This window comes from Pinus tabuliformis, chromosome Q (assembly GCF_031772625.1).
Source record: "Pinus tabuliformis cultivar Carrire ecotype Pingquan chromosome Q, CPIR1, whole genome shotgun sequence".
NCBI classification, from domain to species: Eukaryota; Viridiplantae; Streptophyta; class Pinopsida; order Pinales; family Pinaceae; genus Pinus; species Pinus tabuliformis.
The window spans coordinates 718514534-718586622 of NC_142296.1; the positions used below are offsets into that span (position 1 = coordinate 718514534).

Here is a 72089-nt window from a genome sequence, read left to right on the forward strand (position 1 = left end):
TCCTTGACTCCCTGAGTTGTTCTTCTAGGGGGCCTATGTCTGCCACACCCTTAGACTTGGCGATCCTCATCCAAGTATAAGTCCTAATCCTTTCTTCCTCCTGTGCAAAAAATAATGGCACTACAAATTTCTGGGGAATTATTTTCCCAGCTTCTAACAAGTTATAGTATGTTCCCAAACTGGGCTGAGGGCTTGGTTCCAATATTTCCTCTGTCCTTTCTTCTTCTTCTTGTTGTTTGGCCGCCTTTTCCTCCAATTTTTTAGTCTCTTTTAGCTTAGCCCGAGTTTCCTGTAGAGCTTTCTCAGCGTCCTGTAGAACTGTTTTTGAGTCCATTGTCTTTAGTCTTTCTCTCTAGGTGGAATTTTTTGGGCTTCCTCGGTCATAGGTGACAGAAATCTTTGAAGGAGACCCTTCGTTTGGTTTAGGGGTTGTGTCCTCAATCATAATTGGCTCCTTTGACTGTGGTTGGGGTCTGCCTACTTTGATCCGTGTGCTCCTTCTTGCTTTAAAGTACATGGAGGTCTGCCTCTTTCACTTCCCTTTTTGTTTTGGAGGTGTTTTTAAGGTGGCCAGCACAGCTGCGGCCTCTCTTGCCAATATTTTCGGTGATTTCCCTCCTTGTTGTTATGTTTCCATGCTTCCAGTAGAAGCCTCTGTGTCAATTGTTTCTGCCTGTATCGCGTCCATTTCAAGATCTGTCTTTGCCTTTTGTTTTGGTGTGACTGCTATGTCTATGCCAGCCTTTACTTGGGATGTTTCTGCCTTCTCTGCTCTCCTCTGCAGTCTCTTTTCCCTTGGTGTTTGTGTTGTTGTTCCTTGCTCTGTTTTAGGCTCAGCAATTTGGCCCTTTCCCTCTTTCTCTTTTTGTCCTGCTTGTGCTTGCTTGTCCTGTGTTTCTTACCACTAGTTTTCTCTCCTGCTTCAATGTGTTCCCCTTCTTCACTACTGGATGAGGTGAGCTCCTCGGCCAGGATTCTAATATCATCATCTTTGGTCATGTTTCGGAAAATTTCCCAAGAAAGGGGGACAGTGTAGGTGTGGAGGGCATCTTCCACTAAAAGTTTGATGAGCCCATGATGGGCTAACTGATCTGGTGTCCCTTCTTTCAATTTTGTGCCAAATTCCCTTAATGACTGCAGAAGAAAATAGGGAATGCTCAACTTCTCTTCCGGGGTTAAATCCATTCCATGTCATAGTTCATTCAACAACCTAAAATGATAGTCGTAGACAATGCTGAACCTCCCTTCACAGGTAATGTATTTCATGATTTGGAAACTAACCTCGCTCCAAGGAGGCGGTAAGCTAGTTCTTTAGACCCCATTTTTGTCTTCTACAGGATGTTCCTCAGGCAGGAAGAATGCTTTCTTGGCTGCCTGGCCCAATGACCTTTCTTCTTTGCTCTAAGGGAGCCCTAATGGAAGACCAGTAACACGCCTGATGAGCTCAGGGGTAACTTCTAAGGTCAAACCCCTAAAATTCACTGTGGCCTGTGTCCTTGATTTAGGTTTTAGGGACATTAAGAATTCCTCCATTATCTCATCATCATGACCCTGAATTTTGTCACAAAGGGACATCCAATTGGCACAGGTGAAGAGGTCTACCACCTCTGGATGCTCACGTAGCTTGCTAGGATCCGAAGATTCTTTCCTGATAAACCCTCCTGGCATGGTGAGAGTGCCCTGTTTTATGCTCTGATCAGAAAAGGGAATGTTTTCTATGGATTTCTCCCTGGACTCAAGGAAGAATTCCTCGACTGTTTAATATCAATGAGCAACAATTCCCTGGTTTCAATCCTGATGTGACTCAGCTCTCAGCTATTTGGTTATGAAAGGAAGAGTTTTACTTCTACAGACAGAGGACAGAGACCAAGTTTTCTTCTCAGGACACATTCAGATATGAAAATTTTAAATTTTTCATCCACAGGCTGGCTCTCACAGCTGCATATGCCTTCCTTATAAGAGAATTTTGGCAACAGGAAATGTGGAGAAGAATTTTGATGTAGAAAAACTGAGGAATATCGTGCAACAAAAAGGCAAACTGTTATTTTCAACTCACAGGCGGATTTTTCTCGGTCTCCCCAATTTGAAACAGTTCAATTCACCACCTTTCCAAAACATACCATGCATGGAAGAGTGTTTTCAAGCCTACCTCTCTCGGAACTCCAAATTCAACGAAGAAAAGTCTAGGCTTCTCTTCTCTAGAAAGTTGTGCCAAACTTCCTGTAGAGCTGCTTCCTGTAGAACTCTTGCCAGCTTCTGTAGGATGTCACTGCGCCTCTGAACGAGCCCGGTACGCGGGAGATTTTTTTGAACATGCCGAAAAACTCGGTGGAGGACGACGGGTTAACATATTTTGGACGCAGAGAACGCGTACTTCGGCCGAGGACGTTGCAAGTGCAAATGAACAGCGGGTGGTGAGAGTCTTCAGCCGAATATCTTTTAACTGCGGCGAAATTCGTGGCGAGGGAATGAGGTGGCCGGATTGAACCGTTGATCCAACATCACGGCCATCATTTTTCTGCATGTCTCTGACTGCCATCACCTCCCCTCTGCCATTAACCACTGCCACCACTACCAGTCCCGTTGATTTTTCCCGACTGGACACTCCACACGTGTCGGTTGCACGTCTCGGCGGCAAATTTCAACGAAACTGAACTTGTTCAAATCCCACGAAGCTTTGTAACTGGCTGAGGGTGTCCAGTTGACTAGCCACCGGTCCCGTCCAATCCAAACCATTTTCACAGTCATGCAGTTTTTGAAATATAGTTTATGCAATTGACGAATGAGGTTAGACACTTACCTACATGACCGTGGACGCATTATGAAGACTTTGGGTCTTGGAACCACTACTTTTCTTGCTGCTACCTCGTGCACGGGTGTTAGAACCCATTCCTTCATTTGTTGATGTTGTATGCATGGGTTTTGGAACCCGATCCTTCGGTTATCAACGCTGCATGCATAGGTTCTACTGGGTTTCGGCTGCCGAGGATGTTTTCACGTCCAAGAGGAGTCTTTTGCATGTTCCCTTTGTTGATGTCGGTTGTTCCTGCCTCCAGAGTATGTCTTCCAGAGGGATCAACTGCTATAGTATTCTTGTAGGATGTCCTGTAGCTACTTCTCCTCCTGGGATGCAGACTAAACGAGCAGGGCTATATTGCGGATGATGGATCTAGATGGAGTTTGGACAGGTAAGGTGAGCGAGACTTTGTTACTTGACTTGTCACTAAAAATTCTTGTTGTCAATCTGAGGAAAACAGGGTTTCTTGTATGACTGTGCAGGAACACATAACCAGGTGGGTGATGGAGGTGTAAAGAGATGGAACAGGGTGCCATATGGTGATGGGTGGAAATAGGGGTGTCTGCAGGCCTAACAAATAGATTCCAACCTTCAGATTCCCCTCTAAGATTGATTTTGGCTTGCCCGAAGGTTCTACGGGATGTTTCATGTAGAAGACATAAACTGCTTGTAGAATAGGCAGAACATCCTATAGAAGGTGAAATCTGCCCCTGAATGTGATCATATCCTAGGAGAGGCGAGTGGTCATGGAGGAAGTGTCTATGAGGGTGTCCTGTAGCCTGGTGTTGACCTCTGTCCTTGTTTTGTGCAACCTTCCTAACCTGCAATATATTCCCTGCAACCTGCAATTATTCCACAGAGATTAGGCCTGTTTTTTTTTTTTTTTTTTTTTGAGAGACAGCTGGGGCGCCTCCATGAGGTTTTCACCCTCACTATCTGCCCCGAGCGCCTCTAAGAAGTTTTCACCCAAGGATCTTTTTATTTCACTTCTCTGTTTTTGTTTTTTTTATGCTCAAGGTGTGGATGGAGTAGAGACAGGGCCCTGCTCCACTACCAGCACTGATTTGTCCAAAGTTTCAATGAACTCCTGCCTCGAAAGGGGTTTCCTGTAGATTTTCAATCGATGCCCATTGACAAGCATGGGGATGGCTTCTTCATCAATGGTCCTGATAAGGACTGACCCATTGTTGTTGCATTTCTCCACTATATATGGTCCTAACCGCCTTGTCCTCAGTTTCCCTTTGAAATCCTTGTATCCTGAGTCATACAGCAGCGCCCAATCTCCTGGCTGGAATTGATTTTCATTAAGGTTTCGATCATGCCATATCTTCCTCTGGATTTGAACTACTTTTGAGTGGAGGAGGGCCTGCATTCTCTATTCATCTAATCCATTCAGCTACAGTAATCTTTCCCGTTGTGCATGGCTGAGATCTAGGTCCGGCTGAGATGCCATCCTCAATGTGTTATACTCGAATTCTATGGACAGCAGAGCCTTCTTCCCATAGACCAGATCATAAAGTGTGAAACCTGTTGTAGTTTTCCAAGTGGTGTTGTAGGCCCAGGTGGCCTCAACCAAGCGATTGGCCCAATCCTTCCTGTTGCTGCTCACCACTTTAGTCAAAATCTCTTCCAAAGATCTATTAGTAACTTCCACCTGCCCATTAGCTTGCAGATGATAAGGGGTGGAAGTTCTGTGCTTGATCTTGTGATGAGCGAGCAGGTCTTCAATTAGGGTAGAGGTGAACTGACTTCCTTGATCGGTGGCCAGCTCTCTTGGGTAGCCAAATTTGTAGAAGATATTTTCCTTAAAAACTCAGCCACTTTTCCTTTTGTCACTGCCTTGGTTACCTTGGTTTCTACCCACTTTGTCAGGTAGTCTATGCACACAATGAATGGGGCACCTTTCCTCACGATTTTTCTCTTCTCTCTTGAGGATAGGTGTGGAGGGAACTGTGCTGAGACCAAGTAATTTGCTATATCAGCAAACCATGGAGAGAGTATTGAAATCGCAAACAGGTGTTCGTCTGGCATCTGGTCATCCATTGTCCCTTCTTCACCTGCAGGCAAATCCAATCTAGACAGAAAGTCAACAACAACATTTTCATTACTTGCCTTGTCCACAATGGTCAAGTCAAATTGCTGCAACAAGAGTAACCATCTAATGATACGAGCATTTGCATCAGGCTTATTCATTAAATATCTAATCACAGCATGATCAGTGTGTAGGAATGTCTAATAACCAGTGATGTAGTGTCTGAACTTGTTTAGGGAATGGACTACAGGAACTCTTTTTCGGTTACAGTATAGTTCATCTCTGACTTGGACAGGTTTTTGCTGACAAATTACATGGCATATGGTAGTTTCTCCTCAACTTGCCCTAAGGTTGCCCCTATGGCTCTGTTCGAGGCATCGGTGTGGATGTGGAAAGGTAGGGCCCAGTTTGGACCTCTCAAGGTTGGGGCGGACACCAACTTATCTTTGAACTCATCCAGAGCCCCTTGACAGTCGTCATTCCATTTAAACTCAACATCTTTCCATAAAAGGCCAAACAATGGTGAGGCTAGCTTACTGAAATCTTTAATGAATCTTCTATAGTATCCTGCTAAGCCTAGAAAACTCTGAACATCCCTTACCTTTTGAGGAGGTGGAACCTTTTGGATGATAGCAATTTTGTTAGGATCCACCTGTAATCCTTGCTGAGAAATGGTATGACCTAACACGGTCCCTTCAATCATCAGGAATTCACATTTTTCAGGGCTGAGGGACAGGTTCATCTCAATACAATTGGTTAAAACTTTTCCCAGGTTAGACAATGCTTCTTGGAAGTTAGACCCATAAGGAGAAAATTCATCCATATAGATTTCCACCGAATTGTGAACTAGCTCAGCAAATATGCTCAATACTGCTCTCTGGAAAGTGATAGGAGCATTGCATAGCCCAAAGGGAAGGACCCGGTAGGCAAAGGTTCCCGAAGGACAATTGAAGGTGGTCTTATCTTGGTCTTCCGGGCTAATTTGGATTTCATTATACCCACTGAACCCATCTAGGAAAGAAAAGAACTTCTTCCCTGCCAGCCCATCTAGCACTTGATCTATGAATGGTAAAAGGAAATGGTCCTTCTTGGTGGCTTTGTTAAGTTCTCGATAATCTACACAAATTCTCCACTTCCCATTTTCTTGGGTACAAGCACCAGAGGAGAAACCCATTCGTTGTTCGAGATGGGGTAGATGAATCCTGCATCCAACAACTTTTGCGATTCTTCTTTAACGATGTCCTTAAGGGCCGGATTCATTCTCCGCTGAGGCTGCCTGACTAGTTTACAATCCTCTTTAATGTAAATGTGATGGGTACAGACCGACGGATGGACTCCTTTCATTTCCTTATAGCTCCAGGCAAAAGCATCCAAATGGTGGCTCAATAAGCTACAGAGCTCCTTCTCCTGAGAGGAAGATAGGGATGAGTTGATCTTTAAAGTTCTTTCAGGGCCAAATTCCACATTTTTAACTTTGGGTGAGGTCGAATCGGCCACACAAAGGTCCACTAAAGCGCTGGCTTGGGTACCTTCCACTAACTCCTCTAATGATAGTGCACTGGGAGGTGGATTTTGAATCAAATTCTCGATCAAGTCATCCTCGGTCAGAGGACCTCCCCTGGTGGCTTCTACTGTGCACAATGGTGCAGAGTAGACTTCACCCTCATCTTCCTCCTCCAACCAAAGCGGTAAGTCATGTTCTAACAGAGGTTGGGCAGGAGGGTATAGGACTAGCTGTTTGGACATAGGCCCATTCTTGATGGTCATGCTTCCAGCTCGACAACTGATGTAAGCATCCGCAGTAGCTAACCAAGGCCTTCCCAAAATGAGGGGGTATCCAGTGAGTTTTTCCTTTGGTTGAAGGACCAAGAAGTCCGTAGGGTACTCCCAAGAATCAACAGAGACCAGGACATCCTCCACAATCCCTTCGGGAGTCACGGTGGAGCGGTCTACCAACTGCAGTATTGTCGAGGTCTTTCTTAAGGAACTCTGAAGGTTAAGTTTAAGCATAGTGTCCCTGGTCATCACATTAATGGCAGCCCCTAGATCAATCAAGGTGTGGGGGATTATGGTGCCATTGATGTGGACGTCAGCTACAAGACTCCTAGGGTCCAAATATTTTGGACAGGTTACTTGTCCCAACATCAGATCGGACAGTTGTCCTATGACATTGATAATCGGGGCATCTCTCTTGAGCCTGCCTGGGTGCCTGAAACACTTCTCCTTGATCAATTTGTTGTAGATTGGTACATCTTTTATGGCCTGGAGAAGTGGGATTTTCACACACAACTGTTTAAGTTCTCCCAGAAGTTCAGTCTCCTCTAGGTTTGGTTGCATAGCTACTGTTAGTCTCTCAGGAAAGGGTGGAATGGCTTTGGGTTCACTTTCTTGTTTCTCTTCCTCTTCCTCCGGTGGAGGAGGCTAGCGATCTGGAAGGACCTTTCCAGATCGCAGGTTGATCTCCTAAATCTCCACAGCATAGGTAGGGCATGTTGTCTCTCCAGTGTATACCTGTTGGGCCTGTCTATTGTTGGGTTTCGGGTTCGGTTGAGTAGGCATCTAGGGTTGTCTTGGAGGGGCAGGAGGTAATGGTTGTGGTTGAGTAGGAGGTGGAGGCAAAATAGCTGGAGGAGAGTTGTATTGGGGCCTCCACCCCGGTTGAGGTGCATTCCACTGAGGGTGTGGTTGGACATGAGAGTGAAACGAATGAGCAGCAGGTTGAGTATGGTATTGAGATGGATAAGACCAAGGAGAAGGTGTGGACCAGGAAGGATGAGCAGGGGGGCCCCAAGAAGGCGTGTGAGCGGATTGGTTGGGATTGTAATAATTTTGGGATGTTCCTTGCATCCCCTTCTGGTAAGGTCTGGACCCATGCGGCCTCCTTTGGTTGAGGAAGTAGAGTGGCTTAGTGGCCCCTTCAGCCCCTTGATACATGGCTTTAAGTCCAGGTAAGGTTGGGCACTGGTTCATGGGGTGCTCTTCCTCACAAACAAAACATACCTCCACTAAGTGCAATGGACATTCGTTCTTAGGATGCTTCCTTGTACATATGGGACAAAAAATGGCCAAAGCCCTCTTAGCTTCCTCTTTCTTCTGTTGGATTCGGAAGGTATCTGGTTGCATAGAAATGGTCTGTCTCATCTCACTTTTGAGGTCTTCCATCTGATTAGCAAACTCATGCTTAGAGAAGGTGGTACTAGCTGAGAGTGAATTCCCCCTACCTCGTTTCCGAGCTGCCCTAGAGTGGTTTCTAAACACAGTCTTTATGTCCTCATAAGGTAGTTGGTAGATGTCTCCTCTAGCTAGCAGATGGAGGGTATCTAGAAGGTCTTCGGGGACTCCTCGAAGCAGAACCAGTTTCACAGATTCAGGGTCAAGCGTGCACCTGGCCCTTTTATAGCTAAGTTGGAACCTTTCCTCGTAGTCCTCTAAAGACTCATCACTTCCCATGGTCATCCGAAAGATCTCTCCCTTTGTTTCCTTTAACCTACAGTAGTCCCGATATTTGTTGTTAAAGGCTTGCTGCATCTGAGCCCAAGTTGTGATATTGTTTCCAGGTAGCCCCATGAACCAGCGTAGTGTTGTATCCTTGAGGGTAGAGGGAAAGAGCTTCAAATTTTGCTCGTCTTCTGCATAGCCATAAGTTCGACAAAGGACAGCAAACTCAAACAGGAAGGTATCAGGGTCTTCAGTGGTCAATCCATGGAAATGAGGTAAGGCTGAGGGACTTATGTTTTTCATCTTCCTGTCCCTGTTGGTTTCTCGGATGGGAAAGGCACCTTCTATTCTCTCTTCATCTTCTCTACCGTTTATGTTTTCAGCCATGGTCTCAAAAGGAATGTTTTCTTGCTCTTAACACATATTTCATTAAATTTGGAAGTAGTTAGTGGATCTAGAATTTAGAACTTTAACTAGATAAAGTTTTTTCAAAATGAGGAATTAGAAAGTCACTTAGTTCACTAATTTTAATGTATATATTCACCATTTTTTGTGTAAAAATTATCATGATAAAATTTATAAACCAAATTTATATAAACTTGCAAAAGAAAATATTTCACATCTTAATCTTGGATTCCTTACATTATCTATTTTAATATTTTTATGGTTTGTTTTAAAACATAAGTTTGTTAAGGTTATTTTATGAAAATAATGATGTGTATTTTACTATTATTAAGCCATTTAATTATAATCCAATACAGTAAATATCATGTATTTGTTAAGTTACGATTATTACTAAGACAATGTTGGCACAATTTAAAAGTCTATCACCTTTGCAACACTATTAGCTTGGTTGAAGATTAAAAAAACTCTCATAGATCATCTAGTTTATGCTCATATTGGATTTAAATTTCAAAATATTTGTGTCGCTACCAACCTTCTTGATATTTTAACTAAACAAAATTATGATGCTCTTGAAACACTTCTTTTAATTCTTTTTTAGCATAACAATAAAATTCGAAATAATTTTGTGTAATATCTTTTTGCCATTCTTATATACCATATTTGGTCTTAGTGGATGATAATCATCATTATCATCATCATCATTACACATTATTGTAGGAAGTTTGCACCATTTTAGAGTTGAGGAGAAAATATTTTTTAGGATCAAATTAAATGTTGAATGCTAGTAGTAGCATAATTTATTTTTATTTTTACTTGTACTTTTATGTTAAAAACTAAGTTGATTGAGGCTTACTTAATGAATAATATATTAATATGCAAGATATATATTAAGTGTAAAGTTATTTAATGACAAATAATCATCGTAATGTGTCCAATATATACCATCATAGATTCATCTTAAGTGCGGATGTAGGGAGCAAATTTATTCACGTGCAAACTTTTTAGAGTCCAAAATACAATGTGTTATTTTTCATTGTTCAAACCGTATTTTTGAATGCTAGATAGAGTAAATATAAAACCAAATAAAAATTTTAACCATATATATATATATATATATATATATATATATATATATATATATATATATATCCTTTTTTTCTCTCTCAATAAGACTAATTCTATTATGGATACAAAAAGTTACAGCGAAGCAGTGGCCTTGAGAGTTCAGCCTGACGATGGCATTTTAGAAAAACACATAAGATCAGTGCAGTTCTCCAACACATTACAGTGTTCCATAGTGACCAGACCAGTACATTTTGACAGACGACACCCTGAGACTGACAAAAACATGGACAGACCCTGCCCAGATACAAACAGAAACAGCTGATATATGTAGAAACGACACATTAACTTGCAAGGACCGGAGCCAAAACATAGCAACAAAACCAGAATAAGCTAGGCTAGTCATCATCTGTGGTATAGGGCTCCTCAACAACTAGACACCCGTACCGAAGAAGGTCCTCCGAGTCCGAATGAGGAGCAACCGAGCCGGTGGGATCGCCACGCACGGACACACCTGGGCCAGCGGGGTTTTCCAGAATTGGCGACGAAGCATCCTCTGAGACTGAGCGCAGGCGCTCCTCTGAGTTTGCAATTCTCTGCTCCACAGGTTCAACAGCTTGGGCCGCTCCCAAATTTCTGTTGTTTTCAAGCTTTTCAATAGAGACAGAAATAATAAAAATGGCATTGTCGAACGAGCAAGGGAAGCGATACCGCGCTATCTGGTGAGTGGCAAGCTCACTTACCACCTCTCCTGATCTACCGCGACCCCTTCCTCTGCCACTCCTCGTTGACGGAGGACTTCGCCGTTCAGGTTCCAGAGTGTCGGAGGAGCGCTGCGAGACAGCTCGACCACCAGAGCCCCCCCTTCTGCTCAGTAGCCTGACTCTTTCGCGCCGCATGTTAGCTTGTTGTGCACTGGGTAATTGCAGAACCTCCCAATAACCATACAATCTCTGCACATTAACAGTGCTGTGAACCCCTGCAACGGGATGCAGAGAAACGCCCAGAACTGCAAGTGAAACCTCGACGGCAGAATGCATTGGAGCTGGAATGCGATGAGCGTTTAAGGAGCAGCAAGACGCGGCGATAATGACGGTAGATGAACACCATAATGGCCGCATTAATGTGGTTATGTAGGCCCGTTCCCCTTCCCAAGTGAACTTACTCGTGGCGTATGCGAGCTGACAGATGCCCACATGAAACGCCACCCGAATGTCCTTCGAACATTTAATCACCCACATCCGGGGGTATATATATATATATCTATATATATATATATATGAAGTTGACATTGGCATAAATTAGTTAACATAGATCTTCAAATAATTTATCTGAATCTATAAGTTAAATATTTTTGAAAAGTATAAGATTCAAACATATAATTCACACATTTTTTTACTTCTAATTACTTTAAAACATATTATTTTTTTATTTTTATATTTAGAACATAATTTTTATTTTAAAGGGGCACAGACGAGCAGACAAACTTACACACCCCCTCATACTAGGTTGTAGAATGAGCCTCTCGACTCAATTACTAATTGTTTTAATGATCAAAATCAATCATGAATTAGAATAGTGACAAACTAGTACAATTTGATTATTTTCAAATACAAGAGGAAAGAGAGAGGCCGCCCTACTGATCGCAATGCACTGAACACAGCATTCGGGAAGATTGATCGCCCGTACCCTAAAAAGTATTCTGCGGTTTTGCGATTGGTTTGGCACACCCTCTACCTAGTTCTCCAGAGCAGTCCCTTTCGTTCCTTTTCAGACTCCTTAACAGAAAAGGTCTATCTGAGCACTTGTCACTTCAGGCTCATTAAAAATCGAAGGAGACTAGAGTCATCTTTTGTTTTACTAAACTATTTATTACAAATGTTTAGTTTTTATTCATGTAGTGTTTAAGGATATTATATTGAAAAGAACATATTAACATTAATCTAAAACTTAGGTTCCTTACATTAATTTTATTATCATTAATAGTTATATTTATATTTATGTATTAAATTTGACTCATGAATAATAGATTTTGTAAAAAAATTCTTACCAATAAAGTTATTTAACAATATATTAATATTTTATTTTTTACTATTATTGACCATTTTAAATTGACACTAACTACTTTTACTACGTTGAGTACAAATTTATTATACGAGTACAATGTTGGCACCACTTCAAAATCTATAAGAGGAAATATTTTATAATTTTAGTTGTGTTGTTCAATGATCAAAATAGGTTTTATAAATTAGAGTGCAACAAAATAGCAAATTTGATTTATAACAATTATAATAAGGAATATTAAGGAAAGCTCACTTCAAACATTATTACAAGTGTTTAGCATTTATTTATTAAGTGTTTAAATGGCTTATATTAAATAGAATACTAGTTAGGTACTCCACTATTGTTTTAATAGACCAAGTTTAGAATATGTTTTTAAGTGCATTATTGAATATGATTATGCATATTTGATATGGTGACAAGTCATGTTGGTCAAATAAAGCTTTGAAAACTTAAATATTTTATGGCACTATCATGTAGTTTGTATCAACACATGATTACATTGAAATATTAAATAATAGAAAACTCGTCCAAAAATAATATGAAGAGAATATTTGATATACAACAAATATTGAAAAGTGTGTCTACATGTATATTAATAGATCCTTAAAAAAAAATTACATTCATGAATCATATAAACCTAATCTTAAGATATTCACTCAAGTAGATCAAGAATGGCTTCTACACCATATTTATTTATCTTGGTCTTCTTGCAATGTTTTTTCTTTGGCATCCATGCCCACATTGTGGTATTAATTGGAATAGAGCCAAGTTCTGTGTCATTAAGATTTGGTACCCAATATTGCTCTAAAAAATTCCATTGTATTTCCCTGACATAAGCTTCCACCAGTCAACCTTTACATGAAGATTCTCACTTTCATTATCTGTAAAGATATCTTAGAAGGATTTTTCTATCCAAATCATCTCTCTTGCATCCTCATTTCTTGATCTAACTAGCAACATCTTTCCTTTCTCAACATTAATCATCAGATTGAATGTTGGCTTTGGCTTTTTGTGTTTGGGTCCAACATATATTGGTTCATCTGTCGCATTATCAAAATCTCCATCCATAATACTTGATATTACTTGGAGTGCATTACGATCAACATCAACAATGTGCCTTGTCTTGGGCCAGAAATCCTCACAAGATGAATCACTTCCATTTATTATTTTATGATCATTATAGATTCCATCTAATGTATCAAGAACTCTTTCCCAATACACTACTTTATTTTTCCATTCCTTTGTAACAATTGGTGAATCCTCATTCCCAATAGTGTATTTCCACATTTTTATGTATGATGTTATCCCTTCCTTTAGTTCTTTTAAAGAGACATCATTATGTTTGGAAGCTAAGAAAGATGGCTTCCTTATGGGAATTATAGTTTGACCTTCATCATCTATATTCCATAACTCAACAAGTTTCGACCACTTAATATCTCTAATTGTTCTTTGTATCTTAGTATTGGAACATCATTGAGTACAAGAAATTGGAAGTATTGGACATTAAGATGTCCAACTAGTGCATTTTTTCCCTCCTTGATGTATCCATTAAGGAAACTTTTGAAGTCAGAGACCTTGCCAATAAGTGTAGGCGGAAACACTAAATTTTCTTCAATTATGCGATATGTATCCATCATTTCAAATAACTTAGAATAAATATCTTTACTTTTTAGGTTGGAAGACATTCTTCCGTAGGTTCCATCTATGTCTTCATGGGTGTGCCCCAAACGCAAGAACCCAACCACAATAGTGATGAAGACACTAACTGTAGTTAAAAGTGATAGAAACATGAAAAGGTATTGATTCTTGTTATCACTTGCTGCATTGTCCAATTGTAACAAAAAATGTGGAGGAAGAGGTTTAAAATCAACATTTTGACTTTTTGATCTTCCATTAGATATAAAATCATCCTTGTACACTTGACATTTTGAGTAAATAGAGGTGTCAAGTAATGCATTTATAAGTGGGTTTCTTGAACTTCCACTTTCATAAAGTAGATAACCATACATATCCATTTATGGGTCTTTAAGATCCCTTAAGCACTTTACAAGGGATGTAGTAGTAAATTTTGATCCCATATGTACAAATGGTAGGGAGAAATTATCAAAACCTCTTGTCTTATGCTCATGTGTAAGCATATCAGTCAATGACAAACCTAAATTTGTTCCTACAATAGATTTTGATTTGACACGTAGCCTTGAGATCGAAGTCTTTTTTTTGTCCATTTTATCATGCATAATGCTCAAATGCTCCTTTGGAAGCTGCTCTAACATAATTCTATGGGCATAGTAGCAATATCTTCCACACATAACAATCTTGTTATGTTTGTTCAGCGTACCTCATGCCTTTTCTTCCAACTATTTTGCAGTTACTGACTTCATTTGTGCTTTCAATGTAATACATTCACTGCATTTACTAAAGTTGGTGTTCTTTGAAAATGCCACATCTCGAAACTTAGTATTCCATATCTTGCTCATTTTTTACTATGATATTGATGGGTAATTGAGATTTTGAAGAGCCTCATTAATCTCTTTTAACAAAGAATTTTGTGTATAAGTTGAAGGAAGCAATCTTAAAGGAGCATATGTTCCATCTTATTCAACTTGACGTGTTTGGTTTGGTGAAAAATCTGAATTATCCATTACAATTTTGTGTAATATTTCTATGGTTGTTTAGATTCTCTTCCGGATCACATCCTGAAGATGAACCATCGTTGCTGGTTCTAAACGTCGATGTAAAAGAATCCTTATGCGATGGATCCGAAAGAGAATCTAAACAATGATGTAACTCGCAGAAACCTCAAAGACAAGATTTCTATGGTTGCCACTGTGTGAGCTCGTGCTTTGCATGTGTTGGTGTTACCATGAATAGCTTTGATATGTCCATGTTGGAAATAATGCTGGTAGTTATAGAATGTGCTTTGAGGAATCTTATGTATCTTATACCATGCTTTCTTACAAATAATATTCCCATTTAATCTCATGTCCTTTACATTTCTAGCAATAGGTGGTAGGCCATGGCCCTTTGACATGAGTGAATTCAAGGCAAATTCCCTAATACCATTTTTATTTATTTGTATCATATCCCTTCTAGCACCTGCAATGGACTTCCTATCCACATGTTGAAAACAATATTTTCTACAACATACATCTGCTGCGAAAAGTCGAATTTCTTTCTCTCATCTATTTTGGTTTGACATTTTGCATTTTTTTGTAGCCATAACTCGTTTAATCCTTTTATATGACCTTGTTACATGAATATCAATTGAGTTTTTATATTTTTCATTACTAAGATACCCATCCCATTTGTTTAAGGGATTTGTGTCCTCTATAACATCCCATATCACCATTTCCTTGGGTGGCTCCTTGAACTTTTCCTTGACCCTTAATATCACACCTTTTTTGTCCACCAACTTATTTATTGGCCATATAACCAAACAATGTATAGACTTATCCCCAATTCTACATATCCCACAATTTCCATCTATCTCTTCCAAAAAAACACCAAATTCCATTTCACCTAGCGTTTCACCCTCAACAATGTCATCATTGTAGACATTAACTAGCATTCCTTTGGCAATGCACATGCTTGTTCCCATGCATTCATTTGTAAGAGAAACCTTTGTAAATATGAATCTAACCCTATCTTGGGGAATATTTATGGCATGATCATGACAGTGAGGCTCCAAATTTGATTTTGGCCAAACCTCATAAGATTCCAATGCACCCCCTAGTGTATGCTCAAATCCTGTTGGATGTGGTAGAGGAGCATCATGTTTTAACACCTTCTCAATTTTAACCACTATGCATCATTTCTTTACCATATTTCCATGTACTTTATGCCCAAGATCTGTATTGAATATGGAGCCCTCACCCACCTTCACTCCATGTTGCAGAAGATCTACCTTGTCTCCAATAGAAAATGTAGAAGAAACATTTGCACCTATAAACGAATGTAAATAAGGTTAGTATTTACTTAAGAAAACACTTATTATACTATCAATAATATTTAACGCGTGCTTCAATATTTTGATTTACCTATGTCATGTCTCAAATCTATGATCTTCCATGGATGTATGTCCCCTTCATTAACATCCTCATCAATCAAATGTGGTTGAGTGACATCAATTATCAAAATTGTAACATGAACCTGCATTAACCCTTTCTCTGACATAATAAGTTCCAGACTCTGTAGATTCGACCCTTCCTAGCCCAATGACTTGATCATTAATAAGGAGATCAACATAGTCCCCTTTTGCCAAAATTATATTTTCCATTGTAGCTTGTATAAATTATGTAACAACAACTAAATCGTAACTTGTAATTAAAAGGTTGAACCATGTAAAGTGTGACTTTATATCTTCACAAAAACACACAACTTACGAAAAAGTAATATAGATGCAAAAATTTAAATAATATGGTAGTCATATTGTATGTAATGAAACATTGTTTCCCACCATTTAGTGCCTACTACTAAAAATTACTTTACATAAAAATTACACAAAAAAATATGTATGAAGACCAAGAAATTAGAGATGTAGATAGTATCATAGAATGACAAATATCAACTCATATCAAACCACCAACTTCCTATTTAACTTTAGAAATGACACTTGTAGTTTTGATGTATGTGTATGAATAATGATCATAAGAAATTTGTAGAAGTTGAAGAACCAAAACATGGTCCTTTGGAAAATATAAGAAATTCCAAGATCGATGCTACATAATGTCTAAAATTGCCATGAGAAGGAGAAATTATATTTATATTTCACTTAGTGAGGGTGTTTGATGTTTGAACTTGATAATCGAAAGCCAAACTAGAGGTTTCCTTCCAAATAAAAGTTTTGGTACTGTAAATACTAGATAATTCTCATTTTTATTCTAAAAGCAAAGAAATTGCATTGGAAGAAAAATATAGTATACCTCAATAATACATTTATTCATAAACTTCAAAATTATACAAAGATCACATTATTCTCCATGGGTCAAATAATTATGATTGGATTATTATGTTTATGCCAAAAGGAAAGCTATACAATTATATTTCCTTCCAACTCAAGCACAAATGTAGTGCCAACAACATCACATTTTTATATACACTTCTTTTACACTATCATTTATCTTCACAAATTGTTCCAAATTCAATAAAAGGGCACATCAAAAGATATAACTCTAACTATTGTGATTATTGAGACAATGTCACTCCTAGAGCATTGGTTGCATAACTATAATGGTGTCTAGAAGAAAGTTAGTAATTACTAGGTATCCTTTTGCATAATCACAAATGCACTGCCAAGAACAATATCAGAGTACTAACCTTGGTGAGGGTGAAATCTTGATAGTTTTCCTTTTGGCACAAGAACAAAGAAATCTAGTGCATTCTATAAATCCTTCCAACCCAAAAAAAAAAAAAAAAAAAAAAAACTTTAAATGTAAAAGTTGAATGAAAGTGTCATGTAATTTGCATAAAGTATGGTCACATGATTACATTGAAGTTGAACCAAAATGTGCATGTGTACTAAATAATATAAAAACCCTCAAAAAATAATAAGAATGGAATATTTGATATACAACAAACATTGAAAATTATTTTTGAAATATATCAATAGATCATTCAAAAGATAAAACTCAAGATATTCTCTCAAGTAGATCAAGAATTTTATACATATTTGGCAATTTAGTGTTTTTTGGAAGCGATTTTCTAGAAATTTACAAAAGATCTAATCAATAAATATTTATACATATCCCCAATCCTACATATTTGGCAATTTCTATCTCTTCCACAAAAACACCAAATTCCATTTCACATGGTCTTTCACCCTCAACCATGTCATCCTCACAGACATTAACTATTATTCCTTTGGCAATGCACATGCTTGTTTCTTTGCAATCATGTGTAAGATAAACATTTGTGCATATGAAGGTAACCCTATCTTGGGGAATATTTATGGCATAATCATGATAGTGAGGTTCCCAATCTAATTCTGAATAAATATGATAAGATTCCAATACACCCCCTAGTGTATGCTCAAATCCTGTTGGATATGGTATAGAAGCATCATGTTTTAACACCTTCTCAATTCTAACCATTATGCATCATTTATTTCCCATCTTCCCATGCACCTTATACCCTAGCTTTTTATTGAATATGTAGCCCTCACCCACTTTCACTCCATCTTGCTAATGATCTACCTTGCCTCCAAGGGAAAGTGTAGAAGAACCATTTGCACCTGTAAAACAAAGTAAATAAGCTTAGTATTTTCTCAAACAAAATATTTAGTATACTCTCGATAATAATTAACACATGCTTCAATATTTTGATTTAACTATGTTGGGTCTCAAACCCATGATCTCCCATTGATGAATGTACCCTTCATCAACATCCTCCACAATCAAATGTGGTTGAGTGACATCAATTATCAACATTGTATCATAGTCTACATAACCCTTTCTCATGCATAAAAAGTTCCAAATTATGTAGATTCAACCCTTCCGAGCCCAATAACTTGACCACTAATTAAGAGGTCAATGCATTCTCCTTTTGTAAAATTTATTTTTTCCATTGTAATTCTTATTAATTATGTAAAAAATCAATTGTAGTTTGTAATTAAGGTTAAACCATGTAAAGTGTGATTTTATATTCTAGTCAAAACACAACTTTCAAAAAAATAATATGGATGAAATAATTTAAGATATTACGGTAGCTATTTTGTATTCACTGTAACATTGTTCTCTATCATTTAGTGCTTGGTACAAAAATGTACTTTACATATGTGTTGTGTGCGTGAAGTCCTAATAATTAGATATCAATGTAGCATTATAGAATGATAGATATTAACTCATATCGAACCACCATTTGACTTTGGAAATGACACTTGTATTATTGATGTATGTGTACAAATAATGCTCCTAAGAAAATTGTAGAACTTGTTGGAGAACTACAACATGGTCCTTCATAACATCAAAGAATGTCCAAAATTGATGCTACTTAAGATTTTTAAAAGTCGTAAGTGAAACATAAATTGTATTTATATCTCACTTAGTGAGGATATTTGATGTATAAACTTGATATTTGGAAGTCATTCTAGAAGTTTTCTTCCAAATAAAAGTTCTAGTACCATATATACTAAATAATTCTCATTTTTACTTTGAATGTTTTGAAATTACATTTCAAAACATTAGTTCCATTGTTAGGACCTCCTACCATTACATATATGAGGACATACTATTTAGGATGAATACATAGGGATGTTAAACACCTCTAGGTCCCCAAAAAGTGTAAATTTGAGTTTTGTCAGATGTGTGTGTCGATGAAGAAAAAGTGACCTTATGCATATAGAAATTAGTGAAATTGATTTTGGAAGTTCATAGCTAAATATTAGAGATGAAAGAAAAACAATACACGTTGCTAAAAAAATTGTGCTTGTCACTTTATGGTTGCATATTTGTGCATTGAAAGCAAAAACACAACATACTTCAATAATATATTTATTCATAAACTCCAACATTGGACAAAGATTGTATTTTATACATGGAATAGTCCCTATAATATGTGTATTAAATTTAATTCTATCAAAAACATATTGCTAACAACAACATTATAGAGCAAAAGAAGTCCAACACATTGTAGATTTCCTTAGAGCAAAAGAAATCCAAAACATTGTAGATTTCCTTCTAAATCAAACACAAGCACATTGCCAATAACAACACTACAAGGTGAAATAAATCTAACACGTGTAATATTTCCTTATAGCGTAAACAGAAGTAAAGAACAATATTGTAGGGTGAAACAAATCTAGTGAATGCCATATTAACTTCTAGCACAGACACAAGCATGTTGTCAATAGCAACATTGCAATGTAAAACTAATCCAGTGCATGCTAGATTTCCTTCTAGTAGAAACAAAAGCAAAATGCAAGGTGAAATAAATCTAACGCATGCATTGTTCTTGTGTTTGTGCGAAAAGAAAATCTAGTGGCACACTCAATTTGTTTTACTTTGCAATACATGTGTTTATGCTAAAAGGAAATTTAGCGCATGTTGGATTTGTTTTGCTTTGCAATATTGATGTTTGTGCTAGAAACAAATCTAGCACACACTATATTTGTTTTACCCTTCAATGCTTGTATTTGTGCTTTTGTTTTACCCTGCAATTCTTTTGCATTTGCCTTACACTAGATTCGTTTTACCTTACGATCCTTGTGTTTGTGATAGAAGCAAATATATCGTGCGCTAGATTTGTTTTACCCTACAATGCTTTTGTTTGTGCTAGAAACAAATCTAATGTGTGTTGGATTTGTTTTAACATGCAATGTTTTGATTGTGCTTTTGTTTTACCTAACAATGCTTTTGTTTCTATTTTTCCATACACTAGAGTTGTTTTACCTTACAATGACCAGGTCTATGTTGGAAACAAATCTAGCGCAATGTTTGTGTTTGTGCTAGAAACAAATCTAGTGGATGCTAGATTTATTTTACCCTGCAATGTTTTTGTTTGTTCTATAAACAAATCTAACCCACATTAGATTTTTTTACCCTGCAATGCTTGTGATTATTCTAAAAACAAATCTAGCATACACTAGATTTGTTTTACCTTACAATGCTTGTATTTATGCTAGAAACAAATCTAGTGTGCACTAGATTTGTTTTACTTGTCAATGTTTTTGTTTGTGCTAGAAACAAATCTAGCGGGCATTAGATTTGTTTTACCCTTTAATGCTTTTGTTTGTGCTAAAAACAAATCTATCGTGCGCTAGATTTGTTTTACCCTGCAATGTTTTTGTTGGCAAAATAGAATTTTGAATTAGGCATTGGTGCAACAAGTAGCTCTCCAGAGCAGGTCGGTTGATACTCTGCAAAGCGATAATAGAAGCAATTCTTGTTTTTTGGTCACTGCTTGCTTGTGTTCCTCTGGAAATAATACACAAAATTAAACAAATCTATCTAAGATACTTGTGGGCATGGGAACAAGATCATCACCCATTTTCACTTACAGCATGGTCTTCCATAGCCATTCCCAAGCAAATGGGACGATGAGGCTTAAAAAATATCATTTGGTTCTCTAAGGCTCTTGCTAAAAAGGTGTCCGGAAATTGCTTCAAGTTACGGGGTTGTGGTTGCAATTCATAGCAAACAAATATATTTGCCCCTATTCAACAATGGATTGGATTCATACTCCCAGGTGATTTCCACCCTCTGGATCATTCGTTTGGAAAGCTCTTAAAAATTACACTTCAGTCATACTGCAAGGTCTCAGATGGCGAATTGGAGATGGTATAAAACTTCTTGTAGGGAAAGATCCCTGAATAGGTTGTGGGGATTCTCATATATTCTCTGATCAACTCATCCAAGCTCCTTCACACTCAAAGAATCTTCTTCTTAAATCAGGCCTTTGATCATATGGGTCTGATGGGTTGCCTAGCTTGGAGGCAATTTGTTGACCTACTATTGGAAGGGGCTCTGACTGAAGAATGGAACAAATATATTGAAACTCTTAGTCATAATATGGTATCTCTCTCAAATTCTAAAGACACTCTAGTCTGGTCAAACACCCCCTCGAGTAGCTGCAATCACAAGTTTGTTTATTTGTCTTTAGCCCGTCAACCTCAGGTTTCCTTCCTCCCTGGTGGGTTAAAAAGATCTAGAATCAAAACTATTCACCTAAAACTAAATTATTCATGTGGTTTCTCCTTAAAAACGAAGTGCCAACATGGGATATCTTACAAAAAAGGTTTTTCTTTATGCCCAGTAGATGCCCACTTTGCTTGAGGACATCCCACATCTCTTCATAAATTTCCCCTTCACTATCAAAGTATGGCTTGAAATTCATAAGTATATTGGTAACTCACATCAATGGCATGGGGACTCTATGGATATGTGTAAAAAAATGGCTATAAAGAAAATATCCAAAAAACATATGAGCTCTCCCTTTAATGGTCACTTGGGGCATATGGCTGGAAAGGAACAACTCCATTTTCGAAAATCAAGGACAATCCTTTCTCAAAGTCCTTCCTAATATTTCCTCCAAATGTCTTAAAATGCAAAACAAAATTCAAACATCATCCTTAAACATCTCCCTTAAATATAACATTGGACCATAAATTCTTCACTTTTATTGTTATCGGCTATGGGATGATTTTCCTATATGCAATTATATAATGAAATATGTGTGCATTAATGAAAAAACATTGAGTTTCATTTTTCATAATCACAAACAATGAAAAAAGAATCACATGTAACTAGCATCATTTTGGAAATTTTATATTTATTAAAAATCTTTAACATGTTTTCCTCCCATATCTCATAAAAAGGTGTGAAATTTTTGATATACTGTTCAATAAGCCCAAGGATCGCATACCTTTTAAAACTTTGCATTACCATTATATGTTTCTCCTTGAAGATATATAATATGTTTTTTCTTTAACATATATATTATGTTTCACATTTCTTAATATTTGACAAAATACTAAAGTAGAAAATAATATAAAATCTCATTTTTTAGAATATTTTATGATATAAGAGATTGATTTAAGTGATGTTTTAGGTTAGGAGAGGTAGCTTTATATAATAAAAAAATATTACAATTTTAAAGTCTAAATTTTGACAATTCAACAAAATTTGGCTTTACATAATAATAAAAAAGATTTCATATATCTTATTCATAACATTTTAATGGTTTATTCATATAGTAATAAAAAAATTCATATTTATAGGCAATTTGAAAATGATAATTTTAAGAGTGTTTACATCTAAAAAGTGCGGGAATAGTTTGAGATATGGTAGCACACACTATCCCATCATTGTGAGTTTTTAATACCATGAAAATGATCATTTAAGAGTGTTTACGGCGAGGGAATAGTTTGAGATATGATAGAACACATTATCCCATCATTGTGAGTTTTTAATACCATGTTTGTTAACTAGTGAGAAAAATCACATGGAGAGAACATAGAAAAATAATCCAATGTAGAGAATAAAAACAAAAACAAAATTTGTTAAAAAGTTCATAAAACAAATTTTATATACTTTTAAATTTTGTATTTGTAATTTAACTTAAAAAAAAAAAAAAAACAAAAAAAAAAAAATTTAGTAAAAAAAATTCATAAAAAAATATTATATACTTTTAAATTTTATATTTGTAATCTAACTTAAAAAATTAACATACTCGTAGAGGAGCTAATTTATTTGCAGATATTTCCTGGTACCTAAAGCCATCACTTATATTTTATTAATTTATAAATAATTTATATTTTATTAATTTATAAGTAAATAAACAATTAACACTGTAAATTGTTACACAATTAATGCTATATAAAAAAGGTTAAAATTTTATCTATGATTTAGTATTAATGTTTTAACATGGTCTACGATGAAGCCATTATCACCTAAATCAATTTAAACTATTTATGATTTAATATTCAATAATCCAACAAAACTACAATGAACATCTTCCACGAGCTTATCATCTTTATAACATATATTGCTTCAGCTGAGATTCGAGTGTGTTGATTTTGTTTCATAACTACAGGTTATCGCTCTGTATAATTTTATTGGTATTAACGTGACCTCGGAGAATTTTTTTGATGAGATAAGAAAAACGCTCTGATCGAAGGATGGTAATGTATTCATAGAAATCATTGGAAAAAATCATTTGGGTATGAGGATTTTCAGGATTTCAATGGAAATCTAGATGTGGGATGCGATGTTACGATGTGGGTCGAAGAGATTGAGCTCTTTCTTTTTCTAGATTATGGGATTTGAATGCAGGAGTTGTTTCTATGGATGATAAAATTATGAGATTGAGGATTGTGGTCTTTGAATGCAGAAATTGCTTCTTTGGATGATAAACTTGTGCTTTTTTTATAAACAGTTGTGGGGATTCTCCTAAGTTTTTATTGATTTCTCTTTTGTGTATCATTCTTGTCATTGTCAACCCCATTATCATATCAATGTCTGGGATGAGAAAGACAGGGATGGGATCAGTGAGGGCTCAATGTCTTTGTTGTCATCAGAGTCTAGGTGGGTTGATGGCAGTGAAATGGAAGGGGAATCCCCAAGGTGGTTTGTTGACGATGATCAGACAGGACACAAAATGAGGCGTGGGCTCGTTCTAAAGACCAAGTGAGTGGATTCCTTTGATGTGGAGGCCATGGAGGTGCCTGGTGTTCATAAGGGCCATGATAAGGACCTTTCATTAGGACAGACGCTCGGCTTGGCATTCCAAACACTTGGAGTGGTCTATGGTGATATGGGTACCAACCCCTTGTATGTTTTCACTAGTGTATTCATCCAAGCTCGTACCAAAGGAGAGGAAGATGTTTTGGGTGCATTAGCTTTAGTGATGTACACAATAGCCCTCGTCCCTTTGGCTAAATATGTGTTCATTATGCTCAAAGCCAATGACAATGGTGAAGGGGGGACATTTTCTTTTTACTCTTTGATTTGCATATATGCAAAGGTCAATCTGCTCCCCAACCAGCAACCATCAGATTAAAAAAATTGTAGTTTCAAGCTCAAGTTGCCCACCCTGGAACTGGAAAGATGATTAAGAATCAAAGAAAGCCTTCAGAGAAGTACAAAATTGAAGACCCTACTGCTACTCTTGTTTCTCATGGGTACTTCCATGGTAATTGGGGATGGCATACTTACACCTACAATATCAGTCATGTCTGTTGTGAGTAGCCTGCAAGATGAAATATCTAGCTTTACGGAAGACACAGTGGTCATTGTCTCAATCATATTCCTGGTGATCTTGTTCAACATAAAACAGTTTGGTACAAGTAAAGTAGGCATGACATTTTCTCCGACACTCATGATATGGTTTTTCTCTATTGGTTCTATTGGACTTTACAATATTATTTAACATGACATGACAATTTTAAGGCCATTCAATCCTATTTATATCTATTACTTGTTCAAGAGGAACACTATCAAAGCATGGATGTCCCTAGGAGGTTGCGTGTTATGCATAATAGGAGCTGAAGCTATGTTTGCTGATTTGGGTCACTTCTCAGTAAGATCCATCCAAATAGCCTTCACATGTGTAGTATTCCCATGCCTACTATTGGCTTACATGGATCAAGTTGCATATCTTATGAAGCATCCCCCTATGGTGGAGAAGGTATTCTATGCTTCAATTCCAGATGGTTTTATCTAGCCAGTCTTCGTGATAGCTACTGTTGTTGCCATGATTGCAAGCCAGGCAATGATCTCGGCAACAATTTCATCTATTAAAATGTCCATGGCCCTAGGATGCTTTCCCAGATTGAAAATAATTCACACATCCCGACGGTTCATGGGTCAGATCTACATTCTTGTCATCAACTAGGTTCTAATGATAATGTGTGTCTTGTTATGTGATTGTTTTAGGAGCACGACCGAGATATCAAATGCATATGGCATTGCAAAGGTAGGGATGATGATGGTGACTACAAGCCTAGTGACTCTTGTCATGGTTCTTATATGGGCAAAAAATATATTCCTTGTGATTGGATTTCCTGTTCTATTTGGATCAATTGAGCTGATTTATTTTTCTGCAGTTTTGATGAAAGTGGGGGAAAATGGTTGGATAAATGGTTTTTTCCACCTGCTTCCTTCTTGTGATGTACATTTGGAACTATGGAAGTGTTCTAAATTATTAGGAGTTGTATATCTTGTTGGTCACGGAGATGTCAAGGCTAGAAAGGATTCATGTTTTCTTAAGAAACTGGTTATAATCTATTTCTATGCTTTCATGAGGGCAAACTGCAGGGCAGGCCCTGCAAGCCTCAGTGTACCTCACACCAATCTCTTGCAAGTTAGCATGACATATACTATCTAACTTGAAGGTTTCCATGAATTAGACATGCTGAATGTTTTTCAAGAACCAAGTCACAACATCGACATGGTGATGGATAACAAAGATTTCCTTGAAGGTGGTGGAGATGAAGTGAATTTTAATGTGAAGTTAATAATCATAAGTTTTGTTGTCGACCAAGATCTTCATTACTTAGTCCTTGATTTTGTTTGATAGAGAATAATAGCCATTGCTACGATTAATCACTAATATTTATGAATAAAGACACCATTCTTTTTTCAATGAAGGAGATAGGTGGTATTTTATATGCATAGTTAAACCTAAGATAAGCCATGTTTTCTACATAAGAAAGTTATATTAAGTTATATCCATGAAAATGAGAGAAATATGACATTGCATGTTTCCTCCTATAGCTAACCATCGCCCAATAACTTTGGATGCTTCTCCACCTCATTCATTACATCATTGCTTAAGAACCTTGGATGCTTCTCCGTTTTTTTTGACATCATGTATTGATTATGTTGTTGATGGAGGTTTTACAATAGGTTTTTCAACATCGAGCTTACTAGGGCTTGCACCACCGGGGTTATTAGTAAGAATCTCATGAGGTTTTCATAGCCATGATTATTAGAATCAAAATAGTAGGATTTGCACTGAAAGACAATTCATAGAGCTTTCCTGCTGGTGAGAAAATCAGAAGTTCAACTTCTGCAGTGCAGAGCACCGAGAGCTCGTAAGCTTTCTTCAGCAATCCACCTACGTTTGGAAAATGTAGCCTGCCTGCTGGCGATGTTCTCAATCCTCTTCCTCTGCATCTTTCCCCTCACTATTCTTGTATGTCCTCTTTCGTTTTTCCCTCCAAACAAACCCTCTCAAATCGAGAAAGCAGAACAACTCACTCGATGAGAATCCAATTATCACTTCTAACGATAACCCAATACGATACCAGAAGTGATCACACAAAACCTCATTGACTCTTCATTTGTTTGGAAAAGAGCCAAGCATATACTTATGACGAGGGTTTCCGTCTCAAGTCTGGCTCGCAGGACGTCGCTTAGTCAATTGCGAGAAAAGTTTTCCACCTGCCTGTCACATATGGTCTGTCACACTATATATTAAATCGGGGACAATCCTTTCTCGGAGTGGACAATCCATTTGAATGCATTGATCAATGCTTTGTGCAATGCTGGTAGAGTGGACCATGCAAGGAACTATCTAATGGAGATGAAAAATTTTAAATCCTGATATAGTTTGCTATAGGACATTCATTGGAGGCCTATGCAAGTTGGGTATGGTGGATGAGACAGTGAATCAACTGGAGATAATGATTAGAAAGGGTCTCTCACCCACATATGCTATGTACTCTTCACTCATCAAAGCTTGCTGCAAATCAAAGAAAGTTCAAGCCGCTACCCAGATACTGAACCAAATGCTTAGGGAACGTGTTGTTCCAAGTTATGCAAGTTTTATCTATGGCATGCATCATCTTGGGAAGGTAGGAAAAAAATTGAGGCATAAAAAGTTCTTGAGGAAGTGATAGATTGTAAATTCTCTGTACATGTTAAAGTATACATAGAAGTAATGTCTGCTCTATTTCAGGCCAGTGAAGTGGAAAAATCATTACAATTAGAAGACAAAATAATTAGAAGAGGTTGTGAAACTGACTTTTTGACTCTGTAAAACAGTGTTTCTCTAAGGGAAAAATTGATGAGGTATCCAAGCTTTTAGAAGGCATAAACCAAAGATATCTGGTACCAGGTATTACATTATGAAAAAATTAAAATGGTCAGATTTATTGTTTTTCCAAGAAGACCACTCTTGCTTGAAGGAATGGAGAGGGCTCTGCTCGTAAGAAAGTACTGAACCAAGACCATTGTCAAAAAATGTTGAACCAAGAGTATTGTTAAAATGCAATGTTGCTTAGTTGCATGAAAATTTAATTGTCCAAAATTTAATTTTGGACTCTTTGCTGGCAAAATTTCATATAAAGGTATGCCCTTTTGCCTTATAACATGATGATTTTAATGAAAATGGAGGAAGGGAATCAATTTCAAAGAATCAACTGAAGTTAAAAAATATTAGATTATCAATTATAATCCATAGGAAGGGAGGAAAATAAAGGGTATGGTTGTGCTTAGCCTAAAACGTTTGCCTCTTATTTGAGAACTTTGCAAAAACTCAACTTTATTCCTGAATCTATAAACACAACTCTAAGTTTACATCTCAGTTTACATGTAAAGATTCGGTTTAAAGCGAATCTAGAAATAAGAATAAGCAAATCCAGAACTAAGAATTTGAAGCATTATTATTGTGGCAGAGCAAGGCAACTAAAGTTTGAGTGTGTGGGAACAAAGTGGGATCTAGAACATGGAAAACTCACCAAAAAAACAACAAATATTGTGGAAAGCGGAAAAGAGGAAAAAGAGCATCATTCCTTTGTTAATTCTCATACATAATACAAATTAGATGCATGGTGTGAAGGAAAATGAAATTTACAGGTTTGTGGTTGAAATTTATTGGTGTATCTGTAAGTGTGGCCCCAAATCATTTGTAGGTATCATACCTGTAATTATGGGTAAGGCCATATTTAATTTGATTTATTTGAAACTAGGTTTGTGGTTAATTCCAACCTAGGAAAACTTGATATGTAGGTTCAATAACCTTCTTGTGTTGTATGCCTTCATTGTGTAGGCTCAATAACCCTCTTGCTGTGTGTGCCCTTGTTATGTGAGCCAATAACCCCTTTTGAGAGGATGCCTCATTCGAGTTCAACTCGAGCTCTCATTTGTCTCGTCTCATCTTGTGGTTGGAATTTTCCCACACTCTTGCATCTATGTTTTAACTTTTCAGCACAATTGTACTTGGGTTTTGCTCTCTCTGGTGCACTTTTGAGGAGGCTATTTCAATATTTTGGGTGAGATTTGATTCCATCACTTCTCTCATTGACCCTTGTAAATATCAATGGTCGTAGGTTATGTAACAAATTCACATGCTTTCATAACTTCCAGTGTTGTAAGTCGCAGCTGCAATAGCAGTTCATTGCGGCACCATAGGTTTTGCTATCAAGTTCTTCTGGATTATCTGCGATTAAATCCATTTCTGGTCATTATTTCAAACCTTCTATCAACAATTCATTTTCAGGACAAGACAATGTCAAGGAAATTAACACGCCTCTCTACTATTATTTATATTAATATTTATTCAACTATCGTTGGTTGAATGATTATCAACTTTTCCATAGAATTCATCACCTCATAACTCCTTCAGAAACCATTATATTCATCTTGTTCTTAACAGAAACAACCCCCCAATTTTAAGAGTTGTTATCAAGCGCTGGGAGCTATTTCCACAAATGCAACATTTTGGCAAACATTTCTTTATCCACCCAGGACACACACATTCATTTATCCATTTAAGGCATGTTCACATTCAACAACATTCCAAGAAAAATACAGTGAAACATGGCATGTAAACTAATGCAGCCTTGCAGGTACACACATATCTATTACTCTTTCATATTCACAAACTTAACCTATCAATTGCTCATCTTTATATTCATCGACTTTCAAACTTAATAAATAAAATCAGCCCAAGATAGACTAAGAGTAAGACCTAAGAACTATAATTATCATGGACACCATAAATAACATGCACAAACCAAAGAGGGCCTACAAGGCATAGCACTAAAACCATTGATGATGTTAATAACAGAGTGCGTGAGGATGCCATCACATCATACCGAGAACTTCCAGATCAGAAAAACTTAATAAATAAAATCAGCCTAAGACAATGACTAAGACTAAGACCTAAGAACTGTAATTATCATGGACACCATAAATAACAAACACAAACCAAAGAGGGCTTACAAGGCATAACACTAAAACCATTGATGATGTTAATAACAGAGTGCAGGAGGATGCTATCGCATCATACCGAGAACCTCCAGATTGGCAAAACTTTGGGCACATGTAATGCATTATAAACCACTTCGTCCATACACACATAATTAGGAGGGGAGTCTTAATGTGGAATCAGATCCCAACATAAGGATAAGCCACTATATGGATGTGGAATCAGATGTCCAACCATGGATACTTAAGATAAATCCATATGAGGTTTAGTAGTAAACTTAGCATTCCAACTGCATCACATGCTCGATCAAAGTGTGTTTACAAAGAAACCCATGTGACCGGCTTTTGAGGATGGTGAAGTCTCTCAACCCTAAAGTAGTCACAGTAGTAAAACAAGAGGTTAACACTAATAATACACCTTTCATCCCCCAGTCCATGGAAGCATTAAACTATTACTCATCAGTGTTTGAGTCGCTAGATGCTACACTTAAAAAGGAATAGCAGAAATCGTATGAATGTTGAAAAACAATGCCTTGCCTGAGACACATTGAACATAATTGCTTGTGAGGGAGAAGAAAGGATTGAGAGGTATGAAGTTACAAGAAAATGGAGAGCTAGAGTGACTATGGCAGGATTTAGTGTATATCATCTCAGTGCTAATGTTAAGGACACAGTTAAATCTTTGCTCTGTTAATCATATTGAAATAGCTATAAGACTAAGGAAGAAGGAGGAGCTATGTATTTACTATTTTGGATGGTTGGATAAAATTCTCATTGCAACATCTGCTTGGCATTGAGAGGCAAGGACTATAAGAATGTTCTTGTACAAGAATTTCTTACAATTTATCAATACCATTGTTGAAACTGCATGTGACTTTCATGTGTGTCAGGGAAGAGTTCAGAAACCTGACACAATAACTTATTATAGGGGTAAAAGATGAAACTAATTTAAGGAAACAATGGTTTTTACCTGTCCTGTTCAACCAGGGATAATAGTGATAGTTATTCGTTTGTATTTTGCTTCCTTATCCAGGTAGACAGGAAAATGCTAAGGCTTGCTAAAATCAGTGATATGCCTACGGGTAATTGGATAGAGATAGTTACTATTTAACTTTCAAGAACTTATGCTTCACTAGCTAAAAAGTTTTGGATTTTTTTTTTCTTATGACCTCGAGTACAGAGTCTCATAATCAACTAGATGAAAAATCAAGTCTATCTTTCAAATGCTTGAACCGGGACTATATCACGGATATTACAGCAATAAAAGAAATAATTCCAGTCTATAGAAAGGTAGCATAGTAATAACATACTTGAGTTTTCTGGGTGCTTCAAACAATCTCGTCCTAAAGATAGGATTCCAGGTTGTTTGCAGATTTTAATTGGTGAGGTTGGCTCTAATTTTGGAACTTGGTTGGCTCTGCTGCAGGAATCAATTTGCACCAAATCTTCGCCAAGCCTTTTTCATGGACTCACTAAAGGACTCTCATTTTCTGCATCCTTCATATGAGTAAACCTTCGACCCAGCACTGGTTTTCAATACAAACTTTCAAAGAGAGAAACTGGCAGTTTGGAGCAGGTTACAAGACCTCCTTCTATAATGAATAGAGATGACCCCGGAATGTGGCAAAAGTTCCCCCATTCAGCTGGTGCTAAAGAAAACAAAGAGCTTCTCTCTAAAATCTCTAATGGCGTGCTTGGATGGCCTAATCTAACCAAAACTACAAAAATGTACCATGAGTTTTCCTCTACGTTGTTATATTGTGAAGGATAGTGTTTCCCGCAATTACTAACCGTTCCAATAGCCCCTGCTTCCTGATCCATTAGTTTTGACTTCTCCAAACACTAAAGAGCATTAACGATTCTAATCCATTGCACAAAGATGAGCTGGAAGGGAAAACCCTTCGGAGCATAGTATTTCATGTTGAGGTATCAAATTCTTGGTTCCATGCAAATAGAAACCGCATGAAGATATCTATGAACCACTTGAACATAAAAAATGTTCAGTCTCAAAACTCTGAAGTAAATTTGTAAAGAATGTAGCATTAGCTTTCTTGGCTTAGTGAATTCCCTAATGTTCTATCCTATTTGCCAGTCTTAAAAATCTCACGAAAACCTGTAAAGATTGTGGCATTGTGTACGCTTAGCCTCTAAAAGCCCTAGCTTTCTATCTTCTTTTGTGTAATTTGAATAGAACACCATCAAATACCAGAATTATCAATTCCCATTCTCCAAAAACTTTGAAATGTGCGGAACTGAGACAGAAATCATTCAATCAAACCACTCGAAATGCATCTGAATGTTGATCCATTAACTCAAAGAACTTCTTCCCAAACTCTGCCGTTTTTTAAACAAAATTTTGAGCACAACCTTGTCTAGTCCATTTATAGAGAGCGTTAGTTATGAAATCTTGCCTGTAAGCCAAAATAGAGTCAAAATTTTCCATTGAAAGCTCAGAATAACTGAACTAGAAAGAACCCTTGTGAAATTTGCTGCTTAAAACATTCGTCAGATTTAGTTTGGATAATACAGTAGCTTATTTAATGAAATATTTCCAGAAAGTTGAAATATGGCAAATTTTTCCAATCAAGAACTCTAAATAATTTCATTAGGACAAAGCGTAGAGGATTCATGACGGCGACAAGAAAATAATGGCGCTTTGCAATTTTAACACTCTCTTGCAGAAAAATACCTTTTCTGAACTCGTTTTGACCACGAAGAAACGCAGATGAACCATTGGAAGTCGTGCAGAGAGAGATCTGGTGGCTCGTGGATCGATTCTGGGGCAATGTTTATGCGATTGCAAACCATGATTGTTCAAATGCGAGCTACTGAGCTCATTGAGAGGGATACACGCAATGGCGCCAAACTACCAAGAGGATTGGAATTTAAGGCGGGATAGAATATCTACCGTCCGATCATGTCATCGACTGCCATATATTTGTGTTTCAGTAAAATGGATTTTCAAAGAATTTGAAATATTATACATTTTATTATTTAAGCTGAATCATAGTTTTACTCGGAAAAATAATTGGGCACATCAAATAAAATATTGATGCGACGGACATAGAACTCTGAAACAATAATGCACACTTCTCTGACTTCGAAACAATAATGCACCCTTCTCTAGCTGATGTGTCAGTGCTTTCTTTGAAGTAGAACTTAAAGAATTTGAAATATTATATATTTTATTATTTAAGTTGAATAGTTTTTTTACTTGGAAAAATAATTGGGCACATCAAATAAAATAATGATGCCACATCTGGACATAGAACAAAACAATAATGCACTTTTCTCTAGCTGATGTGTCAGTGCTTTCTTTGAAGTATTATGAGAGTCCTAGGCTTTGTAGATGGATAGAATTTAAGAAGACAAAGGAATGAGCCTAAACCTAAGTGGGTGGGATAATAATGGTTTATTTCAATTTTTTGAGCCACAAAATTGATAGAAATTAAGATTCTACATAAATCAATTAAGTAATTATTCATGATTAAATTGGGATTTTATATAAATTATTGATTATTTATTAATGTTAATTTCATTTTATAATTTTATAGTAATTTTTAATAGATTTTTGTTAAAGATAATTATTTGAGTTATTATTGTATCAAGATTTTTGTTGTGTCTTTTATTATTATATTTTAATCCACTTTAAACATGCTCAAAATATGTTTTCATCTTCATTTGTGGAGATTATCTACTTGCATATTCAAAAAGTTTTGATGTAGTTTTTGCCTTAAAAAATGACTATTGTGATTGTGATGGTGAGAAATTATTCTATAAACAGTGTTAAGGGTTATTTAGAATAAATGAGAAATTCTTTTTGAATATATAAGACTAATCTTTGAGAGAATAGATATATATTCCCTAATTATCACATAAACAAGGGGTTAATCTTGCATTTAGTGCTTTATCTCTGTGGAGTTTCGCTAAACAAAGGGAATACCTCCTCTTGTGTGACTTCGATTGTCCCTCCCTCTTACAGGATTGCAAAGCATTAAGAATTGAATCTTCTTTATTTTAAAGATGTAGTCTTGTTGAATATACCAAAAACATAGTAGATTCTTTCATTATTGACAAAATCAAGTACATGTGCAAGAGAAGTATTCATCTATGGATGGTTAACAAGTTCATTAATAACTACAAGTAAACGCTTCAAACTATGTATTTAATGATCTCTAGTCATCATCTAAAGAGTTCAAGAATCAAATCAATTCCAACCTAAGTTCTAAGTATATGGTAAACCTCTATTCTAGAGGTTCTATTATTGTAAAATTTCACAACTATGGAAGTTGTGGCAAGGTCTCAAAGGAGGGACTTTCTTTTTGGGGCAAAACTAACCTTTTTTCAAAAGATAGTTTCTATAATTGAATCCATCTTCAATGTCCATTTCTTCAGCCCCACTCTAGATTTGAATATTGCATCTCCCCCTACTTATTTTGGGATGAGATGATCTTTCAAAAGCCAACATAAATATATTGGGGACTTACAACAATATACAAACCAAACAAGGAAGGATATACACACATGCGTTAGAATTTGCATTGAAGTTGACTTGAGCAAAGGTATAACAATGCATATTTATTAAAAAATTGGTGATTTTAACAACCACGTCCATTAGATTAAAATAATGATACTTTATGTGTATCTATGTGCAAAGACAAAATACTTGAAAGGCACCTTCCCAACAACAAAGGTCATTATAAGAAAAATGGAAAAATAACAAGTTGATGGGTGGTATGATTGAATGAAGAATCAAAGGGCAAGAAAGAAGAGACATCCAAGTTTAGTCCTAATAAAATATTTTATGGCCCCTTCCAAGGAGTGTGTTATTAAGAGGGACACAAACATGATCATGGAGTCTGTTCTAAAGTCTTATGTGAGAAATAGGAAGCATGTGAATGAGATATTATGGATTTCAAAAGAGAAACCATGTTATTCAATCCAATAGAAGCAAGGGGATTGGTGTTACTTGAGACTCCGTAAGCTCTAAATCAATTGGTTGAAAGCAAGAAGTCTAAAAGATAGATGCGAAGAAAGGAATATCCATCTATGTACAAATCTACAATAGATAAATTCAAAATTATAAAGTGTTTCCATATAGACAATGTTAGGTCCCTATAATACTAGTGATTCCCCTATTACTATTGTCATTGTAGCCCTTATTGTTATCGTTGTGCCCTTATTGTCCCCATATTGTTATTATTGTGCCCCATAGACGCCCGCTATTGTTATTTCTATGCCCTTATATTATTATTGTTATGTCGGCTTTGATTATATTGTGACCCCTTCAACTCCTATATATAGAAAGGAGGTTTTGTCATTTGTATCGGCGAATAATTGTTCATTTGTGTAATGTAAAGGAGGTTGCCCCCTCGAAGAGGTTGATTTCTAAGTTGTTGATCTATCTTTTCTATCTTTTTGTAAGTTGGTTTCATAACAGACAACCTAGGTTCGAACCCTAGAAAGTGTAGGGCCTTTGTGTGTGTTTGTGAGGGGATGTGTTTGACATCACATAATTGGTCTCCCTTCATCATCAAAGAGACATGTATCCCAAAAGTCAATTTGGTTTAAGTGGATGTTAATATGATACATTGTATATTGTCTGAGGGTAGTACCACAATTGGAAAAAAGCATGTCGGCAAGCCCTTGTGTATCCAAGTGATCGAAAGTTCAATCCCCCGGACATGTCTCACCAATTGAACTTAAAAAAAAAATGATACATTGTATATTGCGAAGCCATTAAGTTAAGTAATGACCTTGGCAAACCCAAATATTTAATTAGAATTTAAGCTCAAACACATCATTAGAAATGAAACCTTCACTCTAGATCTAAGGATATAGGGGTCAACATTGGATATTGGATATGAGACAAGGTGATCAAATGTATCTCTTGGACTAGCATTTTTTACAAAGGAATACAAATTTTAATGCTTACATTAACATGTATGTATAATATAATAATGAAATGGGCACTCTTTAGTTCATGGAGAAAAGTGTTGGTGTGGAAGGAAATCTTGAGGGATGTGTCACTATAGTCATAAAAATTGCATTTATTATGGCACATGGAGAACTTATTAATTGGGTGTAGCTTTAACAATGGATAGGAGTGTTATCCTCCCCACCTAACTGCAATTCCTACAAATGACATATTCAGTGGTTAATGAGTATATTGTTGTAATAATTTTGAACCCCGTGTTAAGAAATCCCTATGCAATCCAATTTAACTTGGGTACCATCCTCAAAATGAGGAGAAGTCATTTGTGGGTTTCCTTAGAATGTGTATTTCAAGGAAGAATGTGTACTCTATCGATATGTTGAAAGGTTTTACGGTCTTTGTGTTTTAGTGTACCATGTCATGTTTGGCATTGAGCGTTGGGTGTGTTGGAAGCCAACTCTTGGTAAACTCATATACATTTGTCCTAAGGAGGGAGTTGGGGTTTTAAGGTTCTCTGGTTGTAAAAGCTTTCAAAGTCAATATTTTTCATCCTCTTCTTGCATATTGCAGCCTCAGGGCCATTTGTTGAGTTGGTGGTCATGCTTAAGGTTTTCATCCTATTCTTACATTGTGCTTAAGGTTGATTGGTACCTTGTTCCATGAATTATGATCAACTTTGGGTCCTCTTTCAGTAGACACTCGATCAACTTTAGAGGGACATATCTACTTCTATAGTGAAATGTCTAGAGGAATCTTTAATCCAAAACAATATGCTCTGAATGCATTAGGATTTATTGTTCAATTCATTAGGATGTTGTGGGTTGTCTCTTCCATGTCTAGTTGAATTTTTGTGTAACATACCTCTTCAAAACCCCATTAAATTTCACCAACTACTAGCAGATACCTCCTAGCCACAGTATTAAAGGCAACATATTAGGTTCCTTTACTAATTTTAGCTTGTAATAAATTTAGATGTAATGGTTGTCACATGCATTCATATACAACTGCCTCATAACAAAGCTAACACAAGAACTTCTACCCATACCTACATCACATCACAAAGGAGGAATCAATCAAGATTATTCAATATCCCGCATTCAAGTATCCCTCCTTTGAGGATTCAATCCAACATTTCTGGAGGTTAGGTCATCCATTTACAATAACTAGCTTTGCCATACAACATGCTCATATTCCTATTGTCATGGCCGAAAGTACCACCGACATATATCTTATGAAATATGAATAAATAACTAGAACGCCTCAATGGATGCAATTCATCCTATAATGCATAATGCATATATTAGATAACCCAAACCATAAGCTCTACCGTTTCAAAACAAAATCATCTATCATACATAATCAATAATCCGTTTGCCATAGTTGCATGACATGTTAACATGTGTATCTTAGGGATTATGCACAATTAATCAAAAGAGCCGCATTGGATGCATAGCATAAATAACTTGTACCATAGTTTATATAGTTGAGCCTTAGCCACAGTTAACAAATTTGCATAGCGGCTCAAGCACGACTATTCACTATCTTAACAAAAGACAGGTTAACACCAATTCTACATAAGATCCACATATTGTGGCTGTAAATAGAATTTCATTTATGTGCATCCATAAAATCATCTCATTAACGCCACATGCAGCTCATTTAAAACTCAAGCAAATTCTCTCATATGCTAAGGAATTTATAACATAGAGGGTAAGAAACCAACATACAAAACAGCCCACGCAAGTGAGTCAAACTAGATCAAAAGAGAGAACGACACTTGGAAAACAGAGCACCGCCACCCAACCTAGAAATGACTCTTCAGTTCACCACTAAGTCGAGGTTCTTGCCATGGATCAACCGCCTCCAATTGATCTATGCAATGGGTATTTAATACCTTCTTTCATGATATGGTTTCCATTAGCGGCGTCCCGCTTTTATGGATCTTTTTATCCATTTGCCTAGACTTATCTCAGAAAAGCTCACCTTTCTCTCCCGTGAAGATTTTCCTCATAGAAGATTGCCTTTCTCTCGCACATAACTTTAATGTTTTTTCTCGATGGATATTTATCTCCAATCCATCCAACTTATCTAGAATTAAGTCTAGAAGCTATATCATGAAAGAATTATCCTTTCCCATTCACCAATGTGATTTGGCAAGAATCTCATCTCTTGGTGTCTCGCTTTTCCAAGTGATTAATTTATTAATAATGTATTTACTTTTTATATTACACATCATACCTAGCTTTTCTCAGCTTAGGTTTGCAAAGTTTGACACACAAGGGAGGGGTGTTACATTTTGGATCCATTTCTTTCCTTAAGATCCCTCCAACTATGGCTAGAGTTCTTAAATGAATGTAAGGAGGAAGCCCCTTTCAGAAAGGGATAGATAGTTTGAAGGTGTCTATCTTGTTGGTAATTCCTATATCGAAAAGTTGTATTTTCATAGTCCAGGGGTTGGGAATACACAATGCCCATCCACTTGAGCTCAATTTTATCTTGCAAAACTTCATTGAGATCTACCTAAACACATATGCAGACATAGGTGAAAATGCCTTTCAAAAGTCTTTCCCCGTCTACTTTGATGAATCTTCCAATAAAATTGCCCACTTTTTCTAAGAGATCTAGATGGGTAAAGTGAATGGGAAAACTGGGAATCTTACCCATACTGGAGTAGTCATTGGAAACATAGTGAGAGGATTGAAGTTGGGAAACCATGGCTTCACTAGAAGACCAACTCATCCCCAAAACCATGGACCTTGGTCAAGGATTTTTTTCTTATCCTCAAGACATTTGAAGATCACCACAAAAAAACATGGGTCTACATCCACCCAAATCGACGTTCATCCAATCCTATCATAATCGAACAGAAAAACGCTACTTTTTCAATAGCAAATGGGGAATAAAAGTATCACCCAAGGATAATGACCATCGCATCAAGCGCTCAATCATAAGGGAGGAGCAATAATTTGACAATCACACGTCTTCGATTTCTATTGATTTAACTCTTAACTCTCACGTAATATTCTTTTGCTTGGCGAATTAAACACCATTGCATGGAATGGACGAAGATTGAGCCGAACCCTGGATGAAGCCCGCTTCATTTTCATCTAAACACTAAACTGTATATACGTCAAAGCTATTACAATAGATTCTGACTGTCAACACCTCGAGGTTCTGTTCATATGTGGCTACCTTTTATGGTTACTATTGAATGCGTGATTGGCAATAGTAATGGCAGCTTAGGGTTGCCAAATTTCCTTCCATTCCCTCACTACATCCTAACGCAAATAGTTGTTCAATGCCTTGTCTTTCAAAACTGGCAGGTAGCGTCTTCTCTGATATTTCTCGGTGGTTTTAATTCCACTACAATCACAACTTTCATTTACATAAACTTCGTGTTTTCGCACGAGCGATGATTGTTCCAAGGTGAAATGTCACTTGGATGGTTTCAATGTTGTTGACCCATCATAACTAAGTAACAGATATGCCCATTACAATTTTTATACCACCCCATTATCAATATCAACTCTGCATGGGAACCAATTAAAGCAACTTTTCACATTAATTTTATATGAGCATGAGAACATGTATTAACAAGCAGCCCATAAAACCTCATTTTCAATGCCATAGTCGCTTAGAAGGAATTCCTCTTGTAGCATCCTGCCTTTGTAGATAAGCCTCGAAAGCGCAACTAGAATTCTTATACGTTCCTAGAGTTTGGTAGCAAGCATGGCTACCAAGTTAGCTGTTGACATTGTGATACAGATAGTCCCTTGTGAGAGAGGTTTTACAAATATTATGAAAGGGGTGGTTATGAATTTGAAAATCCATGCTTTACTAGTTTTTTCGATGGGAAGTGAGGGACAAATTCATGCCTACCCTCTTCATCATGGTGAAATTTTTTGACAAACATATCCCAAATGGCCCAAGTGCTGCCCCACTTAGCTCATTCAGGTGTTTCTTCAAACACTGTGCGAGCAACCAAAGAACTTGTAGATTTGGGAAGCAACTTGGCAGATTGGACAACTACATTGTAGTAGCTCCCATACCCCAAGCGACCAACTCAATCCAACGCCTTGGGCCATGGTCGAGACCAATGATCTTTCAAAAAATAGTTTGATGAACTGTCGTTTCAAGCCACCATTGATTGTGGTGCCACGAGTTCCAATGTCTTCTCCTTCTTGGCATCCTACTTATGGTCGTCTAAAAAGCCCTTGCGATTCAAGACACCACCATGCACTTACCCCTTTACCTTGACATGATTCAAACTCAGAACAACTACAAAGATGTGATTCTCATAAAACATTGAAATCTCTTCTCATGTGAACCTATCTCATCAACCACACTCTTAAAAAAAAAACCTTAAAGTGAATTTCACCTGGGTAGAAATATCACCATAGTCATCTAATAAGTGAGGGGGAGATTTTCAATAATATTAAAATACACATAAAAAATTAAATTAATTGTTCGCATGAAATTTGAACAAAGAGATTATTAATTCCTCCCTGCCTGTTAAAATATTTTCAATCAGCTAAAATTGCAAAAAAATAAACAATGTAACTAAACAAATTCATGGGCTTCTCGAATCATTATTCGACTTTCATTCAGGGACTTCGGAGCTTCATTACTGTGGGAATTCGTTCAAGCGATTCAGATCCATTCACATCTTTGAGCTTGCCTCCTCCTCAGCTATCCGTGGATTTTCATTTTGCAGGATTTGGCCATTTTTTCACCGTTAGACCCTTGGCATCAGGTTTTCTACAAGGTATATTTTCCTCTAATACTGAGATTTTACCAGGCTTTTAAAGCTGGAGAGGTTACACAGAGACCAACAAATTAATAGATTTAATAATAAGCCGCAGTTCCCAGCGGCTAAGCTCGAGGCCTCGTATAGTTTGAGGTATCCAGTGAAACGTGGTCCTATGGGAGGAGGGCAGTAGCAGCGGGGGCTGGTAGTAATAATACTCATCACAGTAATAATAATCATAATGCCCAGATATATTCATCAATGGAATTTCATGGACCTGGCAATCGGTGCACGGGGCAGAAGTCCTCGAGTATGGGAAGCACATCGTCGACCATAGGGCAGAAACTGGTTAACATAATTTTCATCACCTAAGCCCCCAGCCAGCGGCAATTTCTCCAGGTGAGAAAACTTTCGAGCCCATCCACATCTGTTAGGGTTCAATATGGAGTTACATACCTTTTTGAATTCGATATCCGTTAATTTTAAGTTGTCGATGCATTGAATGAACTCTGTTGCCGCATTATTCAGATTGCATGTTTTGCAGATTTTGTTGAGATATTGTTGTATTTTTTGTTGTCGTTTTAAAGTATTCCCTCTCTATTTGTTTAATTAAAATGGAAATCACCATGAAGGTGATGCACATAGTGCATAAATATAATAGTCTTCCATAACCAGGTCCACTATTTCATTAAACACTGTAGACCAAAACAGATGACCTAGCGTACGCATCTGGCCTTCCTACAATCACTCAGATTTACAAAAAATTCTTTAACAAGTTCTGTGATTTGGATTCAAACTTTCAACTCCAACAAACAGAAAGGTCGCATTATCATTGTAGATATCCTATGGATCGTTTGAATTTCTGCATCTAGATTACATGCCTCGCTTTCAATGAAGTTGGCATTGGTATTGTTTGTACCATTTGGCTACCTATTCTCTGGAATGACATTCTCTATAATGAGTGTTTTCCCTGTAGAGAGGGTTTTAAGACGAATGGAAAAGGGTTTTAAGACGAATGGAGAACGGAGCACTTAAAGGGCCACTATTCAAAGCCCAATTTTGAAGGAGAGATCTTGGAAGAGAGATTTGATCCCGGGATCAAGATATTTCATTTACCTTTTCCCATTTCTTTCATCGAAGTTTGCCTCTGCATCCCGAGGATCTACTATAAGATATTGGATTGGATCTGCTGCTAGTACAACATTGCGCCTGGTCGAGTTCTCGGGGAAGGAGTGATGCGGAACTGTCATGTTTCTAACTAGGAAATTAAGTGATACCAAAGCAAACAGACAATCCAGCAATCAGAAATGCGAAATAAACATCATACACCCATGAAAACGTTGGAAATAGAGAATTGCTAAGCCATTTTATTAAATCATCAAGGGAAAATACAACATTGAATTGAATGGTGCCCCTGGGCCTGGGCTTGTCTCCAAGGACAAGCGTGAAAAAACCTAGGTGAGCAAGCGCTGATCTGAGAGCTGCCCAACTGCTGCTTTAGAACTTATTTGCGCTATCTGCTGGAACAGAAAGGCTGGAATCACTGCTTCCCATGCTTAGAAAATTATAAAACTTCAGTTCCCGGATCCTTAGCAAAAACCCACCAAAACCCAGGAAGGGTTTGGTCTAGTTCAGACTTCTGAAATTCAATCCCCAAGGAGTTCGTCCTCCGCTGAAGCTGGCAAACTCGACCTGTCTGAATGAAGCTAGGAAAGCTCTCCAAAACTGCCCCAAATCATTGGAATGAGATCCCTTGTGAATTTCCTTCCTTCCCAACTGTAATTCTGGTGCTATGGCTCTCTCCCTCAAGACCCATGTGTTGCTCAGTTTGGCCCTCTGTGCTGTCCTCCAAGGATGAGTTTCGAACTGCCCAATTGTTGCACTCACCTGCTCCAAAACTCCTCCCAAGTGCTGACCTCCTAAAGTCCCTCAACTCTTCAGATTCCTCTGGCAAGTGCTGACCCAATAAAGCTCTGTCCCCAACTGCGTGTTCCCTTCTCTGCTGGCCCAAAAATATGCACTGCTGGTTTGTGGCTGAATGTGTTGGCTTTGAATCCTCCCTGGTCCTTCTCAAAGTGCTCTAAAAATGCCTTCCTAGGGTGGCACTCATAGTCCCCTGAAGGTAAGGTTGAATCTCCCGCTTGAGAGATTCGTGGCTATTAGCTAAGCAACTAGTTGACTTAGCTAAGCAACTTGAGCAAACAGTCAAGTGATTTTCGATATGCAAGAATGAATGAATCCCCAAGTGAGGAACTCTTCCTTCTAATGACTTTGTGGACCTCCCTTTTCCCCATGTGGGCCCCTCCAATATCCATACGATTTCCCTCCAAGGCAATTCGAATTGCCCAATGCGTTTTCCCATGTGGGTGGCCCCCACCTTCCACTAACAAATTAATCTGGCCTTCGTTTCTCCTAAGTTCCTAAGTCAAAATTGCTTAGGTCCTTTTCCTTAACAGAATTTGTACAAAATTATGGAGAGACAAACCCTGCTACAAATTCTTTGGGGAAGGGACATGACAAGAACAAAACTCCCAGGCTTGGATTTCAGGCAAACAACTCACACTATTTACCTTCTTTTGCATTACTTTATTTTGTTGTTCGTGACAATCTCCTGTTACCTTGAGCTTCTAATTGAATCTGGGTGCTACTAGACAACTTCATTCACCAATTGTTGCAACTCAGATAATTTAAATTCTTTGATCGATTAGGATAGTTTTTCATTTTTATCTTTGTCCCAGGAAGAGCAACTAGTTGCAACTTCACTATTTTCTAATGGGGAAAATCCTTTCCGCCTGCTGTTGCGGCGTCTTCCTCCGACCATCTTGGTAAACAAATAAAAGAGTTTGCAGGTTCAACAATCCACTAGTAAAGTCTGGTCGAACCGCTGAATTGATGATTACTTCTCCACCAAATGACCCACAAAAAATGATATTCCCTTCAGTTTATAGATAATGTTTCGACAACGATTGCACGACACGTAGTGTCAAGCGGTGATGCGATGGAAAATATAGTGAGATAAAAAACCAATGATAATGTTGATGTTATATGTTGTCTGTCAATATATAATTTTGAGGCCTGTGACCGAGATACGATATCATTTTCATTAATTATTGGGTCCATGCGATGGATCTTTTTTTTTGGTTGGGGATGGCCATGGAGTTATTTTTAAATTTATTTGATTACGGTTCATTGTTTTAATGAATGAATGAATGAAATTTTAACGTCCATGAGACTAAAAATAGTCTATGGGATCACCAACCTCCATGCTTTTCGATTTTTGTAATTCAGCCATTTTCTTATTCAAATTGATGATGAACTGACCCAACCTTCGAACAGTCACCTCGCTGAAAAGACAATGCCAAGGGACCGATGCGAACATATTGCCATAATTGTCCCTGATGTTTTTGAAAGCATCACATTCCAAAATGAAATGGGTCGTGGAGCAAATTTTTGGCATGGAAAGATAAAATAAATTAATTAACTGGATTTGATTGCATTAAAAACTAAAAAACATGACAATTATTTGTGTAGTAGTAAGGATTGACTGAGGCTACTGCTTTCCCAGTGCAACTTCTGCAAAAATTGATGAAATTTATTTTCTAGTACTCACATTTTGGTGTGAAAATGTCTTGTTTTGAGTGCCTCTTGAGTCAATTGGAACTTATTGCTTCTGTAGCATTTTTTATTTGCAACCAAATCTTTGTTGAGTTCCAAAAATTTTGGGAGTTAACACCACTCTTTGACTTTTACCTGAGTTCAATCGAGTTTTTGGTGATATTTTTTTTATTTGATTTGTTTTCTCCCCAGGCGAAGGAACCCTTTTGGACCTGTTAATTATTCTATGTGTTATTGAAGACTTGTGTTTATTTGGTAAAAAGTTGAGTTCAAGTTTAGGAATGGAAGCTTGAGACCTCTTTTTGTTTTTGTTTTATTTGATTTGTTTTCTCCCCAAGCGAAGGAACCGTTTTGGACCTGTTAATTATTTTATGTGTTATTGAAGACTTGTGTTTATTTGGTAAAAAGGTGAGTTCAAGTTTAGGAATGGAAGCTTGAGACCCCTTTTTGTTTTTGTGACCTCTTTTTGTTTTTGTTTTTGTTTTTGGTGGGTAAAGCTTCTTTTTATTATTAATGATGACAATACATACATGGTGTGTTTCAATCGAAAAATGGTGCTACTAAGGGCTACAAAACTGGTTTGGAAGAAAACCATATAAAGTCTCAAACCTTGACCTTAATACGCCTAGCTAGTAAAGTGCCATATGACATGCCAAAACCAAAATCAAGGAAAGTCCAAAATTAAAGGCCCTGATCATTAGTACATCATAACAGTTTGTATCAGATCCTGATGTGGGCATTTCATCCTTTTGTCATTATGTTGGTGGCTTCTTGATGGATTGTTTTTTGGCTCAGTCTTTGGGGCACTAACTTCTCAGTGATTATTTTCTTGTTGCTTCTCACCCTTCGAAATTATCGATGGACTTTGTTTAGCTTATCATTTGGAGGCTGGTCTAGAGGATGAGGCCACCTATGGTGATTCTAGATATAGACAATGATATGCAACCCAACAAAAGTCACTAATGACCAGAGTTTGATTAAACAATATATTATTTCCTGTTTTTCTAAATGAATAAAAAGTTTTCAGTTCACATAAGCTGCCAAGTTGAGTGGAAGTCCACAGTTTATTGTAATTAATCTCCAAGGAAGGGATTCCTTTTACGGGATGGAAATGTGAAGTAAGTGACTACAGTAGGTCAATACCTATTGCCAAGCAGAGTTGGGGAATTGGTACAACTAGAATATATGTTTTCACGGCTCAAGCCATTTATCAAAAATTATTTATTGTGGGGATGCCAAGGTGGATTATATGGAGGTTTTGGCTTTATAACCTTCCAATTTTTCCATATACTATGGACCAGAAAGGTACATTTAATCTTAAAATTGTCCGGGGTAATGCTCATTGATAAATGATTGAAGGTTCAGTCCCCAATAGAAATTTTTACTATGTGAATGCAATTTCCTTCCTTTCCTTCCAGAGCAAAAACAATCCACTTAGCATAGAGGGATGAGTTGGAGTGTGAGTTCTGCAGATACCCAAGCCACTCCATTCCTTCCATGTGTATTAAAGGTTCCTGAATCTATGAAAAGTTGAAGACCATCCCCCCATCAAAGTTGGCACAAAGAAGCAACCAAGGGCACATACAATAAATAATAACATGCATGGGAGCCAACTTTTAGTGCAGATTTGAAATCATGCTGCTAAAGTCTTGTGCTTATAAATCCATTTACCAAAATTCTTTTCCTGTATTTGGATAAGCATGTCCCATTGTTCCTCAAATGTTGCTTGAAAAGAGAAAGAAATGCCTAGGAATTTGAAAATTTGGCTTGACTTGACACAAGCCCGCCCTTGTAATTTAAGTCAATCTGGCATCTTCTGTGAGCTCTACCTTTAAGTCAATCTGGCATGTCCTGTGAGCTCTACCTGTAGCAATAGGTTTTAGCTCACTGAATGTTTAGAGCTTAGGGCCTTGCAGAAAATGCCTAAGAAATCCATAGCACATTATTAATTGACTCCTGTTCTAGAACATTGAGTTTTAGCACATTCACAAGCATCATTGGGTATGGTTTGTGCAGACGAATCCACTTTAATGAGACCTTGCTTGACCCTATGAGTTATCAGACCGACACTGGCCTCTGTTTGGCAAATTGATCAAAAAAGGATTAACTCTGGTTTAACTTTACACCCATTAAGAGAGAGACAAAGTTAGGTCTTGGTGAATAATATTTTAGTAGCCTTTAGAGAAGTTGGCTCAAATGCAAGAGGTAGAATAAAGGGATACCCCACTATCTTGTAATTTTTTTTTCGAAGCTGGTGTTTTAGTAGCCTTTAGAGAAGTTGGCTCAAATGCAAGAGGTAGAATAAAGGGATACCCCACTATCTTGTAAGTTTTTTTTCGAAGCTGGTTTTTTTGATGAATAAGATGTTATGGCCATAATGACTGGGCCACTCCATGCCCTCACAGATTGCAATAATATTATCGATGATAAATTGCCCTTTGGTGAAACAAGTCTTCTCAGGTTTGATAATAATCATGAGAATATGCTTGATTATGAGTGTTGATCTTTGGTAAGACTATTACATGAGACATTCAACAGAGTGATAGGCTTCCAACTCATAGTCACTTTGGAATCTTTAACATTGGGTATAAACTTGATAATGCCTTTGTTTAAGTTGGTTCTCAATGATTGCTCTGTGATGGATTCTTTGTAAACCTCTGCAAAATGTCTGGATTGACAAAGTACTAGGTGGCATTATAGAATTCACATTGGAATCTGTCTAATCCCAGGACTTACCATCATCATTGTTCATGTTTGAGAGGGTAGCAGCTAGCTTACCCAAAGTCAAAGACTAGTCACACAATATTCTTTGCGCTTCATAAAGTTTGTGACACAACTCCAAAACAGGGTTGCATGGACGTTCCTCATTTAGTATTTGCAATTGAAAAATCTTTTGTAGGGAGAACTGAGAAGTAATTTGTTTCTCAATTTCATCTTTTAAGTAAGCCTACCCTTGGTTGATTTGATAGTGGAGATTCTCTTCAAGCCTTATTTTGAATATAGGGCCCCTAAAAAATTAAAAATCCTTTTGTAGGCCTATCGCCTGTTTTAAGCCAGTGGATGATAGCCCTGGAATTGTGTCCCTTTGACACTTTGAATCTTGACAATATTCAGATGACCACCGAGTGTGGCCACCCCGACTTGAAGTGCTTCATTGAAAAGGATATTATGGAGGCATTGTCTTATAGATTCCCTTATTCTTTGATAACATTTACATTTTATTTGGATGGAAGCAATTTTCCCTCCCATAGGCTCTAAGGAGAGAGGTACCTCACAAGTTATATAAACATATTTTTGCCAACCCCAATCAGAACTTATTCTTTAAGGTCTTTGGACAAGTTAAACTTCAGACATGCTTTTCTGGCCCCTGAGGGTTGTAAAGTTTCTCAGGCCCGTGATAGTTAAAGTGAGTGAGAGAATCAGAAATATGTTTGTGGAAAGGCCAATATTGCATGGCTATCCTGGGGAACTTGATGCAAACAGGAAACATAACTGTGCATTTCTCTTCGCCGAGAGTTTCTCATACCACCAGGAGAAGACAACTAAGGTGTTTATATGTACCGAGGATTGTTGGAAACACTTTCATCAAAGACAACTTTATTCAAAAAATAAAACAAAAAAGAAGCCCATGGTCAAGCTACCAGTAGTTTTCCAAAGCCATCTGAGACTCCCCTACCTCCTGCATCCATGCCTTGATGATCATCCACAAAGGAATGTGGTCCATGAAATGGCCAAGCAGTGATTGTTGCTGATAATTAACACACAAAAAATTGTATTCAGAAAGCTACATGACTATTGGAGTTCCATCAGGATCAGATCCATTTCATTGTGGAAGACTTCCAAAATGAACTTCCTAGGGCATTTTGATCATTCAGGGATTTATGTCCAGACACAGTTGCAACAACACTGGAATCAACAGTAACCAGAGCAGATTTGTCAATAGAAATGTTGGATTCAAGGTTTGATTTAGCCATTATGGGCTCACAGACTCCCCATGGCATGAAGTTAGGGAAATCAAGGCTAGCATGTGCCAGCCAGGTGACAGGATAGTCATTGCATCATATCCTAAGAGTGTAAGAGCCAATATATTGGGTGATTTGTGGAGTAGGATTGTATTGAGTTTTTCTGAGAGTACTGTATTGCAGCATTACATGTGTTTGAAGTGTTAATGAAAGCCCCAGTGTGAAACATATTGTAGCCGCCTGACATGTCAGTTATTTGTTACTGTTTGCATGGTATACAAAATGCATGGAGAAATAATTTATCCATTATGGTTTGGCTTTATTCTTGTTTTCTTTTTACTGGGTTATTTGTCAAAGTTTTATGTCAGGAAAGGAGAGGAAAAATTATGCTAGAGAGCTATTTTAATAAATGCAAAATAAGAGATCTAGAATTTGTTCAAGAAATGCATCTCTTGGAATCAAAATCATGGAACACTGTTTCCGTGCCAGAAATTGCCAACATGCTTCACATATTTGAAGTAAAATCAGAAGGTGTATAAAACTTTAGGAGTTGAAGTCATAAAAAATAAAATGGTCATTTTGTTGAACTGTGTTTTAGCAATAAATGAGTCATTGATTGATATCTTTGAGATGAATTATTTGCTAAGCATTTGACCTAGCAGGTCTCATTAGTTCAACTAATCATGTGAGATTCATCATTTTAGTGCCTTATATAGGTCCTGGACTCTTTCAATCTGTAAATCCAGAAATATAAATGCCGCAAAACTATCTTTTTTTTCCTCGGAAAAAGTGTAATTTTCATTAAAAAGATAAGAAAATTACATGTTGTATGATACTGCAGATATGAACTGCTGTCAGCAAAAAGGGAGTACTGTTTAGAGCTATTATAAACTTTACAAAAACTATTATGATGCTTACTGATAATAAACTTCTGAGAAGTCCAGTAAGTTTCTGAGAATATGAGTTTTGTCCAAAAATATACTGAAAACTGGTAAGTTATATACATAAAAGGAGAAAGTAAAAGAAAAGCTGCTGAATGATCTAGCGATCATTCTGATAGGAACCAATCATGTCCATAAAAGGACGATGATAGTAACTGTAGAAACTGCCGCCCCTGTATTCCTGTATCTGCCATTGACCTCTGTTCAGCTGTGCTGCCTCTTTGGATAAACGATCAGCGATCTCATTCCTTACCCTGTATATATGTGAGCATGCAAATGAATCAAATTGGGACTTTAGAGAAAGGATATCAGTCATAATATCTCTAAGTGTGTGCAAGTGACAATGATTAACTTCATTTGTCCAGTTAATTATGAGCTGTGAGTTTCCGAATATCTGAAGTTGTTGGCAATTTTGTTCTTTTGCAAAAAGGAGAAGGTATTTTAGACTGCTCAATTCAGCATAGTTGTTGGTGCCTTTGCCAAGGCCAACCTTGATTCTATAAGACACTATATTATCCATATGCAGCACCACCCCTCCACCACAGTGCTGAGCCGTCAAAATAACCCTAGGGGGAGTTTATGTCTATGGATTCCTGGGTAATGAATTGAGGGGGTCGGATGTCCTGGTCCTCTGGGAGCGAATTGTATAAAGCCAACAGTGAAATACTGGAGGAGTCCCAATCTATTTTGGCATTCTTGAAAATGGATTTGTTCCTGTTAAGCCAGATTCCCCAGCAAATTAGCAGTGGAAGGCATCTAGTTTTCTGAGAGTTGGCTTTTATCCACCATCTTTGCCAAGCCTCTTCAATATCTCGTCCCGACCAATCAATATGTAGATTTAGTGAAGTGAGGATCCTTTGCCAGAAGGCTTTCGAGATAGAACAGGTAAAGAAGAGATGAGAAGTATCTTCCTCCTGCATCCTACATAGACAACATCTAGAAGGCCCGCAGTTTGCACGATGCCTCAGCATTAGTTCAGTGGGAACCTTGTCTGTTAAAATGCACCACATGAAAAGCCTAGATTTGGGAGGGGCCTTTAATTTCCAGATATGACTCCACCACCAAGAGAAATCACCCGTGTGTCTGGCTGCCATTGTATAAGCATAACCTAATTTGGGGGAGTATCTGCCTTGGGGATCCAATGCCCAGATAAGGACATCTTGATTGTCGTTTATATGCACATTGGCCTCCTCTAATGAGCCTATGAATCTCTGCCAATCATCGACCCAAACTGCCGGAATGTTGAGCGTTCTGTGGTCCTTCCAAGTCTGGTTTTGCCACCTGTCCTGAATATCATCTGCTATATGTGATAAGTGGGTGATGCCTGAGTCTTGAAGGAAATTGCAAAGAGGACGGGGGAGAATATGGCCATTCCCACATCCACTCCACGCGTCCAAACCAATCCTCACTTGAACTCCATTGCCAACTTTCCAAGCCAGACCATGCTTGATCAGAGAGATAGACTAAGATAATGCTTTCCAAATTATGGAGGATCCAGCCGTAGGAACTGAAGGTCTATGGATCCATTCCAGAATTGAGAGCGGATATATGTACTTATGATAAGTGATTTCCTGCCAAAGACTTCTGGAATTAATAAGTTGCCAGCCCAGTTTTGCAGCCAAAGCCTCAGCGAATAAATGCAAATTTTTTATGCCCCAACCCCCCAGTTTTTTGGGTTTGTCAATGCTGTCCCAACGGACCCAAGCAAAAGTTCTCCCTGGAATTTGTTCGTGCCAAAGGAAGCGACAACATAATTGTTGAATTCTTTTTAAAATGCCTTTGGGAATCCAGGCCAACGACATCCAGTAAACCGGAATAGCTTGTAGGACTGACTTGAGGAGAGTTAGCCTACCTGCTCTAGAAAGCCATCTCTGCTGCCAAATATTGATTCTGCTTTCAATCTTGGCTATAAGCCAAGTCCAATATGCTATGCGATAACCATTTGGTTTCAATCTGAAACCCAAATATTTAAGACCATCATCCAGATCTTGATGCTCATATTCAAAAAATTGGCTAGCTAATCTTGCTTCATTCAACTGGCAGGAAACTATGATAATAGTTGATTTTGCAATATTTGGCTGCATGCCTGTAGCTATACAAAAAAGATCTAGAATAGCCTTGAAAGCATATGAGTCTTGAAAAGATCCATTTAAAAAAATCAAAACATCATTAACAAATAAAAGATGGGTTATAGAGGACATATCCGAGAGCCTGACTCCAGCCAAAGAGCCTTCCTCTCTGCCTTTTGTTATCAGTCTATTGAAGCCTTCCATGATGAGGAGAAAGAGCAGCGGGGAGAGAGGACATCCCTGCCTAAGGCCTCGTTCCGCATGAAAGAAACACAAAGCCGCTCCATTGATGAGAATACTAAAGGAGATTGAAGTAAGATAGCGCATGATCCAATTGATGAAAGCAAAGGGGAAGCCAATGTGAGTGAGAGTTATCCTGAGGTAGGACCAACAGGTACGATCAAAGGCTTTGGAAAGATCAATTTTTAGGATGACAGACTTTTTATGGAGCTTCTTAATCGAGTGGAGAGCTTCCTAAGCAGTACCAATTGCTTCATGGATTTGGCGATGGTTGAGAAAGGAAAATTGTTCCTTGGATATCATTCGGGAGAGAAAGGGTTTAATACGGAGGGCTATTGTTTTGGATATGATTTTGTAAATGCTATTGCAGAGGGATATGGGTCTGTAATCTTCAAAAGAGGAAGGGTTATCAGATTTGGGTATAAGGGCCAGGAAAGTCGAGTTGAAGGCCTCCAAAATTCTGCCAGACTTTCGGCTTTCTTCAATGGTTTGGATGAGATCATCTCCAATTAAATCTAAAAAGGAACTGAAGAATTCAACTGGCCACCCATCAAGACCCAGGCTCTTATCCTTATGAAAGCACTTCAGCACAGCTTCAAGCTCTTCTCTAGTAATTTGAGAGTTTAGTTCTTCAATTTCCTCCGGCTCAATGAATCTGGGCAGAGCTTCAGCAGTGCGAATGATGCTTGGAAGGGTTATTCCAATGGGGGCTTTGTAGATATTAGAGTAATGTCTAATCCCCATGTTAGCTAGTTGTTCAAAATTGCTCGCTTTCCTTCCTTCCGAGTCTTGTAATTCCTAGATTGAGTTAATGGCTTTCCGACCCCTTGCATATTGTTGAAAGAACTTTGAATTTTCATCACCTGCTTTGAGCCAGATTGCTCTGCTCTTGAGCCTCCAGGTTTCTTCTTTTAAGCGAAGAAGCTTTATTCTGTCAGTTTCCAGCTGAATCAGTTGCAACTTTTGTTCTGCCGAGTTTGATCCTGTGGGAGTTGATTCTTCGAAGGCTAGTAGAGCCTTTTCAATTCTTTGAAGATCTTCATCTTCTTTTCTTTGTTTTAATCTGGCCTAGGTTATTGTTTTGCCTTTTAGAACTGCTAGATTTTTTGCAAAGAGCTCCCCTGGGGAGGAGGTTTCATTATGGGAGCAATGGATCCAAGTGGCCGAGACCAAGTTCCTGAAACTCGGCTCCAACAACCAGGAGGAGTTAAATTTAAAAGGTGAAGAGGGTTTAGAAAGATTACCCTTGAGCTCCAGAAATATAGGAGAGTGATTAGAGATCCCACCACTCCCCACCCATTGACGAAAGAGAATTAAACTTGCCATAAGAGGGGCTTTGATCAAGAATCGGTCCAATCTTCTAGCAAGGGCATCTACCCCCAATCTGCGATTCCTCCAAGTTGGCTTGAGTTTAACAGGGTCAATATTTAGAAATTCGTGAGCATCCAACAAGTTTTCAAAAAATGCTGTGAGATGATCACTTTGACCCCTGAAACCCCAGGATTCCGCTGATCCGAGGGAGAAATTTAAATCTCCACCAATAATGATATTATCTTGATTCATAAAATTAGCCTCCATGATTTTGTTCTAGAAGAATTCTCTGTTCTGGCAAGGGCCATAGATGTTGATGATCCTAAATGGTCTGCCGAGCTCCATAGACCAGATATCTGCACCAAGAAAACCTTCTCCTCCCCAAAAGTTGAGGATTTTTGTAGAACGAGTGTTAAACCCCAAGGCGCAGCCACCAGAGCGACCCTTCACATCCAAAAAATGAAAATCCCAGGTTGGGAGAAAACTTAAGAGAAGCTTATTTATTTGGTGACCTTCCCCCAGAGTTTCTTGAAGGAAAATAGCATCCAGCTTTTCAGACAGACAGAGCCTCTTGAGAGCCAGCTTTTTGTCAGGGTTGGCTAGACCCCTACAATTAAAGGAAAGATAGATCATGGGGGAGAGGAGTGAGGGTTGCTCTTTGCTCTAAGAACCCAGTCGATTGGGGATTGGACCCCGGAGGCTACTTCAGCACTAGCCCTTTTAATAGCCTTAGAAATTTTTGATTGATGGCTTCTCGGAGGCTTGAGAGTAATTGAAGGAGGGGGTCAAGGTCCAGGCCTAAGATCGAAGAGGGAGCAACAAGAAGGGATCTAAGGAAATATCGGTGAGGCCCACTTGATAGTGGGCGATCATCGAGCGGGCAGGTGGTCCTATCCACAGAGGGTTGGGGAATGGGGGAGGACAGTGAGGGAGGCACAACGGGAATAGGACAAACCGATGAACATAACTTATTAACTTCAGCTTGAGAGACGACACAGTTCAAAGAAGATGATAAATTTACTGAACCTTCAATAGAATGAGAAAAAAGAGGAAGAGTGGAGAAGGGAGTACCCGCGAAAGCCGTGTCTCGGGATCTGGATTTTTCAGGGGGTCGATCCGATGCCCTTTCGAAATGGTGAGCTACGACCTACTATGGAGTCAGACTAGAGGGCAGAGTACTTTCTTGGAGGTCCAGTTGAGAATCGAAATCTGAATCCAGAGTTTGAGTGGAGGCTGAGACCAACAATTTGGCCGGGATCTGATTCTTCCCTGAAATTCTTGGATAGTCTTTGTATAAATGCCCCACTTCGTGACATTTGCGGCAACGGAAGGGAATGCCTTCGTAATCTAGAATTTTCCTCCGAGTGATGTCGCCCATCTGAAGCAGGTAGCTCTCTACCAGACCTTCTTTGGTATCTAGATGCACTAGAATACGTGCCAATGCTAGGCATCCTGTGTCTTGGTAGATTCTAGCATGATCTAGATAGACACACAAATCATCTCATATTACCTTGAAGATTTCTTCCTCCCAAAATTGTAACGGGAGAGCAGGCAATTGGACCCAGATTGGCCTCGCTCCATGATTTTCCTTTTCTGGGTCAAACATTGGCGACCATCGCTTCAATAGAACTGGTGTCATCTCGATGTGCCAGTATTGCGTGAGGACCCAGTCTACCTGGTCTGGATGAGCGAAAATCAGAGCAAACCAACCCCTGGAAAGCGAGAGGATACCCCAAATTTGCGCTGTCCGCTTTCAAAGGCATATTGGGGAGTAATTTTGGCCTCTCACCCTTCCAACTAACACCGTGCTCTCCGTGAGGGCCGCTTGAGCCATAGAGATTCCTTCTCCGAAGATTAACCACCTGTCCCTTTCTCTGATTTTTGAATTCCTTGATTTTTTTGGATGTTTTGGCCGCACTTTAGCTGCTTGCTCTCCTTCCTCAAGGCCAATGTCTTCTGAATCAGAACGATTTCCTTCCGAAGCGTGGTCTAGTCTGGGAATGCCAATGAAGTAGCCTGAAGGAGGGGCTGAGCTAACTGGTTGGAATGCTGTATAGAAGGGGGCAGTCTCGAGGATTCCTACTTGTTCAGGCATCAATCCTTGTGCTGTTTGACCCAAGTTACTTGGTCCTTCTCCTAAAACACTCGCACAACCTTGGGTAATTGTTGTTGCTGGGAAGGTCGGTGACCATATGTTGAGGTCCGACGGGGAAGGAATGGGTAGGAAGGGTAACTGTGGGCATTCTTCCGAGATGAATATTCCTTCCGTAACTGTCGGGGGTGGAGTCGATTCTAGGGTCTGTGGAGGGACCGCCATATCTTCCATTTGAGTTATAACTGCCTCAACCCCTGTGACCGGTAAACTGGCTATCACCGGCGTAGTCAAAGTTGGAGCCGGTTGGGAGAAATTGACCCAAATATCCTCAACAACAAGGGAGTCAGAAGTGTAGTCAAGTAGCTGTTCATCCATCCGGGAGCCAGCTGCCCAAGAAAACAGTGTGCCGTTCCGCTGCATCTTCCTGTTGGGGTTACACTTGCCCAAGACCGTCGTTCTTGGCAAAACGCCCTTGTGCTCTGCTTCAAACCCTCTTGCAAAAAACGGATTTTGCTTTGACACAAAAAAGACAAGGGTTTATTTTAATGCTCCTGCTAGACTGACCCACAGTCCCGTAAGCTTTCAGCCGAAAACTTGTGACCTCAGAAGTCCACCCTTGGTTGCAATGTGGAAACTGTAGTTAGAGTATGAAGACAGGAGGTAAACCCAAAAATAGTGGTTTGTAAAGTACCCCCTTCAAGTGTAACCAATGTCACTCAAGCCGCAAACTGTGGAAATAAAAAACCCCTGCAGAGCGAGTACTCTAACCGTGAGCACCCCCAAATGCCGCAAAACTATCATAAAACAGTTTGTGATTGTTTCAGGTGCTCTAAACCAAAGCTATGATTATGTAACATAACTTTTATCTTTTTTGAAATCTTTAAACCTATAACAACACCCTTGCGACATGAATTGAATTGCTAGTTGAAATGTCCTACAAACTTAAAACTGTAGTTTCAATTTCTCCATGCACATGTGCATGGATTTAGATGCATGGACTATTTCAATCTTACAAACAGTAAAAAAGTCTTTTTCTAAATTCTTAGACCTAGTATTGAAAGTTTGGAAATGAAAAGTTCTAAGTTATGCTGACAGAAGCGAGACACAAAATCATTAGCCAGAGAAATCAATGTTATCAGAACTAGATTATTTTTGGTTAAACTAGCCTGAACCAATCGGTTAGGGGTCTGTATTGGTTCTATTGAATGTTCCACACTGGAAATGGCTGGTTCCATACTGGAATTGGTGATAAATGTCAAAACTGACTGGTTCTGTACAGAACCGTCCAACTCCATTCTGTCAAAGCCATATAGCTGGTGATGGGGATGACTTGAATATTTAAAAAAAATTCGATAAAACATAAAAAGGTTGAACATGAAAACCTAACCTGAGGCCCACCCTAATGCTATTTAAAGAGCTCCCCACCCTCCATTTGACTCACAATTCATTGCAGCAATTTGGAAATTTTGAGCTGAGTATCTTGGGTTGATTTGGAGAGTTTGAGAACATCTTTGTTGATGTATTTTGGTTCAGATATGGATTGTACTTGGCGCTATTTTGGTTATATGCACCCTTGCTTGCTACATACATGAAAAACTTTTCATATTTGTGTATGATGGCTTGGATTCATATGGATGCACATGAATTTGTAATTTTTCCAAAAGTTGAATATTTTATCTATTTTTTGGTTGACTGGTTTTGTGGCCCAATTCTGTTTTCGGTTTTTGTTTAGTTTTGATTTCTGTTGTCGGTCAGTTCAATGATTGTTTCAATTTTGATATCATTGAGAGGAATTAATTGGATATTTTACAACTGTTTGAAATGGATGAAGAAAGTCTCCAAAATTTTGAAATAAACTAGAAAAACAAGCCACTGAAAAAATAGACCTCAAGTTGGGTAAAATAAATTCCAGCAAGGATAAGATGTTATTATAATGTTTACAGCAAGGCTGGGAAGATGATGTCATCATATTTATCAGGAAGGATGAGAAGATGTCAAGGTAACGACAGTAAATGACAAATATGATGGTATGAAACTTTCTTGCTATCTTTCTAGCCCACGTAGCCTTACAAGTAGAGAATTGCTTACATAAGAATAAATTCTTATCACCTAAAGAGTGGGACCCAACGCTCCATGAGAAGCATTCATCTCAATTTGGTGAATCGGGTGACACAGAATATTGAAAAACATCAGCTTATGACTGAATTTTAGAAAATAACACCAATCATTGTGCCCTAGCCAACCAATAAACTATCACTACTGCAGTAAAATGAACCAATGCAGTTTTAGGAATAATATACAAAGATTCCCAAATACTAAGTGTCTCAATCAATCATTGTGGGGCACAAGAAGTAATTCAATGAATTAGTTAATTAGTAAAATATAAAATTTTGTACCTTTTTTTTGTGTCCCCTGTATTTTCTCTGCAATTAGTAGTTGTGCTTTTGCTTTCTCACATGTATTTGTTTATGCTTAATCTAAGTCACATATGACACTGACACTGGGACAGACGGACATGAGTTTTGGGCATGTAGACCATTGAAATGGGATATATATATATATATTTGTTGGTTAGACCTATGAAGTTTTTTGTTTTTATTTATTTATTTATTTTTCATTTAGTTTTTGTCTATGTGGTTCACAGACCCCAAAGATTGGTGACCGCTGTGTCCACAGAATATTTGTATTGGGAAGATACACCAGAAGAGATCACTTCTTGCTGGCTCAACCACAAAGGTCGTTATGCAATCTGCAGGTACCAAGCAATAATCTCACACAACAGTGTCCAGGTTTTGCTGACATCTTATTAAAATCTTTTATTTCTCCCCATGTAGGTTGACCATACCAATGTAAGGTTCCATTGTTCAAAAGTTTAGGGCCTCCTTGGTGCAACCATGCATGTCATATTCAGTGACTATGGCATACTCTGAGGTCGATTCAGTAATAAATTTTGTGCATCAATAAAGTTTTGGCATTTTCTGGGTAAGCTACAGCACCAACACCACAACTATTATGAATGACCTAGTCAAGTCTCAAGGGGGAGCCTCTTTTGTCTCATCACTATATTAATCCATGAAATGGTGGAGAGCCTAACAACCTTCTCTTTTAATCACTCAAGCTAGACCAAATTGACAAGCTGTGTTCCTACCTAACCAAACATTTGTCATGTTTTTGCTTCCTCATAAAAAGAGATCAGTCTAGGGTTTCTCCTGATGCAAAATGTGCCTCTCAGAAGACTATGTTAACACCTTGTTTCAAGAGATTAACCCACTGGCCTTTGTTCTGTGGTGACTTTCCAAACCCAACAGCTCCTCCATAAGATTACTCATGTATTGAATCTAAAACCTTTTAACTATGGCTAATTGGTTAGCACGTGCAATTTGCAAGGAAGGGTCATAGTTTCAGGTTTGAACCATTTAGTCAAGTTTAAAGCTTAGATGGCAGTTTCATACTTCAAGTTAGACTATCTTTTGACATATGTGATATAACTGACCTAGTCCATTTTTATGTCACTACTACAGCAATCCATGAAATGTGCATGCAAGGCCTAATATCAATGCTTAACTTGGCTTCCATAGTAAATGCTTTTTCTTTCTCACATATATTTGTTTATGCTCAATCTAAGTCACACATGACACTAACCCTGGGACAGACGGACATGAGTTTTGGGCATGTTCACCATTGAAATGGGACGTATATATATATATATATATATATATATATATATTCTGGTTAGACCTATGTTTTTTTTGTTGTTGTTGTAAATTTATTTATTTTTCATTTGGTTTATGTCTATGTGGTTCACAGACCCCGGAAATCGGAGACCGCTATGTATATTATATTGGTAAGATCCACCTGAAGGGATCACTTCTTGCTGGCTCAACCACAGACATCGTTGTGCAATCTGCAGTTACCAAGCAATAATCTCACACAATAGTGTCTAGGTTTTGCTGGCATCTTATTAAAATCTTTTGTTTCTCCCCATGTAGGTTGATGATACCAATGTAAGGTTCCATTGTTCAAAAGTTTAGGGCCTCCTTGGTACAAACATGCATGTCATATTCAGTGACTATGGCATATTCTGAGGTCGATTCAGTAATAAATTTTGTGCATAAATAGAGTTTTGGCATTTTCTGGCTAAGTTAAGGCACCAACACCACAACTGTTATGAATGACCTAGTTAAGTCTCAAGGGGGAGCCTCTTTTGTCTCATCACTATATCAATCCATGAAATTGTAGAGAGCCTAACCACCTTCTCTTTTAATCACTCAAGCTAGACCAAATTGACAAGCTGTATTCCTACCTAACCAAACATTTGTCATGTTTTTGCTTCCTCATAAAAAGAGATCAGTCTAGGGTTTCTCCTGATGCAAAATGTGCCTCTTAGAAGACTATGTTAACACCTTGTTTCAGGAGATTAACCCACTGGCCTTTGTTCTGTGGTGACTTTCCAAACCTCCTGATGCAGAATGTGCCTCTCGGAAGACTATGTTAACACCTTGTTTCAGGAGATTAACCCACTGGCCTTTGTTCTGTGGTGACTTTCCAAACCTCCTGATGCAAAATGTGCCTCTCGGAAGACTATGTTAACACCTTATTTCAGGAGATTAACCCACTGGCCTTCGTTCTGTGGTGACTTTCCAAACACAACAACTACTCCATAAGATTACTCTCGTATTGAATTTAAAACCTTTTAAATATGGTTAATTGGTAGCACATGCAATTTGCAAAGAAGGGTCATAGTTTCAGGTTTGGACCATTTAATCAGGTTTATAGATTAGATCGCAGTTTCATACTCTGAGTTAGACTATCTTTGACATATATGATATAACTGACCTAGTCCATTTTTATGACACTACTACGGCAATCCATGAAATCTGCATGCAAGGTCTAATATCAATGCTTAACTTGGATTCCACATTTGAATGGACTTCCCAAAAGATTGCATTCTGTTTATATAATGATGCTTCATGCATTTCTAGTAAAAACTAAGGGCTAGATGCCAAAGGTGTTTGTCTGATGTTGCTTATGAATGCATAGATAAGATTGGTGTATTTAATATATTCTCATTGCAATACTGAATGCTGGATCTAACTCTTCAATGGTCCATGGATTGAGTTTTAACTCGTTGAGATCTTTGTTTCTATGGAATGGAGCTCAGTAGCAGCATAACCCTTCAAGTGCTATTATTGATTAAGTTTTGTACCTCTTGAATTGGAATTGGGTTAGGTCGCTACATAGCAACTTTGAGTTTTCTTCCAAGTCTAGGTACTTGTCAATGATTTCTAGCACATATGCAAGCTTTGAAAGTGTGAGATTGCACACGAATAAACTCCTAGGATCAATACCCATTTCATTATAAGGACTTCTCTTACATTGATGTCACAGTGTCAGCAAGGACATTTGTAGATATCTTGACACAAAGAAACAAGAAATCAAATTCCCCTAGAATGCACTTAACTTTCCATATGCCCAAAAGCAGAGACAATAGCTAAGCTGGAATCTGATCCAGGAAAATGCCCCATATTATCATCCTATGCTTAGTAATGCTTACAAGGAAATGGGTTGGGTATGTGTTTAGTTTAAAGTCTATACAATAAAAAAGAAAGAATCTAAAGGTAGCCCAAGCAACGAAACAAGATATCAGTTTACCATGTGAATCTAATAATATAGCATGTGTGGACTCATCTTGATATTGCTGCCTTGATTTTACTGGTTGTTTCACTTGTCAAAGTGAAGGATATTCCCTTCGATTATGTGTAATCAATGGGCCAGGATCTTGAGCACTAAGGAATCAGATGAACTTGCCGCTGATTTTATCTCACTAGAGGTAGCACTGGTTTATTCTAGCTGTGTAGGTGTCATTTGATGAGGTTGCAACTTTACACATATTACAAAAATATGTCAATGTATGGAAAGATCTTCTGTGTTCCTGGTGGTAAAGGGAGTAAAACTCCATTAGCACCAGAAGACACAGGTACAATAGACAATGAAGATGACCAGTTTTTCTGTCTTACTGATGCAGAGACCCAGTTGTTACCATAGAAGTTCAGCGGCTAATTTAAGACTTCTGATTACAATAACACTTTCATCATGATCTCTATAAGGTAGTAACTAATAATCCTTTGCCTTGTTAAGTGAGGAAGCAAGAGAGATCAAGTCCTGAAGTACTTTGAGAATTGTAGCACTAGACATTTGACTTGAAAGAAGCATGGCTTCTGCCTCAGCAAAAACAATGGAGTTCACACACTGCAACCTTGATCAACCTTTTTTATAGCATTTGGCAATTTGGTAATGAAAAGATGTCAATGGGGAGGTGCCAATTTCACTAACTTAATCAATACATCTACATGATGAGAATATACAAGGTCTGACAAACCTTCACATGCCAGCAAGGATGATAACAATCTAAAGTCTGTTCCAGGAACACTGAGCGGCATTGTTCATAAAATGCCATGTCTCACCTCCACACAAGCGCAGAACCAAATCATCACCGTGGTGTATGCCTGTGCTGAAGAAGCCACAACTTCACATCAAGATGCTCCCTAAATAGATGTGCTAATACCTTCCGTTCATCCAATGAAGGTGGGTTGGCCCTCGGAGTTGTTTTGAGATTTCATGAAGAGAAGACCGCTACTTTGCCTCTGAATTGAGGATCATTCAGCCTAGTGGGAATGGAGAAATATTGAGGAGGTATAGGAATGAGTTTTTCTATTGGGTTTTGATGTTTAGAACAATCAGATGATATGTGTTCTCCAAAACATAAGTAGAAACAGGCCTGTCTGGGAGACTGCCTTTCAAAAATTCACAAGGTATTATTTCTATATGTTAGGAAGTACATCCTCAGGTGCTCGAGAATAAATAATAGCAAGGTTAGTTGGATAAGCAGGTCTAATTTACAGAATCTCACTCAGATCTCTACTAGTATCATTTCCGTGATTTAAATAATGAATGGAGCATTCTTAATACTCTCATTCACTTAACATAAAAGTGACTACAGTGGCCAGAGAATAATATCCCATGACTCTCATCATCATGCCATATGTGCCTAGGTCTAATTGGGAAAACACATATATTTTCTTATAACTAATTTAGCATGGTAGTCATTGCAAGTTATGGGATATGGTCACTACCCTGGTATTGAAAGGAGTACAGTTTGTTCACCTTAATTGCACAAATATCAATGCATATGCATATTTCAAAGTTTAAGCTCACATGGTTGCAAGTTGTAACTATTGCGCAGGGATATATATATATATATATATATATATATATATATTAGGAATTCTAAGCCCATGAGTACATGATCATCCTTGCTATAGAGTAGAGATTAATAATGTATATACATGTTATGATTCTACTACCATGAGTCTGCTTTATGTGATCCAACCATAACACTAATAACCTTCCATATGGGGTGTTTCATAATTTCTAGGCAAGTTAGTAAGTCAGCATTATACATCGAACCCATCATACTATTATCAGTAGTCTATGAACCATCAGCTTAAATTTAATCCAACACGAGTAAACCATGCTCAAGCATTTAGTGATCATAACAATAGGTTATATAACATGAAATTTCATGGCATATGCTAAATGGGATAGATACTTATCTTGGAGTATGGACTGACAACTGAGTCTGAGACTCTAGCTCTCCACCCAATCTTAGATTGGGCTACATTATGGTCTTTCTTGCAATCCAAGACTCCAATCACCCTTGAGCCAGATTCCAGAGCATGAGTGAGGGATTTGCTCAAAGGATTAAAACCAAATCCGCCAGTTGAAACCAATGTTTTAAAACTCCGACTCCGACTTCGACTCGGCCGAGGGTCGACTACGACTGCGACTCCGACTCGGTATCAACTCGGCCGGCTCGATTTCAATGACTCGGTCATTGTAAAAAATACATTAAATATTTATTTTTTATAAAAACACATAATTTTAAAGATTTTCATTCATGTTTCCAAACACAGAACATTAGAATATAGATAGAAGACAACATATGATCAAAGTAGGCTCATGAATATATCCATTATATCAAAATGGCACCCAATGCATTGTCCAATAGATACAGGATGATGATATAGAGATCAAAACAAAAACACATAACCAAGGAGGCTAGAAATGGCCTCTACAACAAAAGTCTGTGACCAGTACTATTGGCTACTGCTAGAGTTGCCAACATCATCTGGCTCAGTGTTACTTGGAAGTTGGGAGCAGGAGTGAAAGTGGGGAGCGAGAGCGAAAACGGGAGCGGGAGCGACATTTTCAGAAGCTCCTGGTTTGGGAGCGAATCCGAGAGGAGTTCGACAACCAATGTCACTAACATCAAGGTACATAGAGGGATTGGTGCTCTTGATTAAATATGAGTTCTATACCCTAATACATGACAAAATTCAATGGAAACATTGCAATCCTCCAATCCTGAAATCCTGAAAAACTGATAAGTCTCCTGGATTTTGAATGAAATCTAAAATTCTACTTTCTCCATATGAAATCCAATGAGGCCGAAACCACTCTCAAACATCCTGAGTCATTTCATGGTAATGTTAAAAATTTAAGTAAAAGGATGAAAATGAAGATTAAGGAGAATGTCACTTTTACTTTAAGAATTTAACATTACCATGAAATTTGAATAGCATATGAATAGTAGAGAGCATTTGAGTGTGTTAAATAGGTTTGGGAGGGGGAAATGGACCCCAAATAACATTTAACTAATTCATAAAATACATTGGAGTTCAAACCAATCAGCAAACACTTCTAAATTTCATTAAAAAAATGTCAAATCGCTGTTTTGATGGGGTTACAGGCCACTAGTTATGACTCGGCCGAGTCAATACAGAAACGGCCGAGTTGGCCGAGTCAGCCATGACTTGGCCGAGTCCAATGAGTCATGGCTGACTCGGCCTACTGAACCGTTTCCTCCACCGAGTCACATTTCTGGGCAATGAAACGGATCAACTCGGCCGAATTTTAAAACTATGGTTGAAACATGGGTTCCAGATGTCCAACTACTTCCACACATTATCTGAGACACGAAAGTCAGATTGTGCACAGGGACCTTCAAAGATGTCAATGGTGTAACAAGGCAACTTATTTATTAGCTTCTTATGAGCTATCGTGCTCAACTCCTTTCTTCTTCTACTTTGTGTTTTTTGACTTAGTTCAACCACTGTGTCAAGGCAGATCTCTGGGAATGCACTCTCATAGTGTAGCTCCCTCCAACGATGCTAGAATTCCTCGTCACTATTCACTCCAGCTTGTACTCTTTGCTCACACTAGGGATGCATGAATTGTCTACTTAGATCTTGGGTGAGCTCTGCTGCTGTCCTCAACCAAACTTTCAAATGCCCTCCCAGGTTATCTGCATCCTCTTGACGCTCCAACTTGTGTGATGTTTAGTCACCTTTGTTGAAAAGTGTAACTAGGTTCGGTCTTCATAATGATATGTGTAATTGTGATTTTATGAAAAGTAGAAAATAAAATTATCTATGTAAGTACTTGAATAATGGGTTTTATGATCAAGGGATTTTATTTTAGTTAAGGTTCCCATTGTGAACCTTTAGGTATTGTTATCTAGTCATAAAAGTCAAATTGAGTCAATGTCATGTATGAAGGACCCTTCTTGGGCATGTTACATTTGTGTATGAGTATTTACATGTATAAGAAGGTCCTCCAAGATCAAGCAAATGCACCTCCTACAAGTCGCCTACAAGATTGAATAAATAATCTTCACAAAAGGACATGTTAGCTCACCCTCTCTCAAGTCAGCCTAATTGACTGGGAAACAACTATAAATAGGAAGCTCAGCCTCATTCTAAAAGGCAAAATTTCGATGAAGAAATCAGTCTGAAATAAAGATATGCAAAGTTCACTTAGAAGGAAGCCTAATCATTAGCGAAAAAGGGAGAGAAGTAGAGCGAAGTCTTTGGCATCATTTGGATATGTTTTTGGGTCACTTTGATCTCACACGTGCGAAGAAAAGGGACTGTCCTTGTTGCAGAAGAAGCTGAAATATTGTAGTCACATTAGAAGGTTAAGTTAAGGAAGAAGCAAGGGTGTATCTCAAGCTGAGTTGACAAAGAAGTAGCCTCCACATAAAGCAAAGGAAATTAAGGTTACAATCTTGATGATTCACACGTGCTAGGGTTTCTGAAGTAAGCCAAGTACAGTAGAAAGTCGAAGTCTAAGGAGCAGCTGAGAAGGAAAGAAGAATTAATAGTTTGACCATCATTGACTCAAGGAAGGAAAGGGTCAAGCTCATAAGCTTTGTGTATTGGTCTTAGAGGGCTCTTGGTCAAGGGTCTAGGTTTTGTATTCGTCAATTGAAGTCTCTATAAGAAAGAAGAATTTGTTTGGATTTTCCTCTGAAGTGGGAGAGGTTTTGGCCCTGTTTGATAGCCTATATTCTGTGTCTCTTGTCTCTTTATGGTTTATGCATTGGTAACTGTTTGATGAATAACACTATAATAACATAATTAAAAGAAGATGCTATTATAAGAAGTAAAAAGCATTCAAAAGTAGTTATCAATAGAAGATAAATCACTTAATCTTGATGCTCTAGATTTCACAACACGTTTTTCCCCAACATTGTCAAGGGCTCTCGACGCTGTTTGTTCACCATTTAGACCCTTGTCAAACTTTTCCCAAGCTTCTTCGAAGGATTTCCTCTTCTGTTTACGACACAATGTCCTCTACCATTGCTGTTTATTCTCAATTTCTCTTAGGAGCTCACTACCTCCACCCTTTGCGCTGCTTCTCTCTTTCCCGTGTCCTCTCAACACTCCAAATTGTGTGTTGTTCCCCCTTGTCTCCTTGAATTTTCTGTTGTTACAACAGGTGGCCAACAATCCTATGTGCACCTAGTCACAAACTAGTTCCCTGCTACATGGCCAAATTTCCATTGGTCTTGTTGTCCCGTGTTCAATAACTCAAAGGCATACTCTTGTCCTCATCCTTAGCTAATATTTTTACAACATGTCCCTTGTGCACACTTGTCAGCCTCCATGGATGTTATCAAGCAATCAATATCCTAGACATTATTATTTAAATTAATTTACAATGCTTATAATAAATGGGAAAGGTAACGGGTGTTAAAGGCAAAGTGCATGTATGTGTATATGTTTTGGGACCAGAGTATCGATGTGCATATGCTTTTATATGTTTTGAGGCTAAAAAATCTGGTGTTGCAAATATGATATTTCATGCACACCAATAAACGCATTAACACTATAGACCAAATAAGATGAAAAGAGTATGGGGGGGTAAGACCCAATGTGCATACAGAGCGGGTTTCATATAACATAATAATTATGATAAAAGTGCATTGGCTTCTCAAAAAAGTCCATGACATGACTTGAGGGGTGCTAGGTGTCAAAAAAGAGACATGCAAATAAAAGTATGTGTGTGGGAGCTACTAAGGGTTAAAGTTATTATGTGCTTATTTGTGCTAAAGGAAATCTAACATTCGTTAGATTTCTTTCATCTTACAATGTTGTTATTAGCAATGCACTTGTGTTTATGATAGAATGAAATCTAGGATGTGTTAGATTTCTTTTGCTTGATAATGTTGTTGTTGGCAATAGGCTTGTCCTTTTTCTAAAAGTAAATATAACACATGTTAGATTTTTTTCACCTTACATTGTTTTTATGTGCTTGTGTTTGAGCTAGAAGGAAACTTAACATGCACTAGATTTCTTTCACAATGCAATGTTGTGGTTGGAAATTTGGTTGTTTGTGCTAGAAGGAAATATGCTAATATTCTTTGACCTTGCAATGTTGTTATTGGAATTTTGCATGTGATTGTCTTAGAAGAAAATTTAGCACATGCTAGATTTCTTTTATTGCAATATTGTTATTGGCAATATGTTTCAATTTGTGCTAGAATAAATATAGTGTGCTATATTTCTTTAACCCTACAATGTTGTTATGTTCTTGTGTTTGTGCTAGAAGGAAATCTAGCACGGGTTAGATTTCTTTCATCCTGTAATGTGCTTGTAATTTTGTTAGAAAGAAATCTAGCATGCACTAGATTTCCTTGCCCTGTAATGTTGTTGTCAACATGGTTGTGTTTGTGCTAGAAGTAAATCTAGCATGCACTAGAATTCTTTCACCTTACAATGTTTGTGTCTGCTTGTGTTTATACTAGAAGGAAATCTAAAACACATAAGATTTCTTTCACCTTGCAATGTTGTTATTGGCGATGTGCTTATCTTTGGGCTAGAAGGAAATTTTGCATGCACTAGATTTATTTCACAATGAAATGTTGTTGGAAATATGGTTGCTTGTGCTAGAAGGAATCTAGCATGTGTTTTGTTTCCTTCAGCTTGCAATCTGCTTGTCTTTGTGATAGAAATGAATCTAGCATGCACTAGATTGCTTTAGTCCTACAATGTTGTTATGTGCTTGTGTTTGTGCTAGAAGGAAATATAAGATGCGCTAGATTTCTTTCAAATTGAAATGTGCTTGTGTTTGTGTTGGAAGAAAATTTAGCATAGGCTAGATTTCTTATACTCTACAATGTTGTTGTTTCAACGTGCTTGTATTTGTGGTAGACATAAATCTAGCATTTGCTATATTTCTCACTCTATAATGTTACTATGTGCTTGTGCTTGCGCTAACAGGAAATCTAACACGTTAGATTTTCTTTTACCTTGCAATGTTGTTATTGCTAACATGTTTTTGTTTGGGCTAAAAGGAAATCTAGCTTGTGCTAGATTTGTTTTGTCCTGTAATGTTGTCATTGGAAATATTTATATGTTTGTTTTAGAAGTAAATATAATGCAAACTAAATTTTTCTCACCCTACAATGTTGTTATGTGATTATGTTTGCATTAGAAGGAAATATACTATGCATTATATTTCTTTCACCTTGTAATGTTGTTATTTGCAACGTGCTTGTGTTTTTGATAGGAGTAAATCTAGCATGTGTTAGATTTGTTTTGTCTAGTAATGTTGTTGTTGGCAATATGTTTGTGAATTTGTGCTAGAAGGAAATCTAGTACGTGTTATATTTTTTCACAATGCAATATTAATTTTGACAATACAGTTATTTGTGTTAGAAGGAAATCAAATGCCTTGCATTGTTTTTATTTCGCAATGTGTTTCTGTCTATGTTGGAAGAAAATTTAGCATGCACTAGGTTTCTTGCAGTGTTGTTGTTGACAATACGCTTGTGTTTGTGATAGAAGTAAATCTAGCATATACTAGATTTCTGACACCTTGAAATGTTGTTATGCGCTTGTGTTTATGATAGAATGAAATATAGCACACATTAGATTTCTTTCACCTTACAAAGTTATTATTCGCAATGCGTTTTTGTTTGTGCTAGAAGAAAATCTTGTGGGTGCTAGATTCCTTTTGCCTTATAATGATGCTATTGGTAATATGCTCGTGTTTGTTCTAGAAGTAAATCCAACATGTATTAGGTTTCTTCAGCCATACAATAGTGCTATTTACTTATGTTTGTGCTATAAGGAAATATAGCATGTGCTAGATCTTTTACCCTGTAATTTCGTTGTTGACAACATATTTGTGTTTGTGATAGAAGTAAATCTAGCACATGTTAGATTTCTTTCAGCTACCAACGTTATGAGTTTGTTTGTTTGTTTTTTATTAGCAATGTGCTTGTGTTTGTACTAGAAATAAATCTAACATCTGCTACATTTAATTTTCTTTGCAATATTGTCGTTGGAAACATGTTGTATTTTTGTTAAACGTAATTCTAGCACATGTTAGATTTATTTCATCTTACAATGTTGTTATGTGTTTGCTTTAATGCTAAAATGAAATTTAACGTGCAATACATTTATTTCACCTTGTAATGTTTTTATTGGCAATGTGCTTGTGTTGGTGATAGAGGGTAATATAGAATGTTTTTTTTCACAATGCAATGTTGTCGTTGGCAACATGCTTATGATTGTACCATATCCCATTCTTAGACCACATATTCCATATGAAGGGCCTTCTAATAATTTGAGGGTTTAACATTTTTTATATTGTAACAACAGTCTATGTAGGTATGGACTAAAACCTCATTGTCTCTAAAAAGCAAGGTCAATTTTCATAAGCATGGTGATGCCTTAGGAAGGATTATTATTGCAATGTTTTTATTGACAATGTGTTTGTGTTTGTGCTAGAAGGAAATTTAGCATGCACTAGACTTACTTTACAATGCAATGTTGTTGTTGGGAATCTTCTTTTATGCGATAGAAGGGAGTCTAACATGTGTTACATTTCCATTGCCTTGCAATATTTTTAATGTCAACATGCTTGTGTTTGTGCTAGAAGGAAATCTAGCTTGTGTTAGATTTTTTTTTGGTTTGCAATGTTTTTCTTGGAAATATGCATGTGTTTGTGCTAAAAATAATTCTAACATGTGCTAGATTTATTTCACAATACAATGCTTTTGTTGACAATATCCATGTGTCTGTGATAGAAAGAAATCTAGGATGCAAATATTGATTTTTCTTTGCAACATTCTTGTTGGCAATATGCTTGTGTTTCTGCGATAAGTAATTCTATCATATTCTATATTTCTTTTACCTTGCAATGTTGTTGTGTGTTTGTCTTTGTGCTAGATGAAGATCTAGAAGAAAATCTAATGATCACAATACTTAATGTTCTTTCATTGTATTTTGCTTTTATGGTTTCTAAAACAAGCTAAGACTATACACCGACTATAAAAGATAAATTTTGTCTAAATATGATGTTGTAGTTTCTACAGTGGTTTTTATTTATTCACAATGGAATGTCTTTTGGAATTTCTTATGCTTGTGCTAGAAGGAAAGCTAATAGGTGCTAGCTTGCCTATAGTCATGATTAAAAGAATATAACAAATTATTTGGGGTTGCCTTTTTTCTAATCAACACCATGATTAGCTATTATTGTGAGTTCTACACTTGTTATTGTTCTTGTTCATTTTGTTACACAAAAAATGATGTGTGTAGTTATAGTATTTATAAATTCATACTTTCTTCAATAATTCGAAATTGTGATAATAGCTTTTTTTTTTTTTTTTGAAACCATGGACTATGAAGCTAGTGAGAATTCAAAGGAAGCATCTAAGGAAAAAAGAAGTTGAAGAAACACGACACCAAAATCTTTAAATGGTACAACAATTTTAAAATTAGTTTATACTTTGTTACAATGGTTAGACATTATGCTAATAAATGGATGTTGATTAGTTTATATTTATTATTTTATCAGATCAATGATAAAATGCTGTGCTCCTTCTTCGATTGTCCATTTACAATTTTTTCTGATAAAAAAATTCTCATTAGGGGATTTTTGAGGTCTAAAATGGGCTTTCTAAGGAAATTATAACATAACAATGTAAATAATAAAATAAGATTAGATTACATCATCAAATTTCAGAGGGAAAATAGACAAAACTATGTTTTCAACTCGTATTTTCAACTTATCTTCATATGGGTTTACTCTAATTTCTAGTGGAAACACTCGATGGATGTAGAATTTGACTCCCCATCCAAGGAGTATCCATGTTGCATACTTTCGATGTAGTGCTACAAGAAAAATGAGAAATACATGAAAAACGTGATTGTAATCACGTTTTTTCATGTATTTCTCATTTTTCGTGTGGTAGAGTCCATCGAAAGTATGCAACATGGGTACTCCTTAGATGAAGAATTAAAGTTTGCATCCAACGAGTACTCTTGTTTGAAATTTGAATAAAAACTTAGGGATATAAGTTGAAAATACGAGTTGAAAAAATAGTTTTATTATTTTATTATTTTTTAATCTTTGTACTTTTTTACTCCAAAAATGGTGAATCACCCCCCATGGTTAACATCATCATCTTGAATCCTATTGGTTCTTATAAAGTTTATTTTGGTTGTGCATTTTTCTTAGGAGGCCCATTTTAGACCTAAAAATCCTCCCCTAATGTATAACTTGATCAACCTATTTGGGATAAATGGGACACTGTTTTTAACTGTTATCAACTAGGCACATTAAAGTGTTCTCCAAGCCAACTTGATTTTGAGAACTACAAGAGAAATAGTTTACACAGTTTGACAACAGCTACTCTTCGACCCCTTCAGGGATTGATCATGGAAGAAATTGCTTCAGTAGTAAATAAGCTATTGGATGCAACCATTTGGTTTTCTATTCCACTTAATCATCCAATAGATGCCTTAAAATTAAAAGATTATTGTTCTAAATTGAAAACCAACAGAACAATATTGGATGCAATGGTTACATATTGTCAAAGTCACGATGAGAAATTGAATGAGAAGACTCTTACTAAATTCAACATTCTTGAGCATTATGATATTTTCCAATTTTTGCAACACGGTGAAGGGGTCTACTTATGTAAAAGGAACATGTAATACAAAGATAGAGTCTCTTGCTCAGCAAGCATGTGGAGTCCTTGATAGAATGATAAATGGATCAACAAGTGTTCAATAGGTTGACAACAATTTTGAATTTGGTTATCATTTTGGGGGCCCTAATCTTTTGTCAACACTTTTGCACCTTTTTCCAATGTCAGTTGCAACCAATTTTACATACTGACCTTGTTGTTCTGGATACACTGGCTTTGAAAAAAGGACCATTCCAGAAGGGATATTATATTGAATATTTTCGACTTCTTATTGAAAAAAAATGTGATGAATGACTTTACTACACTTCTCTTGGTAGAACTTTGGTTTTGTAATAATGTATGTGAGTCTTTGGAAATTGTCATAAAGAACTCCAAGTTCAACTATAAAGTTTCTTATTATTTCCTATTTCATAAAGAACTCCAAGTTAATATGTATATTTCTTATTATTTATAAAAATTTTTGCAATGATTTTGTTGTATTGATTTTTTTTTTAATCTAAAATGTGTATGCGTGTGCGTGTTCTTAAATTAATTGTTTGCCTTTTAAATTATCTTTTGTTGTATCAATTTGTATGACCTTATATTTTTTGAAATATATAGGAATTGCTAGTTATATTATTATGTATATTTCTTATTATTTATAATTTTTTTTGCAATGACTTTGTTGTATCGATTTTTTTTTTTTTGGGTTTACTTTAAAATTTAAAATGTGTGTGTGTGCTTGTGTTCTTAAATGAATTGTTTGCCTTTTAAATTATCTTACATGAACAATCGAGACATGTTATTTTTAATGACTTTTGTTTACTTATATGCATCAATAATCATATATAAATGTGAAATATAAGTTTTGAAATAGAACTCTTTGCAAACAAAGGTGTAATTCTTACTGTTACACAGTGATTTGTCACTGTCTCCCTGTCAGTCTCCCTACTGTGTCATGAACTCCATTTGATCATGCTCCTGCTCCCTAATCTGGCCAAATGACCCACTTTGCCAAAGTTTATTTGATCAGCGCGACTGTTATTAAAATAACCGCGTTGACTGGCGGCTGATAGTACAACTGATGCGCTGCCAGCGCGGAAGCACACGAGTTTTCCGCGCTGTTCGAATTTCATGAGCCAGCGCACCACATCTTTGTATTAAGCCGCGCTGACACCCCCTGCTCCGTTATCCAGATGCGCTGTCAGCGCTCCAGTTCAGTTATACACCCGCGCTGATCCAGTTTGGGCGAATTTGTTCTAACAGCCAGCCTTCCAGATAACTCCAGACTTTGTTGTTGGCCTTGTGAGTATCGCCCTCCCTTCTATGGCATGTATGTTCGTCATTTGAAACCACCTTCCTTGAAGATAAGCTCATCCTCCCACCATTCATGGAGACTCCTTCTCCTAT

At 37.4% G+C, this 72089-nt stretch overlaps 1 long non-coding RNA gene and 1 pseudogene across 3 annotated transcripts; both read left to right on the forward strand.

The window, feature by feature from the left end:
• The first annotated feature begins 23789 nt into the window (after positions 1-23789).
• Positions 23790-25437, forward strand: LOC149221537 (putative potassium transporter 12 pseudogene; annotated as a pseudogene).
• A 14463-nt stretch (positions 25438-39900) lies between these two features.
• Positions 39901-59062, forward strand: LOC149221538 (uncharacterized). Of its 3 annotated transcripts, XR_016249373.1 has the most exons (4): positions 39901-40524; positions 57003-57113; positions 57880-57935; positions 58166-59062. It is a non-coding gene; the product is annotated as an uncharacterized LOC149221538 (long non-coding RNA). The 3 variants fall into 3 exon arrangements; XR_016249375.1 differs by lacking the exon at positions 57880-57935 and having other exon boundaries at positions 58166-59042; XR_016249374.1 differs by lacking the exons at positions 57880-57935; positions 58166-59062 and adding an exon at positions 57193-57702.
• The last annotated feature ends 13027 nt before the right edge of the window (positions 59063-72089 follow it).